This window comes from Amblyomma maculatum, chromosome 7 (assembly GCF_055883805.1).
Source record: "Amblyomma maculatum isolate TAMU_Amacu chromosome 7, ASM5588380v1, whole genome shotgun sequence".
Taxonomy (NCBI): domain Eukaryota; kingdom Metazoa; phylum Arthropoda; class Arachnida; order Ixodida; family Ixodidae; genus Amblyomma; species Amblyomma maculatum.
Window position 1 is genome coordinate 105,219,130 of NC_139350.1, and position 72,089 is coordinate 105,291,218.

The window sequence follows — 72,089 nt, forward strand, 5'->3', positions numbered from 1 at the left end:
TGTTAGCACGCGTCAAAGCTAGCGCGCACACACACTTAGCTTCGCTGATTATAGCGCTCCCTCTTCCTCCCGTCGAGCCGCGCGTCGTCATTGGCTAGGTCCCATAGAAGATTCTGGAATTTTCTTGCGGATTCCAGTCCGATGAACCACCGTTCTCCCCGGGCAATGGGAAAGAGGGTGACGGCAACGCGTACAAAGCTACGCGCTCTCCCGCGCGGGGAAAGGGGCTTTTCTCTACATGCTTTCCACGCGACGCCGCGCGGGCCTCGCGCCGTGCCGGCTTGATGAAAATGTGCGCCGATTTCGTGACATCCGACTCGAGGCACCCTAGGCCCGACAGAATTTCATGTAAACCCGAACGGGGGATGACTGAGCCCGATGGGAGACTTGCGCTGCCCTAGGGGCGCCACAAAAATGGTGCTAAAAGCGCCCTCTAGGCATCTGCTAGGTAGTACAAATCCCTGGCATCTGCATCCAAATGCATCCAGTGGATATGGATCCACTGCTTTAATTTGCGTTATATACGAATTACAAAGAAGTTAAGCCACTGAAAATGTTTTCACGGTTGTTACGATGTGAAAAAGACGATAAATAAACCAATGTCAGACATTACACCACGTGCAGAAATCCGAGACGAAGACTTGGCGCTCTGCCAGTCGGTATAGCCAGGCGGGTGTCGCGTGAATTCGTGAATCTCTTCGAAAGCTTTACATGTAACTAAGCTTAAGCACGTGAATACACGAAACCGCAACAGGGACAGGCAGCGTAAATAGCCCTTCCGAGGCACAGTCTTTCCAATAGGCACCTTGCGCGGGCCATGCATGGACCGCTGGGGATTGCGTTCAATGCATGCTTATCCCTGAACTTGTAAGTAGATCCTGCGCTGGCTTTTGTTTTTTACGCCCCGCTTAGCTGATAAGTCGCGCTTGTAATGGTTGGAAATGTTTGGTAATGCTTGGAGTCCACGTACTGGAAAGTCATACTGAAAGCTGGAGCTGGGGCTGCAGAAACGTTCGAATTTTGCCGCTTCTGGAGTTCCGGTGTTTGTCATTTGGTACAGATATCAGTGAAGGCACGCTGACCTCGTTCTGCTGCTCAACTGCCAATCGCCTTTTAACTTTTGTGCTTGCAGCTCTCGACCCAGAGCTTTTTCCTGTTGGCGCAGTGGGAACATCGCACATTAGAAGCGCACTGCCAGCTCAGGAACGTGCGCTGCATATGATTTAAATGCTATTGTCAACTTCTCAGTATTTATAAATCTGCGCTGAATGCCGTCTATTGCTTAAAGTTTCCTCTTGAAAATGAATGGCTGTTTTCATTGAGATAGCAAATGTTTTAAGTGAGATCTATAGTTTGCCATTCTTACCTTTACCCGACGTACGTGCAGCTTTTATACTTGTGCAGCTGCCAAAAATAGTAGCATGACGGACGGTTTCTCTAGCGATCACACATAAACACGCGTACATAGTTGGCTGCACTCTCTATATAATTCAGCTTTGAGCGGGCGGAGCGGACAGTGTAAGGCGAAAGGTCGTTTCTCTTGAACCAGAGCATGCATGCTCCAGATCGCCCGTACTAATCACACCGTGGCCCCGTTTCGTGCGGCTATGAAAGAGAACAGTAGAGTCGAATTAACTTGTACGTGGCAGCCTACGACGCAAGCGGCAATGCAGCGGTAGTTACGATGTTTCGAGGCGGAAGGGTACACTTCAAGATCGATGCCGCATGCTTTGAACATTTCGCCAGAAGGCAGCGGCAGCGTTGATTTTTTTTTTTAATATCAGGCTACAGCCGGCTCACAATGATGTCCATGATACATGACGAGCCTTTTCACGCTCACCTAGGGCAGAAAGAAGTGCGAGTAGACGTAGAAAGCCTGCGAGATACGGGCTCAAACATAGGCAGAGCCGCCGTTGTACTACCCAGTCGTTCTTCTTGACCGCCAAGAGGCGGCGCCACCCTATCCAAAACTCCAGTGCAAGGCTCCCCCCGACTCGACCCGCTTGCATCGGGCTCATGTATACAAAGCTTATGAGAGACTCGTGCTATAAGAGACGCCGCAGTAGAGGACTCCGCAAATTTCGACCACCTGGAGTTTATTAACCAGCCCTGGCATCGTACAGCATAGGGGAGCCTTGCTTTTCGCCTCAATAGAAAAGCGGCCTCCGGGGTTAGGATTTGATCCCGCGTCCTTGGACACAGCAGTCGAGCGTCCTAACCACTGAGCCACCGTGGCGGGGCATTTGAATAAATTTCTTCACAAAAACAGTATCTTACAATATTCCACAGTTTCTTCACAGTTATTTTATATGCAGTTCGTTTGTTTCTTATACCGGTTCGAACTACTTGCTTTTCCATTAGAAGGACATTTGACCTACGCACTCGAAGCTTATGCATTCCCATCAGCGTGTGCATAGCATTATTTTGTCCTACAGATGCATGCCTCGTATTTTTAAGGTGTCCCAGAATCCTGCATGGACTTGTGCCCAGGGGCTTTTATGGCTACTCTTTTCTACCCATTCTCCATCTGAATCCACCACGGCACCTTGACTTTTTCCACGTTTTACAACAATAAGTTCACAGTATTCCGCAGGTTTACGACTCATAAAAAATGGTAATAACCCCTTTAGGATTTTTCGCAGGTAAAAGAATAGGACAGGACAAAACAGTAGTTTTATTATAACTATACAAAATTCATCATTGGCACAAGAGCCACAGAATAATAACTATCTCCCTAATCGCCTATTTAGTGAGGAGCAAATGAAGTAAAGTAAGTAAATAAAAAAGAAAGAAGTAAAGAAGAAGCCCTTCCACAAACGAAGTAACTGTGAAAGGGAAAGTAGAATATTTCAAGACCTTGAGACAGAACAGACATTCGGTTTTAACCAATGAAGATGAATCTTACTATAAAAGCAATGAATGATAATTTCAGTGATATGATTACTGAGTGTGCAGGGGAAATAGGCGGTAGGAAAGTTAGACGGGATACAGCAAAACTATCTAAGGCGACGAAAGCTCTGATTAAGAAAATCGAAAACATGCAAGCCTCCAAGTAAACAGACGTGATAGAAATAGCTCAGCTGTCAAAGCTAATCAATATGCTTAAAGTGTCCGTCATAAAGAGGCATAACACTGAGAGAATGGGCCATGCTCTAATTAAAGGTGGCAGCCTAAAAGCGAACGAAGTCTTAAAGCAATGAAAGGACGGAATACAGGTGGGAATAATCAGATAACCGCAAATTTGTTGAAGGACGATGGAGAGATCGTTCTAGTATAATTGACAACCCTTTATACGCAATGCCTGAGGCCTCGAGAGTGCCGCAATCTTGACCATTACAATTATCTTAATCCACAAAAAGGGGCATTTAATAAGGTAATCGATAAAGAAATCAGTAAAACCTTAGAATTCAATCAACCAAAGGACCAGGATGTTTTCGACTATGCCCACACCACAAACCAGGTGCTAGAACATGCTCGAAATATAACCACACACACACACACATATGGGTATATATATACACACAAGGAAAAATAGGAAGACGTTTCGGCCGCGGGACCGGTCTTCGTCAGAAAAAGCGCGAATGCTTAGCAGCGTCATATCTATCTATATATATATATATATATATATATATATATATATATATATATATATATATATATATATATATATATATATATATATATATATATATATATATAATATTTGAAAGGGAAATGAAGGGCTCGTTATTACAGAGTTTAAAGATGCTGCCAGTCTACGAGCCTAAAGCAAACGTTGGGGATATTTTTTTAATGTTTGGTTGTTGGTATTCAACAAGAATTAGTCTTATGGTGATTATCGGGATAAAGAATATTAAATGAAAAGCGGAACGGAAAGCCAACGCGCCGATAGTGGGAGTGAACCCACGACCTCCGGATCTCGCGTCCAGTGCTCCTCCAACTGATCTACGTCGTCGGCTGTCCAGCCTTCCGCTTGCTTGGGTATTTATGTTGACTTATCGAAACAAACATGTGAGCATTCACCAGCGCCACCCTTGTCCCTAGCCGCGGATGTAGCGCATCTTATACCGCGAGCGTCACGTAGCACGTGATCATTGGGGTCTACTAATTAACTTTTCAATTAACACAGTTGGGTGGTTAGTACCAATTGAAAATTCCAAGCCAGGGACAAGACGATGTTATATTCGTTAAAAAATAAAATTTCATTCTCTAAAGCCCTGCAGCGCGAGGAAATCTGTCGTTTTTTCCCGCACGAAACCGAAAATCAGCGCACGAGCAGCGCCGGAAGTCTAGTGGAAACGCAATGTCCGCTGGTGACGTGTTGTAATGATTGTGGCGCCCACTTCGAAAATACTATGCTAATTTCCCCTGCTAGGGAGCCTCAGCGCTCAGCGTAGACCGTGGCCGTCATTATATTTTGCTTCGTCACTCAGCGCAAGAAAGAGGATAGTCATCGCCATCTACGCGACCATCGATGTTGAGAATCTTGATAGGCGCTGCCTGCAGTTTTCTTTCTTTCTTCTTCTGTTTCCGCCACTTCTGATCTGGGGCCGAATTACGTACCGCTCACAGTCACAAACCAGTCTCAAACCACTCACAATGCCCTGTTCCTATTGGTCAGCCCTGAGCGGCAGACATGTTGCATTTTTGCGTCCCCAACGAGTCACCGGTGAGTGCGTTTTGCGTCATGAACACGACTAAAGTGATGACGTGGCACACTCGCTGAAATGTGACTGAAATTGTGAGCGCAGCGAAGTAGTAGGCACAAACCGCTCACAAAGTTTGTGAGCGAAAATGGCGGCTGTTTGTTTGCCTCAAGAAACGCTGACTGAGACAGCGGCGTCGACGCGATCTTCGTCGAAGGACGGCGCATGAAGACTGGGGCCAAATTACGCTCAGCTCTCAAAATCGCTCTCAAGTTTGAGAGCGTGACGTCAAAATGACGAGGCCCAGACATGTGTTGTGTGGACGACATCGCGGCTTTAGCCAATTACAAGCAGGCTAGGGTGCTTAATAGCAGAGCCCCGCCCCAGAAACTTTTATTTGCACTACAATGGGGCCATGTGGAAACATTTTTCTTGAAAACGCAGCGAATAAAAGTATAAAGGTCCTATTTACCTATGAAACATTGTTCGAAGCTACAATGCGGCAACTAAAGATAGAAGCATTTTCAGTATTACAATGAAATGTGCTCCTAGGTAATAATTTTCGCCGCGAAGGTCAGCTGACGACAGCGAGGCGTGAACATGGCGGCCTGCAAAGAAACAGCTGATTTTCCCGTGTAGTTGCTGCTTTTTACGCGTAGTTTAAAATCGAGGTCCTCTGCGGATGTCGTTAGTAGCCGGAAAAATCTGACTGAAAGCAGTAAAGGCTACGAACCTGCAGTCAATAGCTTGGTGAAAGTGTTTGTCACGAAAATCGCTTGCTGAAGAGTGTTTTCCATCAGTGCTTACCAGAGATGACAAGAGCGACGAGCGGGAGCCAGGTGATCTAGTGTTCTGTTTCTTTGGAAAATACAAGAGGAAAATGAAGGCTACACTATTACTTCTGCCGACAGATGGAAGCTGACAGTATCAGTAAAGTAGGTGGCAGCCGCTATGCAAGAGCTCGCGACTGCAGTGCGGGAAACGAGATCCGACGCACGACCCTCCAATACTGACTTGTCGTACAAGCCGTGACTCGCTGCTGTGCTTCGCAACCAGTTAACTTCGGGTACATTGGGCTCAGTTCTTCATATTGCGATTGATGCTGCTGCTACATTCCATTCATGTTCAGATGCTGATGTTGTTCTGACTGTGTAAGGTACAGAAACTGACGTTTACGCTCCGTTTTGGTTTGTTCAAGGGAAAGAATACACCTTTTTTTTTACCGTCACCCAGGCGAGAACGAGTTTGTTCTACCAGACCTAAGTTTAGAGGCGATAAAGGTAGGCCTGAACAGGGATGTCTAGTATGTTGCACTTCGCGCAGCGGGAAAAGTGATGGTGTTGGTCGCACATTGCTGCAAGGCCTCTCTGACGGTGTCATAGTGCCTGTTCTTGCTAGACGGTATCCACTCTGTCGGCAGGAAAAGCAAGCGTATCATGCATGTGATGCCGCAGGCGAGCTGGAAATCGGCTCAATTTCCGCGATCGCACTATGACAACTACCTTTCATGTGCATTTATATCCATTAAGGAGTCTTTAGTGTTCCAAAATATGTTCATTTTATACACATTACGCATTCTCTTTCAATATTGTGTGAATTATGTACAAGCCTTTTCTATTAAAATATCAGCTTGAACAGAAGATGAATTTTTTTGGTGATTTGTTTAAAAGACTTAGTAAATAAATGCCAATGACAAAAGTAGCTGTGGAAAATGTGTATCTATCACACATTTATGGCGTAGTCATTTATTGCATGCCTATAGTTTAGCTTCCTCTACTGTCTTCAAGCTGTTTAGCATTCTTCTTGACAGTTTTGCACGTTTTATTAGTGTAAAATATTCTTTATTCGCACATAGCCTCAGCAATGCATTTGTTATGATTGCAGTTATTTTATTGTCACTAAGATTTTTGTAATTCAGCAGTAATTCTGGGCACTGAAGCCAAGTAAAGTGCACTATTCTTCTAGCAGCTGCTACAGTAGAGAGCAAGACATCTAATAGTCTACCATCCAGCTGGCTTTGTTATATCTGACATATAAGCAGTTTGTATACCGCACCATGCATACAGTACCTATTTGTATAGGTAGCTTCAATATGCAAGGGAATGCCTTCTTTGGACTTATAATAATTTATTTTCGAATGTACATGTCAATGTTGTATGGTCAATGTATATCAAGGTACATAGGCTTCTCTATATGCTGCCTCTTTTGCAGTAAAAACAATCAAGTGAAATATTGCTGCTAAGAAATAAGTGTTTCTACTGAATATAAGTGGCAGTAAAAAGATCTTTGTTGGTGGTATTTTCTGATTACAATCAGCATCATGAACATTTACTGCCTTGCCGTAATACTGCACGTTTCAGTTTAAGCATGTTTACACCACAGTGACCACCGCCAACTGTCCCAGGCTGCAAGACGGTAGCAGAGAAGGAACAGCGAGCTGGAACTGGGATGGCTTGGCGTTGGCGTAATCAGCCATGACTTGAGTGGGTAGTTACCGTCTCCTGCACAAACAAAATATGACTTCCACTTAGGCCCACCTTTTGCTAATCTCAACAGCTTTTGAGCACGCTTTAGCACACAATTGAGGATCCATACCAAGTAGCCCACAGCCAGAAACGTAAACATTCGCAGGATTGCTGAGACGGTGTGCCAATGCTGTTTAGGCAAGCATCATTGTAAGGACAGCCTTGTAACTTGGTAGTGATATAAATAACGTGCTATGATTACCTGCATAACAGAAGCACACCAGTTAGGCATCAAATAAATTTACATACTATAAATATTTGTCTCCTATTGCTTTTGCCATGATAACAACAAAATTTCACTGCAATGTGCATTCTTTTGGCATATAGCCCGTCTGAGCAAATTCAGGAAATGGATCTCTTGCCGAAGCCGAAATCTTTCAGTCTCTCATGCAAGGCTTGTTTCCCCCCCAAAAAAGGAGGGGGGGGGGGGGTATTGTCATCAGAAAACACTCTCGGTCTTTGCTGAAACGAAAAGAAGCAGGCGTTTTTACGGCGCATTCACTTTCAAGTCGCGAATGTGTCGCAAGCAGGGAGCGTGACAAATGGCCCGAAACCAGTCATCGAGGAGCAAGGCGCTGGACAATCAATAGTCCCTTCATTCTGTACTTTGCATATAAAGGTCAGGTATACAGAACCCTTTCGACAGCTCTCGCTAAGTCATCTTGAAGACAACTGTTGAAAAACAATGCACGAGTGGGAACGAGACCTTTTGGTTGGAAAAAAAGTCTTGCAGAGAAGCCGACTTACAACTAGTGGTACTGTGCACATCAATGCATATAATCAAGATCGCTCGATGACAAACATGGGTTTTTAGAGCTTAACCAGGAAAAAGACGCAGGTGTTCAGCAGACCTTCAATCACCTTTCGGTGCACAGGAGTTCTGCTAGACGAACGCGTCGTGGAGGAGGCGTTGGTCCGGCGGGGCAGCCAGGGTCACGAAATGCGCGTGGTCGCGTCGCAGATCTGAGATAAAGCAGGCACAATACAAGTTTACTATCATCTTCCGAACTCTTAGCCAAACACACGCAGTCAAGAACAAAATCTACTCACTATTGTGATGTTCACAACGTGCGTAGAACCCCTTGCCTAGCGACTTGTTTCCGTATCTCCCCGCGGCGCCTTGACGGCGATCAACGTTCCGCCCGATGGCTTCCGCTACCGACGCAATGTGTGATGCAAACGATCTTACATTCCCTACGTATACGTTGGAAGCACAGTATAATCGTGGTTTGAAGCCTCCGGTAGCAAAAAAATGCGGTGCACTTGAGTTGAACAGAGTCAGAACAACTCGTCCGGCAAGTCAAACGCGTCTTCGTGCTTCATTCTTCGCCGTGGATCGCCGATACAATGCCTCACAGCGGCGTATCGCAATGTACTTACGCGGCCGCCATTTTCACTCTCAAACGTTTGAGACTGCTTCTGGCATGCGCGGTGGCACGCGCGCCGCGTTTTTTTCGCTACCGGTGGCTTCCAACTTCCGTTGAGATCATAACATCGTTGCCATCCCACCGCCGTCAGCCAGCAAGTGCGTGCATCGGTAGCGGAAGCCATCGGGCAGCACACTGATTGTCGTCAAGGCGCCGAGAGGCGATACTCAATCAAGTCACAAGGCAAGGGGATCTACGTTGTAACACCGGAAAAGTGAGTCTTCTGTTTTGTTTTTGTTTTTTGACTGCGTGTGTCCGGCTACGAGTACTGAAGGTCACATTAGACTTGTTACTGTGCCTGTTCTCCCTCAGATCTAAGGCGCAAACATGCACATTCTGCTGGCCATGGACCCTCGCTGCCTCGAATCTTACTACGTACGATGCGCATTCGTCTGACGGTACCCCTGCGCAAGGTGGTCGTAGGCCTGCAGAACGCCCACTTTATCCTGAGTAAGTTTTAAAGAAGTCTTGTCGGTCATCGAACGGCCTCGATCATATGTACTGAGCTGAGTTTTGCCCAATTGTGCCCAAGCTACATGATTGAACAAGTTAGTTGAGCAAGTCGTGGTCGTCGATTTTCGTGCCAAGCGCTTGTACCGGATTGATCACTGTAGGTGTGAGGCTTCAGTATCTCTAGACAAATTTTTCCGCCTATTGACCACTCTCGCACATGGCCTCGATTTTACACAACGCTCAAAACACCTGCCACTCGCGGAATCAGCTGTTCTCTTGCAGACCGCCGTGTTCAGGCTGTGCCGCCTTCAGTCAACGTTCTGTCGTGGCAACGAAAATTATTGAGGAGGACGCAAAATTAAAACAAATGACGTCGATTTTTTGTTCGGTTAATGGTTTTAAATTGACACCAAGAGTTTAGTAGAAAAAATGCAGTCTGAATATGCTGAATGTGCATGCCGTTCACTGCCGTCGCAGAGTGAAAATGGCGGCAATTTACTTTGCGATACGGCGGATACGTCGGCGCGAACAACGACGCAAGAGGATGAACGAAGACGCCTTTCAGTTGCCTGACGAGCTGTTCCGTAGACAATTCCGCCTCGAGACTGTGGAGAGGCTGTGCAACGAACTCTGTGACGAACTGGGAGGCTTGCGAGTGAGCGCTCTGCCAGTGCGGCGGCAGGTACTCTGCGCACTACGTTTTTTCGCCACTGGCAGCTTCCAAGCTAGCGTCGGCAATGAGGCGTTCATTGGGGTTTCTCAGCCCACCGTTAGCAGGTGTGTGAGGCGAGTGGCAGAAGCCATTGTAAACCTTGGAGAGCAGCGGAGATTGGTGCCATTTCCCGTGCGACCAGCGGACAAGGCGGCAGCGAAGGAGGGGTTCCTTCGCCGCGGCGGCATCCCCGGCGTCGTAGGGTGTTGCTGGCATCCTGATTGCCATCAAGGCGCCGCGGGTCAATGCTGCGCACAAAGCCGCCTTTTGGAGTCGTAAAAGCTACTATGCATTGAATACCATGATAGTGAGTGGACCTAGGTATCTTTTTTTTTTTCGAAAATGGGCCGCTTACACTGTAGTTTCGGGTGTTGATTTTATCTCGTACTCTGTGTATCTCCAGATCTGCGACTCCAACGTGTGGAGTTTGACCATCGATTCCCGCTTTCCCGGTTCCTGCCACGACGACTTCGCAGGGCGCTACTCGTGGCCTCGAGAGGAGATGGAGAAAGGCTTGCTGAAGGATGGCGAGTTTTTTTGGGTAAGCAGCTAGAAACCATATGCGCATCAAGAAATCACTGGCAACAAGAGAGGCCTCCATGCAGTGAAGCACAAAAAAGGGGGTTGTGCTAGTAGGATGCACGTGGTTCCTGTGAATTCACAGGGTTATGTTGTTTCTGAATTATTACAATCAAAGCACTCATGAAGAGTCATAAAACTACTGCTGACTAAACTATATTAGATGGAGGTTGGACAATGCTTGCGAAACGGATGGTAGTGTATAGTTTATATCCGCTTACAAGTATGATCATTTCATGAAGCTTGGTAAAACGTGGAAGTGATGCATTATCTACACGTCTACGAGTGTCATGTTTGGCACAACCTGTCGCTGCGGAACTTGCCATGATTGTATCATTTCCTTATGTAACAGACTGCAGGCCTGTTTATGATACAAATGACATGCTTATGTGCCATTTTGGTTACGCAGGAGACAGTGGGTATCCGTTGGAGCCCATGGCTTCTTACACCTATGCCAGGCCATCCAAGTGCGCCCTCCGCGAAAGGATTGTACAACACGGCGCACGCATCAATGCAATCGGTGGTAGATCGAGCGCTGTATCGGCGTTCTCAAGAGCCACTTCCGGTGCCTGAAAAGGTACCGGACGCTTTAGTACCAACCAGAGCGAGCGCCTCTCATCGTCGCAGCGTGCGCCATGTTGCACAATCTTTGCTTGGAGGCGCCTCTGCCACCAGACGAAGATGTCCCTGCCCCACAAACGACCGCCCTCCTCGTTAAGGCTATTTAAGAGGCACTGGATCCCGGCCAACTTATCTCCTCGAAAAGGTTGTTCGTGACCGTATAATAGGCCAGCTGCGGACTGCCCAGCTGCGACGAAGATTGGCACGCCTGCACAGGCAGCAGCATCATTGAACGTTGCCGGCAGTGTGACCACCAACCGTTGGCAGTGTGATCAGATGAATCAACTGCAGTGACGTGTTGTGCTGTTTGCACTTGTAGAGGCATCAAAGTGCATTCTTTTTTGTCTTCATTGTGATGTGTATGTGCCTGGAAGTGTGCAGTGGGGAAAAATCGCATTGTGCAATGTCCTTGTCGACGTTCTCACAGCACACTCGCCTGCAAATCTTGCAGTTCATCTAAGAGTTCGTCGCACAGCCACTCTGTAGTCTGCTTCTTGAGACGAAATTATCAACAGAACAGCTCGTCAGGCAACTGAAAGGCGTCTTCATGCGTCCTCCTGCGCTATTGCTCACGTCGACTTCCTTGCCCTTGTCCTCCACAGTATTGATTTGCAGCCCAAAAGAGGCATTTGGCTGTCTAGGACAGCTGCCTAGCACAGGCTAAAGTTTATTAATACAATGTGCAGTGTTTGAAACAAACAAGATAAGTATTTTGATGTTTGTTGTAATTGCAAACCATCACATACGCATAGTGAACGACACATCAATGCACTGTGAACATGGAATCGTTTTTCGTTATCACTGCCTTTCGCACAGGTAGTACAAGTCTCATGAAAACATACAGCTGGCCAAGTAAACGTAACATATAAATCAAGCCTTTCTACACACACTTATTACTACACAAGCTTATAAACGCCTTGTCAAGTAGATATATAGTAATCCTACAGCAAGCGATACAAACGTGCCTGCACGGCTTAGCAGGAGCCTGCGCAGCTCAGAATGAGTCTCCTAGAGAGTGAATACTCGCAAACTCCCATCAGAAACGGGGAGCCCGTGTAGACAGCGCCCCTCATCTCAGTCATGTCAGTGTTATCACGTCATACAAAAGAGCGCGATTTTTGCTCACAAATGCAACATCGGAACTGCTACGAAGTGCTGCTGCAATAAAAAATTCTAACGATCGTTACAGCAGTGTCTGCACAAATTGTGCAAACATGAGCCGTAACTTTAAAGTACAATCATTCAACCTGTGCAAATGCCCTGTGCAGTTGTCGATAATAAATACTACATGCGACTGTGTTCATAATACACCTTAGATGACTGAGAAGCACTCAGCGTGTACAAAAATAGTTATCGTATACGGTAATACCGTTGCCATCCCGTGTTACAAACTGTTTTTTAGTGGTTAACACTTCAGCAGCTCCAAATAAAATGCTGCTTATTGCAATGTACAATATATGGTACAGGTAACAATGATCACTATTGGCACACAATCACAAGCTCATCTTGCCTATACAGACAGGTGTAAATATTACAGCTACATTGGCAGACAGCAAAATGTCGCCATTATAAAGAGCACTGTTAAAGAAAACGGTACGGGTGCACTGTGCCATAGTACTACTTTGTGACACAATTTATCTTGGCAGCTGTATGTGACGTCTTGAATGCACCTAGCAGAGGCAAGTTCATGAGGACCGTGATGTATGTTGGCCAAGTTGCCAGCAACAACATTTTATCTATCCATGTAAACTGCACCATGTGGGCGTGCCTGCATTGACTAGGCTCAGCGTGTTTGTCTCAGGATCAAAGTGTCCTGGAAGGGTGCACTGTTATCTAAGTATCCCATACTGACGGCGAAGGCAGAGTTGCACCGCCTGCGAAATAGACACCGCAGTAAATAATGAGATCAGCTAGACCTCGTAGAATTGTGGTTTTGGACTCCCAGTGTGGGGTAAATGCTAGTAATACCCTGTAATGGCATAGCACAACATGGATCGCATCTACGGCTGCCATTGTGGATGTTCGTTTGCGTGCACTAAATTTTAGCCTCGGGCACTTCTCTTGCATATGTTGTAGTGCGCACGTGCAAACAGGCACATTTTTTTTTAACATGCTCCCCCCCCCAAAAAAAAAAAACTAATGGCCCCATTAACCGAGTCGTTTAAATGTGTGAGTTTTGCCAACAGAGTGCATTTCAGAACTTGAGTGAAAAATTAACGGGAGGGTTGTAACCTGCTTATCATGCCATCCAGGAGATCAAGCAATGCCAGGGCTGGCAACTGCAACCTGCCAGAGGGGCGTGCACTTTTCTTTAGTACAATGTCGACACAATAGCGTGTGCATAGCAGGGCTTTTGAAGGCTTCGCATTAATATCTCGTTCTTGCAATGCACACTTAAGAAACTGCATCGGAAGCCGCATAGTGACTGCTCGGTGGTTACGACGTTTGGTAACTGAGCTAGAATCCGTGGCGCCTGTGCTTTAGTGGAGACAAAATGCATGTGGTCGTTGTGTTGTGCAATATTGATACTCGTTTAAACACTTTTGTATTGCAAGGTACGTGGTGTGGCTCCACTGATCGTAGCAGCTTCAGCCTTACGTCAAACGATACCCTCAAAACACACGTCATTTGGGACATAAAAAATGCTAGCAGAAAACGTTGACCGCCAAAGGAGGAAGCGGTCGCATATATGAGCATGTAAAAAATTAGGGCACCAAATTAAACAGGGTCACCGCATAAATTCTGCATCCTGTTGAAAAGCGGGAAAGCATTTTGGGTATGGCAAAACATAAATGACTAGACCACACACCTTTATTTATTTATTTATTCAGGTTCCCCCTAAAGGCCCTCCAAAGGAGAGTATTACATGGGGGGGGGGGATACAATTGTAAAAAACACGATGCAATTCGCAACAATTACAATAAGAACCATTAAATATAAGATCAAAAGACGAAAGAAAAACTACGCTAAAATATTCTACACATTTCCGTCACAGCGAAGTAACTCTTGGAATTTTTTTACGTTAGTTTCTGTAGCGATGTGCAATGGCAAGTTATTTCATTCAGTGATAGTGCGAGGTATCAATGAATTGGCATAAGATGATAAATGACACTTTGCGCGTTTAACTTTGAAGGCATGATCAAGTCATGGAAAAATGACATCAGTGACTGAAACAAATCACTGAGCAGTAGTGGATGGTGATAAAGCTTATGGAAAAGTGTTAACCGAGCGTGTTTACGGCACATAAGTCTTCCAGTTCAGCACGTTGTTTTATGCTGTGACGCTAGTGAAAAGTGAGTAGTCTGAAGAAATAAAACGCACAGCACGGTTCTGCAAGGATTCAATGTTGGTGATAACATAGGCTTGATCAGGGTCTCAAATAGCCGCAGCATATTCAATTTTAGGGCGTATTAGAGTGATATAAGCATGTTTTTTACCATGGATAGGAGCGTGTTTGAGAGCACGTTTAAAAAGACCAAGTGAACGGTTAGCAGCAGCTAGGGTGAGGTCGATATGGTGATGCCATGTTAGATCAAACTGAAGGCGCACGCCGAGGTATTTGTAAGTGTTTGTTAAATCAACAGCATTGTCATTGAACATGTGAGTGGTTGAAATGCGAGCTGTACGACGGGTGAAAGATATCTGTTTAGTTTTAGAAACGTTTGAAGTCATTAACCAGGATGAGCACCATGAGCTTACTGCGTTCAGGTCAGATTGTAGGAATTGGCGGTCACTGTCATTAATAATGTTACGGTAAATTACGCAGTCATCTGCGAAAAGATGAACTCTAGATGTTACACAGGCAGGTAAATCATTAATATAGATTAGAAAAAGCAAAGGACCAAGCACGCTTCCTTGGGGTACACCAGATGTCACATAAGTCGAAGAAGAGTTAGAATTATTAACTGAGGTATACTGAGATCTAGAAGAAAGAAAGTCCTTAATCCAGGCGAGCACATTAGGGTGGATGTTAAGCTGTGCTAGTTTTAGTAAAAGTCTGTGATGAGGGACCCGATCGAATGCTTTTGAAAAATCCAGAAAAACTGCGTCGACCGGAAAGCCTGCGTTAAGTGATGATTGTAAGTGATTAGCAAAGCCAGCTAGTTGAGTGTCACATGAAAAACCCTTGCGAAAACCGTGCTGATATTTGAAAATAATGTTATAATCTTCGAGGTATTTAATGACTTGGCTATGAATGATATGCTCTAGAAGCTTGCAAAAGTTGCTGGTTAACGAGATGGGTCGATAGTTAAGAGGGGAGGAACGTTAACCTGATTTGAATATAGGTATTACCTTTGCTACACGCCAGTCATTAGGAATTAGTCCGTTCGATAACGACTGCGAGAATAAACAGGGCAAGATAGCGAAGATGCTTGTGGATGTATTTTTACTATCTTATTGTTGAAGCCAAGGTGATCCGAGCTACTTGTAATTTTGAGATTGTTTAATAAAGCTGAAATACCTGCTTCGTTAATAACTATGTCAGGCCTGCAGATGCCGTGAAATGTATTTAAGATAGAAGATGAGCTAATGTCTTCGTTGGTAAAAACTGATGAGAAGGTAACGTTAAGAACCTGAGCACAATCGGACTCATTGATTATGACGCCGTTACTGTCGGAAAGCAAAATGTCAGGATGAAAGCTAGGATTTATGATGCGCCAAAATTTACGATGGTTGTTGGTTAACAGAGCGGACAAGTCCTGATTGAAAAACTGACGTCGAGTGGATTTTTATAATAACTGGTATTCTCTGTCGCATTTCTTATACTTTTCCCATGTGCCTAAACTACCATTTTTTTTTTGCCTGCCGATAAAGTCGCTTTTTTTCGTTATTCATACGCCGCAGCTTGTGATTAAACCATGGTGTATTGCTGCTACATCTAATGGACGTAAGAGGTGCAAAGTTGTCGATAAGGTTAGTAAGGGTAGTTTGGAATAAATCCCAATTTAGCTCAACCGTGCGCAATAAATATTGATTTTTGAACTGGACAGCGAAATAATCTAATTCAGTGTTAATTCTTTCATAATTAGCTCTGTTGTAACATCTCATTTGTTTACCAGTAGTTTTCTTTTCGTTAAAGGAACCGGTAATGCGTCCTGTTATTACGTCATGATCTGAAATGCCGTCTAAATGAATTATGTCTGAACAAATATCAGCATTATTTGTTAGTAATAAATCAAGAATGTTGGCGGTGCTCGATGTGCGACGTGTGGGATTGGTGATAAGTTGAGACAGCGAAAAATCAAGACATGATTGAAGAAACATATGAGCTTCTGTTTCACTCGCTGTGACGGATTGTGTAAACCAGTTTAGGCTAGGGAAGTTGAAGTCTCCAAATATTAGCAGTGTAGAGTTAGGGAAACGCGTACAAATTTCACACAGGATTTGATTAAATTCGGCAGAAAAGCAAGCATTCATATTAGGAGGATGGTAGATAGTACCAATAATTACATCAATTGAAAAGCACTTTAAAGAAACCCATACACATTCAAGAAAAGAACTAACCATCACAGGTACAGCCAACAAATAGTCTTTTACCGCCAAGAGTACACCACCTCCTCTACGATTTTGTCTGTCATTTCGAAAGATATTAAAACGTGTTTCGGTGACAAAAATGGTGTTAAGAGGAACTAAGTCAGTGAGCCATGTTTCAGTTAGTGCTATTACTGATGCGGAGCATGAGTCGATCAGCGAAGATATTTCAAAAACCCTTGATACAACACTTCTGATGTTAGTGTAAAGAAAAGCAATGGTTTTATTGGTATTACATGATGATATTTTTGAAGAATAGGAAGCTGGTGCTTTATCTGTGATAAAAGAAAAACGTCACTCTTTTCCGTGGATTGGCGAAAAACGCACGCAGACTACGCGGGCAGCCTGAGTGTCCCACACATAGACGTCATTATTGATTTGCAGCTTATTAAACTCGAGACGAATGCGGTCACCTTCCTTTTTTACAGATTTCGCGTAGTTACTGCAAGAGATTACGGTGCTTTTATCGGACGGCCTCAGAGTATTCACGAGAGATGCTGTAATATGTGTCTTTCAGCTTGGAACCGTTGCTCAGCACCAATTCTACGTCTTGATCATTATAGAAGTTAGCAATGCTGGGTCGCGTCTTTTGTGTCGAAAAACGACCCAAACGATGGGCTCTCACGATCGAAGTTTGCACCACACCAAGCTTAATCGAATAAAATTCACCTATAATTTGCTCCGAAGTAGCCCACGTTTCATCGTCTGTATCTTTGATGCCATAGAAAAGAACATTTAACCGCCTAGATCGGTTTTCCAGATCATCAATTTTGTCTTGCATTCTAGATATTTCTAGGTTAGGAACTAACGAGGACTGTGCAGACGGCGCCAATTCGATTTTGGATTCCAATTCAACCACACGCTTTGTTAGTGCATCCAAGTCATTCTTCAGGCTGATGTGAATATTAAGGACCTTATTCAAAGATTCCAAGATGGTAGTATGGCTAGTTTCCATACGTTGGACCGCAACAGCAACGCTGTCAAACTTTTCCTCTTGTGCTTTATTCATGCGCCCAGGGTTGGGTTCAACGACCAATAAGTAGGAGGCGCCAAAGGTACATCAATGCAGCACGAGCACTTTTGAAACAGTTTGGTGGCCACGACACCGCGAAAAGACAAACATCATCGCTACGGTAACAGTATGTTTTGTACTGACTAACCTGGAAGAACATCAGCGGTGAGCATGACATCGTAACTGCGGTGCCGTGGCCCGGTGCATCCGAGAAATGTGCGCGTTTTTCAGCTGTTTGGTCAGCTGACGCCGTTCCACGTTGCCGGACTTCAAACGCCGTAGCGCCCAGAACTGGCGGCGGCAGTAAAGGAGGCGATGATGCGGTGCACTTGACAGACGATTCGGTCGCACAATTCCTTGAGGCATCAGGACACCGAAAGGGCTGTGGCGTGACCAGTCGTAGTGGTTCCGGTGTGACAGATGACAACTGGCCCAAGAATGAAAGCAGCAGCACCTGGAAGAACATCAGCGGTGAGCGTGACATCGTAACTGCGGTACCGTGGCCCGGTGCATCCGAGAGGATGCGCCGGGCCTGTCATCCTTGTATAAGGATTCTCGTTATCCTTGTTCCTGTTATCCTTGTATAAGGATAACAGGATTCAGTGTAAAAATTGCAATAAAAGGCAACGCAACAGCTTACGCCCGTCCACTCTGCATACGTCTACAAGAAAAGCCTTCCGAAAAATGCCAAAAGTGTGATTACAACTTGCACCAACTCCTTGCGCAATGTGGAAATAACGAACACAGTCAACAAATGAAAGCAAATGAACTACACCAAGCACATTTTCCCTCTTGCAGAAGGTGATGATAATGCATCACAAAAAAATACATTACGCCCACCCTGCTGCGGTGCCTAAGTGGTTAAGGCATTCGATACTGAACCTGAGGACGTGGGATGATGCGCAGGCTGCAGTGAGCACTTTTCGGTGGTGGCAAAAAAAGGTACCATTTGCTGTGCGATGGCAGCACATGTAAAAGAACTATAGGTGGTTGAAATTGCCACAGTATTACACTACGACGTCCTTCACAGTGTATGTCACTTTGTAACATTAAACCGTACAAAGCAATGCATTGCACATCTTCAGGCCAAAGCAAAAAAGAAACTGCAAAAGTACACAGCCAAAACGACGAGTTACAGTTCAACTTCTTGAATAAGGCAGAAAAAAAATAATTCTAAACAAATACACACTGCATACCTTCTGCGCTTAGTCATTAAAGAGCAGGCAGTTCAAGAAATGAAAAACTGGAACTATCGTTTAAATGTCATGTGCATCTCGCAGAAAGAAACAAAATGCATTTCAAAAATGAAACAAATCAATACAGAATGAAATGTCAGGAAAAAATTTAAGCAATACGCATCAAATCTCCCAACCATTGTACAACACAAAAATTATGCAAAGTACAAAATATGATCCCCAGGGTATAAAAAAATCCATTATTAAACATGGCTGTAAAAACAAATATTGCAAACTAGGTGAGAGGATTAATATGGTTGCGCAAAATAAGTATTGCCACTGCCAGGAGTTACACAATCTGTGACTGCAGTAGAGAGGTGGACTCCCAAGCTGCGCGGAGCTCGGCTAGAAGAGCACCCTCGTGGTGCTCTTCACGGAGATGCTGCATATAAAAGGAGCTGCAGTTGCAATCCTCTTCTCCAAATGGTATCACATGAGTTGTTTCGTGTTCATGTTTAACATTCGGCACTGCAATACACTAGCGCACATCCACAAAGGGGCAGTCAGAGGTTAAAGCGAAGCTTATTTGTTTTTTGTTTTTTATAATCTCCCGAGATGCGCGCATGGGAATATATGAAGCTTGTACCTCAAGCTCACAAAGTGTTTTCGCGTTGCCATTTAAAGTTATAAAGTAATCTACTATTACCTCTGCAACAATTCTCAGGCTTCTTCTCAAAACATTGCAGCAGTGCGGTGAAACTAGAAGATGAGGTCATGATGGGTGACGTTTCGAATTTCAACACCTCTCGCCCAATCCTTTCTTTCATCCAATGCTGCCGAACTATGCCTCACGACCTTTTCATTCATTGGCGTTGGTCTACTTCCTCAGAGCAAACGTTGCTGGAAATGCACATCCCCTCTACAGTTGACATCATCATTGGTGTCCCTACTTGTCACCGTGTGCTGCGGAGAAGCATGAATGCCAAAATAATTTAATTCAGTGATTGTGTCGTCAATTGAAATACTAGCACAAACTGGCTTCGCATGATTTAACCTTGGACCTCACACATTCGACTACTTTAATTTAGTTGAATTCTAAAACCTGTTCAGTTGCCCTTTAAGCACACAATTCGAACAGTTAATGTAGCTGAATTTTAAAATAAAGAGCACTTGTGTCGTGCTGTCTTTTCTACTGTATTCCCCTATTTACCAAGAATAGCCCAATTTGGTTGCTTGCAACAACTGCAATATAAATTTGAAAGAATATAGCTGCAAAACCGGTACCTTTAACAACTCCTTTTTTCTCAAAATGGCTAATGAGGGGAACTCACTTCCTGTCAAAACTGTGGAATGGCCGACTGCAGAGTCCTTAGTACGAAACTTTAAACAAGATCCTTTGTCACTTGGCTTGAACTACTACTGTCTGCCCATGTATAGCGATTTGCGTACGCGTGTTTCACATATCTGCTTTCCTTGATCATTTTCTTTGTCGTCATCTCTAATTTTATGCCTGGTCATCGCATTTGCTGTTGGATGATGCACGCATGTTCAGAGCATTCAGCACAGTATACTGTTGTCGGCTGTGTGTACAAACGGGCTGATTATGTCAAATTGCCTGCTTTATTCGTATCTTGTAACTTGTTTTTTTCTGCTGTGTATCTTTTTCTTTTATGCTGCATGTCCCACTCCTGCCTAATGCCTTCTTGGAGCTGACTGTAAGTCTAAAATAAATATTTTTAGTGCATGTTGTGTACACGTACCTCGAGGAGGTGCTCATGGAAACTAGCATCCTGCTGGTTCCTTGCCTCTTCTTGCTCAGCCCCGCGACGCGTCAGGTCCAGCAGCTCCCTCACTTCAGCATCTTGCTGCTGCCTTCACCGCGTCGCCTGTGGGCCCACAGATGGTGGGATATGTGGGCGTGTTGCTGGTTGCCTGTGAACAACAAACAGACATCACCTACACTTGTCATACAAACAGCAAGATATGCAATGAGCAAACTATTTGGTGTAAGATCCCAGAGGGCTTTAGACATGCATTCAGAAGAGTACAAAAAGCAGTGGCAATCAATCATACGACACTCACACCTTCAGTTAGTTAATCATCCCAACCACTTGGAAATGTTTCAGTTCCCACCATGGAAAGTAACAGCTTGTACAAAGTGCCGACAGTACGTACAGTACAAAGGAAGAAGAGTTTTGTGACTTGCGTCTCTCTGTGTGGCTGCTCCCGAGATTTTTGTCATTCTCTAGCAGCTCGGAAATGGGGAATATAGGTTATGTATATCGACAACCCAACTCACGGGCTGTGTCACTCTGTCGCTGAACCCCTGCCTCTTCCGTCTCCTCCTCCGTCGGTTCTGTTTCCTCCAGCGCTTCAGTATCCTCATCCATGGTCTCGCTTGGCTCCCCGCTGTCCTCTACCCCTGCTGCGACACTGGGCCACTCGAAGGAGAGAGCAGCATTGCCGCTGGTGAGATCTGTGTCACATCATTCCAGAAGATAAGAACTCAGTGCACAGTTTTAGCAAAGCATGTAATCAATAGCATTGAAATTGTCACTTGGTCACGGCTATAAAACTCAATAATGATGGAGAAGGCTACCGATAGCACAATATAACAAATTCTGCAACATTTACCATCTCCTGTTTACACATTTCCATACTTTAGAACCTAAACGAAACCATATATATGGTCAACATTTTGCACAAGTTGCAAGGCATGCACAGCAAACTGTAAAACATTTAACGTACCTCCTGCCATGCTCGTCTCCACCTGTAGCCCGCTGGTATCCGGCTCTGCATTGGCTGCTGCTGGGAGGCACGTGTGGGCGAGGCTGAATATGCAAGAAGGCACGCCGCAGAACATGCAGGCTCGGGATTCATCCTCTACGTGCACTGCTTAAAGCACATGACGAGAAGTTTAGTCAACATGTCGTTACTGTCAACACGGTTTGCTGACAAAACTACATACTTGTGGCGAAGAGACTCTAAAGTAGCGCCGGCCGATGCCTGTAGCGCTATATTCGCTGACCAGTTGTATCACCCGGCCTCCAATTCCTGGCAGCGCGCCGCCACCGGTGCCTCTGCGATAAGAAGTGGACAAGCATGTTCAAGCGGTGCTCCACAGACTCAAGTGAACAGGCTCACCCCTGGCTGCCCCGCAGACGGGCCAACTCGGCCCTTTTGCGGCTGACCAGCACGTGCCACGAGTCGCGCCAGCGCTCTGCTGATTTAACCGCTGAGCCCTCGCGATTTATGGCCATAGCAATCTCCTCCCAAAACTCGCGCCGTCGAGCTGCCGTGTAGGTGCTCGACAACTCTGCAGAGGCCCGTGCCAAGGGCTGATGCTGTTCTAAAAACTCTACGAGCATCCGCTCTTGAGCAGCGGACATGCGTGGCGTCTTGCAGCAGCTTCCATTTCGAATAATAACGGCTTATCAAGTTATTTCCCCGATCAATATTTTGGCAGGGAAATTGAGGGAAAAGCGGGCAATGCACAACTTTGCTTCATTATTTACATTCATTCTATCACATCTACATATGCTGCATTACAGCGCCTAAGAACGAACAAGGACGAGTTGGACTGCTAATAGTGTGTACTCAACTGTTTATCCTGGTCCGTTCCCTTGGGTGTGTTCGCCGCATTCTCCTTTCTTGCGCTACACATGCATACACATTAAATCATAACAGGCCGTACAACTTATTTTTTCCTCACTGACTGCGCTTCATGTTCGTCTAATGTTTGTTACAGGAACACATAACCACATATTCATATACTGCTTACCTGCCGCGCATTACAATTGCAGTACACTTGTCATCTAGCGTAGGCGCCGATCGACAGCACAAACATGATTACGTACCACGCCCAGAGATACCTTCCGTCGATTGTCATCTGAACGTTTCTTGCAAGCTGATCACTGCAGGCCCGTAGTCATAACTGCCTTCAGTCAAACTTTTTTCGTCTGCTAACGACATCCGCACAGTTACCCGATTTTATACTACGCGTGAAAAGCGGCAAATAGCTGTGGAATAAGCTGTTTCTTTGCAAGCCACCATGTTAGCCATGTGCACGCTTTGACGCCGCCAGCGTACCCTCGCGGCAACGTAGGTTACTGAAAGTAAGACTTAATTGCAAGAGTAAGAACGCTTATAGTTCTGCTTGGTGTTATTGAATTTTAAGAAGAGTTTCTTGTAAAGATAAAAGTTTTGTAATTTTATTTACTGAGTATTTATTGCGTCGTTTCACAAAACGTTAGGAGACGGTCCCTTCCCCAGCTCGGCCGGGGCTGCGGCACCGATGTATAGCAACAGCGTTCGGCACGGAGATGGCGCTTCAAGGGCGGAGCCATGCTACAAGTCTCTCACAATTAGACGGTTTCGTAATCCCTCACAATTGACGTCTCAAGGTCACGTCATAGCAACGTCAATTTTACGTCACGCTCACAAACTTGGGAGCGAAATTCGCCTTTTTCACAAAATGTGACGCCATCTGGGAGTAGTTGAAAATTCGTCTGCTACTGGGTGAAAACATCCTTGTGAGACGCAGCCGCAGGCGAAAAGTTGATGTGTGTTCTTGACAGTTACTGCCATCTGTCACGTACGCATGTCATGAATATAAACTTCGCGTGGCCCCCGAGATCAGCTCCGGCTGCACCGATTGCGGAGGCCAAGAACTGCGCATGCGCAGCAGGTACTGGCGGTTTGTTTTCAACCAGGCAGCAGGCGCGCATGCGCAGAGCGGCCTTGTGAAAAAGGCGGATTGTGAGCGGTACGTCTTTCGGCCCCTGGCTACTGGACGGGCGAGATGTGAGGCGTCACCTTCACTTCATTTATTCACTATGCTGAGCGGCTGTTCTATAATCGCTGCGTGTTAGGAACTGCATCGGACATAAGTTTTGTCCGCGTAGCAAGGAGGGCTAGCGCGACAGTGAGTGCGTGCCATTAGGCAGTTGTCCTTCCAATTTCCCAAAACGCGTTGACAATTTTATTTGAGGCGCTTGTTTTGGAGGTCCGCATGCGACGCAGCCATTGCAGTGCCAGTATTGCAAATTACTTGAATGTACGGAGGTGTCGCCTCGGATTAAAACTTCAACGCCGCAGCGTGTGGATTGTGGGAACGTCCGCGCCAGCTAAACTCCAGTACTCCGCTGCCGAGAAAGTGGGCATTGTGCTCACTTACGTCACCGCTCAAACGGACTCGGAACTGGCATCCAGACTCTATGCTGCCCAACATCCCGGTCGTTTTGTGCCGACTCATACCACATTCACATCGATATTTAATTGATTTAGAACCACTGAAGCAGTCTATGTTCAGAAAATAAAAAAACAAGCCGACGATTTTGACATTGATGTCCTCGCCAAGGTCACTGTCAGGCTGGAAGCAAGTGTCAGGGAAATCGCAAGCGCATCTGGAGCAAGTCCGGCTTCAGTTTGAAGGTCATTTTCAAGACGCAGCTATCATCCATATAATATAAGTCTTCACCAGGAACTGACACCAAATGACTTTCAAAAACGGCTTGAGTCTTGCAACTGGTGCCTGATTCATTGCGACGAAGACCCGGGATTTCTCCACTGAGTGCTTTGGACTGACGAGGCCCAATTTTGCAGAGATTTGAATGTCAATTTGCACAACGCCCATTATTGGTGCGATCAGAACCCACATCGGCTATGTCAGCGCAAGCACCAGGCAATATGGTCAGCAAATGTTTGATGTGGCATACATAGCCGTATAGTCGGTCCTTACTTCATCGACGGAAATCTTACTGGAAAGAATTACACAGACTGCGCTCTAAAGGGCGTTGTCTCTGAATCTGCTTCAGAGCTACCACTGGCCAGGTTAAAAAAAAAATGTGGTTCCAGCATGACGGAGCCCCGCCGAATTAGTCTTCATTCTCTCGGCAATACGTGGACGGTTTCTTTCCCATCCAATGAATTGGGTGTTGTGGAACCACAGCTTGGCCTCCTAGGTGGCCCGATTTATTACGTTTGGAACTCTTCGTGTGGGGATATGTAACAAATCAAGTTTTCAAGATGGAACAAGCCAACATCGAAGACCTGAAGCAACGTGTAAGGATATCACTTGAAAATATTCCCAGAGAGATGCTTTTATCTGCTGTGAACGCCATGGAAGACCCCATTCTGTGCATCGCAATGAACGGCAAGTAATTTGAGCCCATCATGTGAAAAGTAGTTTTTGTCCGAAGTGATAGTGCTTTCGTGGAGTTCCCACATGTGGCTGCAACCAACTAAAACAAAACCATATTCAAATTTGGTTCATTCATGTTTGTTGTATGATTTGAAACTGCTTAGCATCTGAGGTAAACGTTTAATAATCATTGACTACTTTTTTACAAATCATGAGACGTGTCTGCTCGTGCACACGGCAACTGTATCGCGGCGGCAGGTACGAAACAACGTCGTGCTGCAATGCCAAAAAGATTTCATCTGTGAAGGCATTCTCGAAGACGTTAGGTGTCAAGGCTACAAAGGATAAAAGAAATGAACGTTTGATAGAAATTACACTATGCATGTCAAGATACCGGCACCGCTAAAGAGAACTCGGTGCGCTGTCACGGAAGCATGGCTTTTTTCCTTTCACGAAGCTAGAGTGATGAGGGGAAAAAAATCTGCTTCCCGAGGTGACTGCACAAACAGGGCACAAGGCCAGCGCCATCTGGGTTCTGGGTTCTGGGATCTGGGTTCTCAAAATCGACGTCTGCGTAACTGACAATCACTATTCTTTTTCATGCGCCGAGCGACGAAGCAGAAGGTAGCGCCCAATAGCGCCGGCCGCGGTCTAATCGTAGCGTCGAGGCCCCACCGGGGAAAACAGCGCAGACGTTTTAAATTGGGTGCCGCATTCAATTCGACATGTCCCCAGCTGACATTGAGGTAGCACCAAGTTTCCTGCGCACCTTTTGCGCTGAGTTTCTGTTTTGTGTGGAAAAAAAGCGCCGGTTTTTCTCGCGCTGCAGAACTTTAGAGAACTACATTTAGAGCGCCGCTCTTTGGCGCCCGTTCCCGGGTTTCGCGGCGTCGGCGTTGTCTCTCGTAACCTGCTCCACTTTCACTTCAGCTTTCCTTCCTTCCCTTGCCTTTATTGGGGGAAAGTCATGGGGAACGTCCGTGCGGTCGATGCTCCAACTATACCGTGCAATATTTATGGGATTTCTTCGGTACAGCTTACTTGAACTTGAAAATATCAGGAAACCCAACTTAGGAATTCTACAGACGTTCAAGCTCAAGCTCTGTGAACCTGCCTGGGATTGCTGAAATGTGCCTCTACGGCTGCTACCATTTTAATTGCTCAGGAGCATCCCATATCTACCTACCTAAAAAGTTGACTCCCTGAGGGCACATTTATGACACATCTCCCTGGTTCCCTGTCATCATTTGGCCAGGCTTCCTATTACCAGGCCGCGTACATCGTTTACAGAGACCGTTGATGCGCATCGCGCTATTTTGCCGTCCCAGTTTACACCCGCATTTAGACCGTTCTCTCCACTATGGAGCCTGCATAAACCACACGTGCTCCTTTCAATACCCGGCATCAGGAAGAAGGTCGAGCTATCACCGACAGAAATACAACAAATCACTCTTGAATACTTCCATGGGCACCATGCAAATCGTTTGCACGTCTACACCGATTGTTCAGTGAATGCCGTGAGCTCTTCAGGCTCCATGATCATACCCTCAGTTAATACAGAAATAAAAGTTCGGACAATTCACCAGACTTCTTCAACATCTGCAGAGCTAACCGCTCTTCGTGTCGCAGTTAGGCATATCAGTCAGCAGAGCCCCCAGCGGTGGTCTATTTTCACAGATTCAAAAGCAGCCCTGTAAGCCTTAAAAGCGGCTCTTCGCCGTGGAGCCCATGAACAACTCTTTGCGGAAATACGACAAATTCATCACTGTGCAATTAATGGAGGACATGACATCATCTTCCAATGGCTTCCAGGACACAGCGGCATAGCGGGCAATCTTCGGGCGGACGAGGTCGCACGAACAGCCCACCAAGACGGCGATTGTGTGTTGATTCCCTTTTCCAGGGCAGACGCAGCGGGCAGGCTTCGCGCACTTGCGCGTAAACACACACTCTCCTTGCGGAATTCTGGCCAGTTTGCGAATTGCCGCTTAAAGTCTCTGGACCCTGATCTGAAGCTCCGGCTTCCACCTGTCCTAACCCGACGCGAAGAAACTTTGCTGTGCCGCCTTTGGGTTGGTGTAGCATTCACAAACTCGTATTATTTTATGATAGGCATGGCAAACAGCCCTGTATGTACAAACTGTGGATGCGACGAGTATATAGGCCACATTCTTTGTGAGTGCCCTATATATAGTGAGGAAAGACAGTGTCTGTGCCATACGCTGGAGCATCTAGATGGACGCCCATTGACTGAAATTAAGATTTTAGGTCCCTGGCCACGGCGATCGTCTGCGGTGAAGGCCTCCCATATAAAAACCACAGGCCTAGTCGAAAGACTATATGTTTGCTGTTATGTTATGTGATATGACTGGGACGTGATGTGATGTGGCATGTCTGTGATGTGACTGTACTAACTTCACCCATCCCTCTCTCACAACTTTTATATCCACTCACCCCCTTCCCCCAGTGCAGGGCAGCAAACCGGTTTCTTTTACGGGTTAACCTCCCTGCCTTTCCTACTCATCTCCCTCCTCCTCCTCAGGTATCCACAGAAACGTGTGACAGATACTGTGCCTTTTCATTCATGTGAACCAATTATGAAACGCACGCTTCGGAGCTCAAGCGTACTTTCACTCCAACCTTCCTTCCTTCCCTTACGGCGCGATTCAGGTGTCCACAGAAATAAGTGTGACAAATAATGCGCCTTTGTATTCCTGTGAACCAATTATGAAAGGCGCACTTCACAGCTCAAGTGGAAGGCGTGACCGCACATGGTACACGCTGCAAAGATGATTCAGGTGTCCACAAAAACAAGTGTGACAGATTGTGCGCTTTTCCATTTCTGTGAACAGATTATGGAAGACACGCTTCAGAGCTCAAGTGGAAGACACGACCACACATGGTACACACTGCAAAGATAGTTCATGAATATAATACGAGCGCCCAAACCGAACTGCAGGGTAACATGTGCAGCAACCGAGAATTCACACACTCACAGAGAAAAACATCATATTTTGTTGTAGCTTGCGTATATACACCTAGTTCACAGCGGTAAAAAAAAAAAAAAACTTCGCTTTTCAAAACAATGTTTCGAAAGGCATCCTTTCAGCATTAAGCTCTTTTCCGCCCGTTCCTGGGTTTCGCGTCGTCGTCGCCGTCGCTGTTGTCCCTCGTAACCAGTTGTCAGTAATTGTACATACATTTCTTGCTCGAATTCTTAGCCTCAATCTACAAAAAGCTGAAACAGCTGACGAGCTGCGCTCAAATTTCGCATTAGGAAGTACCGTAATCGTCATTAAATTTTTTTCTTCATTTCAAAAACTCATATAACATCGTATTGTCCATGACTTCGAACTCCCCATTGGTACTAACCACCCAATTGTGTTAATCAAATAGTTCATTAGTGAATTTTTGTTAATTAGATACATTATTATAGTATTTCTTATGGTAAACTTTGTTCGCCGCAGCAGAGAGTATGTTCCTAGAAGTATATTTGTTTATTTTCCAATTTCCGATATTTAAGATTTTTTAAAAGTGTCCGCTGAAGCACCTGGTATATATGTATATATTATATATATATATATATATATATATATATATATATATATATATATATATATATATATATATATATATATATATATATATATATATATATATATATATATATATATATATATATGGCGATGTCATCATATGAAAATGACAAAAACAGAAATATGTATCCTCTAAACAGCGCGTGGCGAAGTAGTAACATGAAATTGCAATGGGACAAACTAGATCTGATTACATATCGTGATTCCAGGTCAGGGGCGTTCAAAAAGAATTAGTGAAGGTGAAATGCATGTGGAGGAATGCAAACGTAGTGCTACTACGTGATACAGAGCACGCGGTGGTACAAAACCAAATAAAAAAAACATGTATGAGAATGATGCACAGTAGAGAAAAAAAATATGAGATTACTGGGAAATTGACCAATACAGATGAAAACGCGCGTAGTAAAATCACATGTTTTAACGTTTACGTGGTTTAAAAATAGGACAGGAGTCACGATGACCCCACTGATATTTGCAAGGTCGTCCAATGCGAAGGATTTCGAGAGGCGAGTTAATTTTCCAACGCTTTCATTATTGCCTGACGAGACAGCTTAAAATTTATGAATTAGGAGCGATTCCCTAACTTTTCGGTCGTGGTGTGATCTGAATCCTGATTCCAAAACTATAGCCTTTAATTTATCAAATGAGTGACCCTGAATGCTTACATGCTTAGATAAGGGCCAATTAGGAAGGCTGGTGCTATGAGCTTTGTGAACGCAACGAAAATGATGTCGCAGTTTGCCCAATATACTGAAGCCGGTAAGCAGAATATTCAAGCAGATAGACTACATTTTTTGGAGTCGTATGTGTAACCGCCTTTTTTTTTTTTTTTTTGTACCTTGGGATTAGAAGCGGTGCTGACGGCTACTTGAGACGGGGTCATTTGGGAACAAACCTTACACCGGGGTTTTTTGCGAGGCAAACAGCAGCTAAAAACTGGAGTAGTTATTTTTGAGGAAATAAAGAGGTCACACAAGTTTTCAGCACGCTGATAGACTGCTCTCAGTGGTTCTTGAAAGATATCCTTCAACTGCTCGCTCTGCGTTAAGATATTGTGATGCCTTTCCAGAATGCCTGTTACTTTTGGCACTGATGCTGAATAAGTTAGCATAAAGTTAGTTCGCTATTGTGGCGTAGGTTCTTTAAGTCTGCCAATAAGCGCCTTACGATGAAGTGTGTTAGCTCCTTTAATGGCGTCATTAATAATCTTTGGCAGATATCTTTGTTTAGTAAGCTCTTCTAGAAGTTTTTCACAGCTGTGGGAAAAGACTTAAGTTTCGGAGGATATTCTTTTAAAGCGGACTGCCTGACTGTTAGGAATGCTCGTCTTGCAATGTTTTTGTTTTTTATGGCTACGAATAAAATAGAGGTACTGATGGCAATCCGTAGGCTTCCTATAAAGGCTGGTAATTAGTTGACCGTTATGCACTGGCCTTAACACATCAAGAAAATTAATTTTGAAGAGCGCAAAATTGAGCTTGATGGATGGAAACGGTTAAATTCTGCAATGAATGCGCCTAGTTCTGCTTCCCCGTGATTCCAGACAAGAAAGATGTCATCAATAAATCTTCTATTGAAGAACGGTTTTAAATTCTGGCTCTCTAGGAACGCGGTTTCAAGGCAACCCATAAAGATATTCGCATAATTAGGGCCTAATATAAGTTCCACTAATCTGAACATAATCTATATCGCTAAACTCAAAGTTGTCAAATTTAAGTATCAATCGTAGGAGACTGCCTAAAGCGGAACAGCGTGTCCCTATAAGTGCAGCATATATTGATGTATTCGTGATTCACTTTTCAGCCCTTTCGGATCTGATTCGAGAACTTAATGCTCAGACAGCGCCAGAAGAATGCATAGTCACTGCCTCCGTGAGCAGCACGGGCTCTTTTTTCGTCACCGGCATTGAACTTGGAGGCACGTTTCTTGGCGTCAGCGCTTTCGAAAAAGCAGCACCGTGATAACGTGCAAAATTGCCTTTTCCGCTCTTGCTCGGCCAAGAAAGGAACGACGTGCAAATTGTTTGCTTGTGCTTTATTATTCTTCATCTAAAGTAACTTCAAAAGCCGTAAACTGATGACTGCTACGCCGTAATATCTTGGTGGCTAGGCTTTATGAGTCAGCAATGCTCAAGTGCTTGCCTTCAACCGCCACGCATGGCATCAACCGCACCTTTACCGATATGGCTCCCGCATGTAGTATAAGTATGAAAAGGGAGAACAAATCTTTCGTTTTCGTCTATATCAGAAGTCCCTTGACGCGGCAGAGCACCTCAATGGTTCTCTCAGACCAGTGTTCGTCGTTATCGGTGCGGTTCAAGTAAGTCCCAGCATAGGCTAGGTAGCTTGATCTCTGGCAAGTAGGCCCATGAGAAAAGATCCCACAAGAGGGCAATAGAATTGTGCCATCTCCATGTAAAAATCTGTCAGGCGACCTCGCTTTTTGATTTGGGACATTGTGGCAAAATATATATGGTGCTAAATGAGTGACTCCCATTTTGTGGAGTGCAGTTGTATATAAACGGACGTGCTGACTTGTGAAGTAGATGGATCACTGGACTGTTAATTCGAGCTGAGTGTTCACAGGCGAAAGCTGCCAACCTCCAAGCTTCACCTCCAAATAGCCACTGTTAGAAGGCATTCGGCGCAGTCTCTAAAATAAAAAAAGATATACAAGCTGAGAAAACAAGCGCAGTTACGCTAGACGAGCAAAAAATAATACATCCTGTTTCACGGCTTGGTGTGATCGAGACTGTCAAACTTAGCCCGTCCAAGTACTCAAAACAGGAAGCGTTTAACGAACGACAACTCGGTTGGAAGAAACTGCGTAAAACAGGCAGACCCTGTGTTCTCTCTCTCTCTCTTTTTTTTTTGCAGACATAATGCTTGGTTGACCCATTGCTTCTAATTTAAAAATGTCTGTACTTGGCACAATTTACGCATCATTCGTGACGGTGGCTCCACGATGCCATGCCGTTGCCTGATTGGTAGCGTCGGTTTCTGTCGACTTGTCAGCGCTTTACAACTACACTACTGCCGACTCAGCCCTCAAAAACATCGGATGCTCTATGAGGCTGTGGACGCTGAAGCGCAGGCCAGCGTTTTTAGCGGGAAGTTTTTTTAAGACCGGAAAAGAGATCCATAGCATGTCTGCTGCACACGGAACGACGAAGCTTTCAACGTCCGGCCGGTAGCAGCTTTCATTTCGGCTGTTGCTGGACTGCACCTCTCGTGCCCAGCAATCGCGAAGTTTACGTTTACGTCATAATTTAAGTCATATTTCTATGATTTCAAGATTAGCGAAACTTAAGCTTGATTTAAACTGGCGAAAAGAACCTTTTGTGTCTATCGCCGGACAAGCAATAACAAGGCCACGAAGCGCCGGACTATCAGATTTTACTCATAATAAAAATGTCATAGCCACCAGGGCCCCTTAAATCATCTGTGTATTGGCAATACTAAACTGGCTCAAATAATTTATGTGGCTTCGACTTGGATTAATGATATTTATTTTTATTTTGCAAACTTGCCATAATTAGCACACTATATGAAATCATGTAAAGTGTTTTCTTCCAGAAACCGGAGAAGGCTCTTGCTCTTAGTGTTGTCCGTTTGCCACTTAGAGAAATCCTCCTCCTTCGTTGCCAACTGCACACTTCGTGGAGAATCCGTGTCCTTGACGCCCTCGTCCCTTCACACGTCCACAGCAGGTGACGAACATCCACCTCTGCAGCCGATGTAGAACACTTCGGACAGGTGGTCGGCCCTATGTCTTGAGAGCCCCATTCTAAGGGATACCTCCTTTAGTCTATAGTTAAGTTATTAGGGAGCGGGTAAGTGCACAGCACGATGAGGGCACGTGTACTTTTCCGCAGAGAGGATGCTAGGATGGGGACAACGGAGCGGGAATAAAAAGGTAGCTCGGCGGGGAGTACATTAGTGTTTACAATTTGGTGTGTGAGATTGTCAACTTTTCTCTGCTCAGCATTCGCAGCGTTATCTTGTGTCTTATCTGAATGCGTATCTTTGTTTCCTTATTAAGTGCATAGATCTCCTGGGTAACACATAGTGTCTTCGTCACTCTTTCCAGTTGTTTTATGGCGGCTAAGCAGTCTGTATAGATGTGAGCTTCTGTTATGGACTCGACTTTACTTATGGCCTTCATAGCATCGCGGATTGCATAAAGTTCCATCACAAGCGGGTCCGGATGTTCTGTTTTGTATTCATTATGCACGTTTAGCTGTTCGTGTGTCGGGCTGGTAGCTGCTGTTCTGCCGCCATTTTTTGTAATCGACGCATCTGTGTATGCAATACAGGCTCCTGGGAGTACATCAACTAGAGGGCGAGACGCCGGCTTATCTTTACGACGTAGCTTAGTCGTTTTATTCGTCGTAATAGTCGTGAACTCCCATGGAGGGGATCAGCCATTGTCGGTGTTTTTACTCTCACCGCATTGGTCAAGGATGCTAGGGGTATAACATATTTTCGCTTCATATTTGTTTTACCTCTCGCTGTTCAATGAGTTCTGTCAGTGTGCTGAGCTGCGCAAATTCCCGAAGAATAGGGATGGGGGTAAGTTTTGGTAAGGCCGTGATTGCGCGCTTAGTGTTCCTCTTTATTGTTTCCAACTCTGTCCCCTGTTGCCTCGTCAGTCTTTGAAACTGAGACTGGTATAGAATCCTGGGCTGAAGCATCGATGGGCCAGTACGGCGCTCAGGCCCGTCACTGACGTTCATATGAATTTCCTTTTTCTTTGAATCTCCTTTTTACCACGTCCTCCCGAAAGTTCTAGAGGACCAGGAAGGATAGCAAGCGCTGACTGAGCTTCATGAAGGCTTGTATTCGCGGTGGTAGACGTATGGAAAGGCATTTGCTGCAAAGTGGGCTGATTATTATTATTATTTTAATGTTCCACGGCTGCGTGAAGCAGTCACTAGTGAGCATAAATGTGTGTACAAACATTTTATAATCCATGCACAACCTCAGACCAATGGGGATAGATTTCGCATGGTGAGCAACTAAAGTTGCACAACAAAAGCCGAGTGCCATTCGTCTGGAATACTCCGTCTTCACTAGAGATGCGGCCGAGGAACAACAGTTTTTCACTGCGAAGTTGTGTTTGTTTGGTTGTAGAAAAGTTCTGAACCCTCGAATGAGTCGACCGTTGCCCCACTGTCTTTTAAGGTTTTGTCGAATTTTCACCAACAGTGTCATCTGGGTAAATGAGACTTGCCACAGCCAGGCTGAAAAGTTTCTCAGGCAGAATAATGTACAAATGGTGTCGAATTGAGCGCAAAAAATCGTAGCCAAATAAAACCTGTCTGGCGGGGATACTAAGGGCGTGTAGTCTATGCGCACATAACACCCTCGGTGACTAGTATCTACGCAACTGCCACGAGATTACTTTTATATTTTCCTTGTAAAATCATTATCCTTTGGAGACTTCAGTAAGCTAATAAAGCACTGTAATAAAATTAAGAAAATGACTTACGCCTGCGATCAGCGTACGCTTTTCATAATGTTTCTTAGCATAGAGAATAATTTGCCTGCAACACACACGAGCAGGTAACGCAGAGGATGGATATAGCATTCGTGCTGCGCCCATAGTGCATCTCGTGTCTTAATAGTAATTAGTATTCGCTACAAACGAAGACATTTTCGTTTGAGCGAAAAGGTCTTGAAGCGCGCTTTCTCAGGCCCAAGTTAATCTCTTTATGCTCTGGATTTTCATCGTGTGCCGCTTGCCTCATTTTGCTGTTCTTCTTCCTTGGCTCATGGCATACACTCACGAGGGGGGATTGATCAAGGCGCATTCAAAACAGAAAAAGAAGAACGCACGCTCTTCGTGCTGCTGCGGGGGCGCCGAGAGCCACTGCGGATTTGGCATGGACCAGGAAGCCTCGTCGCCAGTCGCTGGCGGCGGTTCGACCCAGGAGGCTTCGGGCCAGCCGCGACGCATCAAGGACCGAGGCCGAGCGTCCAGCACTAGGGCGCAGCTGATGGCAGTGCGTCCAGAGGACGTCGCCGGGCAGCAGCAAAGCACAAGTGCCGTTCCAGAAACCCGGCCCCTCAGCGACATCCCTCGTCACTCGAGACCAGCCGGGGCCTGCATCCGGGCATCTCCAGAAGCAGAATCATGCCGAGACCCGTCACCAGAGGTAGCGGCGGCTGTGCGTCAGGACCCGTCCCAGTCGTCCGAGAACCAGTTAAGTCGCCTCTCCCAGAACACAATGAAAAGGCGAGATCGAACACCTCCCCTAGATTTTGATTTCCCATCAGAACTGCCGCTCCCAAACATATCGAATCTGTGGCTACGCGATGAGTCCCCACGTGCCACTCAGCTCAACAGCGACGGCTGCCCCAACCGAGGCACGACTATTGCGTCCTCCGGTTCTTCGTCGTCGCCCGGAGCACCTTGCATACTCCGCGCCAAACTGCACGAGCACGCTCCGGAAATCATTCCAGACGACGATGATAATAAGAAGCACAGACAAGTACATGACGGCCTGGCCCCGAACCAAGAAGTTGATGACGCAGATGTGCCTGCTCAGGCTCCATCTGGCACCAGCCCTGCGCCGAAACAAGAAGACAAGTTTAGAAATTACAAAGGAGCGCTAGCTGCGTCGTGCCAGCGCCGTGTCATAAACATGAGGAATCGCGAGTCACCCGAGCGTCGGGTGCACACGCTTCACACGGCTTTCAACTCTACGCGATCCTTCCACTATTCGCCTTCCCATCGGATGCGGCATGCAATGGGACACAGGACACCAGTGGCCCCGCCGCTTCCTGCGGCAACAACGAGCTCGGAGTCCCAGGAGGAGCTGGCCCCCTCCCGGGAGCGCAGAGGAGCGTTAACACCCACGCGTGACCAGCTTCAGAACCTCTACAATACGTTAATGATCCTCGATCACCCACCCAAGAGGGAGCGACTCAGCCGGGCAGCTTTCAGGAGAAAATTCTTCTTGCCGAAAGGGATCAAGGCTACGCCGCCGCAGCAAGCTGCACTTCCTCGGCACCGGCTTGACTCAGTGACGAGCATAGGAACCATTAAGCCGGCGGTAAGTGGGACGTTATTTTGTACTGCAACCCCACCCAGAGCGGTCAATCCTCGCATTGACAAATCGTGCATTTACCAACCTACAGCCTAGCGCACTGTCTCGCACGACACCTTATCACTGGATAAGTCCCTCTACCTATCCACTGGAAATCCTTAATAAGAATGCGTTACCTGCGTGTACGATCTGAGGGGACAACCAGGTCGCGAAAAACGGGTACTTGAGCGCTCTTGAGTGCGCCATATCAGACATGGCTAGCGTACGTAACGCCGCAGGGAAAGAGTTAGTTTTGAGGGGGTTTAACGTCCCAAAGCAACTCAGGCTACGAGAGATGCCGTAGTGGAGGACTCCGGAAATTTCGACCACTTGGGGTTCCTTAACGTGCACTGACATCGCACAGCCCGCGGGCGCCTTGCTTTTTGCCTCGACCGAAAAGCAACCGCCGAGGCCAGCATTCCATTCCGCATCCTTGGGCGATGTAGTCAAGCGCCCTAACCACTGAGCCACCCGTCGGGTCAGAGAAATAGACCCGGGATAGCGGTGCCGTAATCGTGTGATTAGGCGCTGCCGAGCTGTGGTTGCCGGGATGTTGCGGTATTATATTATCTCCGGAAATGTGACAAGTTCGACAACTAGCCGTTCCCCAGACATTTCTGCACCGGCGTTGTGAGCGAAAAATCGCAGGCATGACTCCGGCTGGCGGTAGGTGGCAGGTGACACGGCCATACACAGAGTGGTACTCAGGCTTGCATGACGTCACGAGACCACGTTACATGACCGAGTGGGCAAGCGCTGCCAACTCGGGCTTCGTCTTTGAGTTGCGAGGGTGAAATCAGAATCCAGCCATTCAGGACTTTTGGATTTCGATTTAGGCACGTTCCTACGGCTTGGTTGAGCGAGGTTTTATATCTACGGGGTGCTCTTTTAGAATGATGTGGTACTTTAAAGCTGTGTACTTACTAGGATGTGTGTGATAAATTAAAGAATTACTCATAAACGGCACCAAAGTGTACGTGAACGATGATCCTCAAAGGGAGCAGTTAACATTATCGTTCCATAACCTTAAAGACGGCGCTTCAGTGTCCCCCAATTTTCCCCCCGCCTGCATTTACTTTCGTTGCGCTAAAAGCATATATTTTTTCGGGGGTACGTCGTGCCGAAGACACGAACATTTTGCAAGTTGGGGCTACCCTGGGAGTACAATGAAAAATAAGCAATGGTCCGTACCGCTCTTGTACGGTGTGATTTAAACCGACAGCAAATATAAATTAAAGCGTTGAAGAGAGTACAACTGGACTCCCCCAATACACCCGTAGTGGAAAATAAATGTGATGAACGGCAGGTGTAACAGCGGATACCTGCTTCTTCCGGCTGTGCGCACTTGTTTGCATGCATTTATAGAGCGGTCATATGGGTGCCAGCGTCGAATGCAAACTGAATGCGAGTTAAGCTTAGGCATTCGTACAAAGTTGGAAACCTGGTAAGAGACCCTACTATTCGAAACCACTGCGAATTGCTTCAAAAGCGGACAGAATTTGCAGCACGTGGGGCCTGCGTCAACGTGCCTTTCAGCTCGCGATACCACACAGGGCATCACGTGACTCCTCTTACTGCGAGACCGAGCGGGACTAAAAAAATTTAATATGAAATGCGCAGTTGGTGTTATTCGGCTTATTAGTGCTGGTTGGTGCATTTTATGTTTTGGTCGTGTGTTGTCTGGCGGGTAACACGTACAAGTAGAGTGTTTATTCTTCCGTCACGCTGGTTTAGAATTACCCATTGCTAGATGCACACAGCAGCGCTTAATGCACGCCTGGTTTTGTTGTGAAAGATACAAAGCAGCGAGAATCGCATTTATCTGCGTTAAACACGAGCAAAAAGCGAATTAATATTGGCGTGCGTGCTTGCTGCAAGCGTTTCCGGTAGCAGCTCATGGATTTGTTTCTACGCTGTTTAATAAGTATAGCAGATGAAAGGTTTAAGCATCTTAAAGGCGCTCTGTGCCATCTAAGGCCTGGTCCTAATGCGCTAATCGCCTACATTGAAATAGTTCAAGCTGGCAGTCGAATGGTACCGCATCCATCGTCGCAAACCGAAATCGGCCACGCGCATCTGATTTGTAATGCATCGACATGATTTGATGTACTGCACTGTTCTGTACCCTGCCATGTCGAAATTCTTTTCATCGAGATATAGTGACCAGATGAGCGCCTATTTCTCACTATAGGCGCATCAACTTCAGTGTTGTTCATAGCGGCGGAACGCAGCCACTGAATGAGGTTTATAGCTCGGCGGAGACTGTTGGTCGCGTCATTCATTTAATTGCGGGCAAACAGTGTAATTCTACTACAGCCCATTCATTAGAGTTTACTTTGTTTGAAAAATCGATTTAAATACTGTGGATTAGCTTTAACAGGACCGCGAACTCTTAGATGCGGCAGTTGAACTGTCGAGGTATACACTGTAATTAGGAGAGGGTCGCACGTAATTCCACATGTAGTGCGGGCGCTGCCCAGAAATGGCACCCCAATACCGCTAGCCCACCCACCATACTTAATTATGAACTGAATTTTATTCGTTGCAACAGTCAGCACGCCTTCGTGGTGCCAAAAAGGGTTTGAGGGGAATGAATATGCGCATTCGCACAAATTCTTTGCGATCGACCGCCTAGGTTATTCGGGAAGCCGATCATGGGAGCCCATCAGGCTGAGCCAGCCTTCGTCGTCACACGGTTTCCTAAAGGCGCGCGCCGATATTAGTATTGCCAACCCAATGACAGTACCCCAAAATATGGATGGGAACAGTATAAGTACTTGTTCCCCAGCCAACGCAAGCAGCGTGCATATAGAAAGTTGATTGAGATGTTGCATGTTTTCTAGCTCGAGAATGTCAACTGCCCGAAGAAACTCGTGCTCGATGCTGCGATGTCCCGCACAACAGCCAGCATCGATACCAAATTCATAATGTTGCATTCGGCATTTGCACAATATAACAACGGACGCCAGTAGGCAGTACAAGAAGAGGCACGTGCTAGGCGCGGTCAGTGTTGCCTTCTTCAGCCTAACTCGCCGCGAAATGCTGGTGCATGAAATGCAACAGAATCGACAAATGTTTTGAACGAAGATGAAAAACTGAACTCATCTTCAATCTGCATTAAGAAGCGATTTGAGGAATACCAGAATGGAAGCTTGGGCGAGTTGGTGACGTTTCACTTGCCACATAGCGCTAAACACACAGCGAGGCATAAGGACGGGCGCTAACTTACAACTGAACTTTTATTGCAAGAAAGCAGGCAATATAAGCACTTCCTTAACAATGAAGAAGAGGAGATACAAAGGCATTGGAATACAGGAAGCAATTAAATAGCGTTATCGTCGAACAACATTCACAGATTAGCAAACATAAATCCGACAAAGAAATGCAATTTCTGTCAACCTGTGATTGTTGTTACACGATAATGCTGTTTGATTGCTTCCCGTATTCCAATGCCTTTATATCTCCTCCTCTTCATTGTTAAGAAAGTCTTTATATTTCCTGGTTTCTTCCAAATGTTCAGTTGTAAGTTAGCGCCCGTCCTTTATGTCTCGCTGCGTCCTTGTCTGCTTAGCGCTATGTGGCGAGGGAGGAATAGCAGAGCTGAAATTAATAAAGGATATTTAGCTTGCCTCAAAGTTAGTTATAATGTTAACTAGTAATAAGCTGTTCAAATAATTACTTATAATTTGACTTTTCAAACTGCTTCAATTGGGCATCTAGTTTTTAAGAGTGCACGTTGTTTGGTGAGTCGGTCGTACATTCTTAAGCAATGGAAATGCGCCCTGTCCTTGTGCTCTTTTTGTTCGTGTCTTTACTTGCGCATTTCCATCGCTTAAGCAGGTATCTAGACCCAATGGGGGATTTGTATCTAGCCCTTATTAATAGCCATATTCGTTTTTAGAATTTATAAACCGCGAGAACCCTCGAAATTGTGGCCCAACAAATGTTGCTTTACCACGCCAGAAGACACGCGCTTCCCAAAAAAATCTGTCAAAGCAAGCTTCTCTTGCCGCCTCTCCTGCCATCAGTAAATTTGGCGCCAATGCCCCGTTACTTCTCCGTCCTGCCTCCTGGTGATTATCCATGTTGTTCCAACCCACACAGGATAAAGAAGTTCAGTTGAAACTTGCGCCATTGACTAACCACGCTGGGCAGCTGCTTGGGTCTTTAGGAAGTGTTCGCCCTTTCGCGCGAGATAGCCAATGCTTGTTGACCCGCAGTGGCAAGGGTAATAGCGTTTTCAGAATTACAAAATCTGCTTTGGTTCTAAATAATGGCCAGCTACAAACATCTGGTTGCAACTAGACGCCTAACTAATCCATTGAAGGGTAATTATCAGAAACTATAGGCAACCATCGCACTAGTTAACATTTTTCCCGCCGGAGTGGTGCAATTGTTAGGGCGCTCCACTACTGTGCCCAAGGATGCGGGATCGAATTCTATGCCTCGATGGCCGCTTTTCGGTAGAGGCAAAAAGCAAGGCGCCCGTGTGCAGCTGTGCGATGTCAGCGCACGTTAAAGAACTCCAGGTGGTCGAACATTTCTGGAGTCCTCCTCTACGGCGTCTCTCATAACCTGAATCGCTTTGTGACGTTAAACCCCCAAACCAAAAAAAAAAAGTTCACATTTTTCTCCTCTAGCACTGATACAATAGCGCTGCAGGAGCCTTCTTCGTATCTCAAAAAGCTTATTTTTAAAAATTAACGACCGACTATTTTGAAACGACTGGTGTGCAGGGTACACACCACCTACGACGAGTCTTAAAGTAGAGGTCTCGTGGTCACAAACCCGAAGAACCGGGGCGTTCAAAGCCAAAAATTTGTTTTTTCTTATGCGTCACGCAGGACAAGGGAGCATTGCAAGGGGGCACGGACCAAGACGACGCCGCATTGTCCACGGTGCAGTGCGCTTGCCTTGCTGCATGCGCAGTCTTGGCCGCGGTAGTGACGTTGACGGCCCTCTACTTCTTCATTGCTGCGCCCCGTAATCGGCCGAGGCAGTTGGTATGCTCCACGGACGATTGCCGGCTACACGCGCTCTTCCTCGACTACAACATCAATAATACCTTCAGTCCTTGCGCGGACTTGAACAGCCACATCTGCGCCGCCTGGAAACCATCGCAGACGTACGCTGAACTGGGCGCTACAGCGCTCCGACACGTGGCTGTCAACTGGGTGGATAACTTTCTGCCCCTCCTACGTCGTGGAGCAGACCCGATCAAAATAGCCGAAAAACCTTTAGAGATGTACGAAGCCTGTGCGAAAGACCGAGAAGCAGCCACGTTTCTCGATGCAACCCACTTCACGACCTTCATGACAGAGTTGAACCTCACGTGGCCCGGGAAATCAGGCGTAAATGCGCTGGGACTGCTTGTGAACTTAGCCTTCAACTGGCAGATGACCTTTTGGTTGAGATTCCGGGTTAAAATATCACACAAAAAACACAGGAAGATTTATATCGTGGCCGGTGACGCCGACGCTTTGTCGCTGTTCGCCATGAACCACCGATATGTGATGGAACGGGGCAGCTACGTGGATTATTGGATGACTCATTACGTAGCTCTCTACAATAATACGTCAGTTCCTCCTGTGTCACAGATAACAGCTAGCGCCAGTGAACAGACGGACATAATCACTGTTCTCACTGACTTTAGGAAGAAAAAACGCCGGTTGGTCACTGTCGTTTCTCCGGACAGCACACTGAACCTGACAGGACGGATCACGGCGTCGGACTGGCTAGAGAAACTAACGACGCACCTTCCCACAGGGGAACTGTTTTCCTTCGGCGACCGTGTTGTAGGCGACGGCACGTTGCTCGACGCTATTGGCCTGCTTTTCGACAAGTACAGCGACGAGCAGCTTGTTTACCACCTATCCTGGCAGTTTATCCAGTTTTACTTCTTGGTGCTGGAGAGAAGACCCCTGCAGATCGTCCACTGGGGCAAGGCTTACTCTTCGGCCTACGTGCCCGTATACTGCACTTTATACGTGGAGGAAGTGTACAGGCCCCTGGTCGCTGCTGTGCATATCAAGCTGACTATCACGCCTGCCGATACCACCCGGCTCAACTTCGCCCTTGGCGGGCTCATGGAGAGGCTCGTGTCGGCCATCAACGCCTCACAGCTGGAGTACGAGGTCAAGCGTTCTGCCCTGACCAGGTTCCAGTCTATGCAGATACAGTCTTGGCCACCGGGAAGGTACTTCAATGAAGAAGAATCCGAGAAGATGTACAGCTGTTACCCGACAAATAAGGATTCATTCGTGCAGTACTGGATCGAGTCTCATCGTTGCCTGCAGCGCACCACGGACTTTGTTTTCCGCCGCGAAACCACCGGCTTGCACCGGCTGCTGTCGTCGTCGCCCGTCGCCTACGACGCAATTTTGAACGAGATCGCAGTCGGCGCCAGCGCGCTGGCGCATCCCTTGTACTATCCTCACGGAACGCCGGCGATGTTCTACGGAGGTCTGGGCTTCCTGTTCGTGGCGGAGGCACTGAAGGCCCTGGACTCGGAGGCGCTCGCCATCGTGTCCAACGCAAGCGCTACGCTCACTAACTCAACGACCGAGGGCAAGAAGGCGTCTCGCTGTTTTACCGTACAGAAGAACGACACGCGCGCCACCTATTTTGCAGCACTAAACATCGCCTACGCGGCTTTCGTTGAGGACGAGGCCACCGAATCGCTGGAGCGACGTCGTCCGATTAGCGATAAGCACACCGAGAAAACGGTGTTCTTCCTGACCGTGTGCCGCATGATGTGCCGAGCGCGCACCTTGCAGCGACCAGGCTCGATCGACTGCAACGAGCTGTTCAAGAACTTTCCCGAATTTGCGAACGCCTTCTCTTGCCCTCGCGAATCAGCCATGAATCCCACCGAACGGTGTTTTTCTTTTTAATCAATTGGCTCCTGGCTGGTGAGAATAAAAGACTACGTTCTTTTTTTTTTCCTCTGTATGCGTGCAGTATTGTCCGAGAAAATTACAGATGAACAAGAGACTGAAAGATGCAACGGCAGCGCCTCTCGTAAAATGTTTGGGCATATGACTGCAGGACAAGCCAAACTCATCCCTAGCGTTTATCGAGCACCACAGATTTGTGATTGAATCTGTCTATGCTTATTCAAGAGAAGACAAGCTGAAATTATGTATTGTAAAGGCGCGCCTGTGCTCTCATCGGCATAGCGCGTCAGGGGCTGTCAGGTGCTTTGTCTCTGTTCAATTTAATGTCATGTAACTCAGGGCTTCAACACTAAACGATTTCCTGGTAGAGCTTACCGATCCGCAAGAACGAATACATGTGTTCTTCCGCCTCTGGTATTGCATTCTGTGGAAACTGTTCAGTTATCTATGACTCCGCATCTACAATAGCTACTTCGCAGACCTTGCACATAGCGTCATCTATATAGCGTGACGGAAGCAGCGGATATGTCCTGGCTAGATTTTTTCTAAGGTTCCAATTTATATGACACACCCTGTTTCTGGCTCCATGATGTATCAACTCTTGGTAAGCTGCTTTCGCTTTACAAAATAGGTGAGAAGTCCAGCTTAATGTACTGGTGTCTGGAGCAAATTACACCTATCAGCCTGCGCAGTCGCTACAAGTTTCGAGCATTAGTGGAGGAACATTATGCTACATTGCGAAACCAGGAGGTAGACGAGCCGTACGTGAAAGTGCTGGAAGATATATATAGTGGCTGCACAGCAACCATAGTTCTGCATAAAGAAAGCAACCAAACTCCCATAAAGAAAGGTGTTAGGCAAGGAGACACAATCTCCCCAGTAGTATTCACAGCTTGCTTAGAGGAAGTATTCAGAGACTTGGAATGGGAGCAGTTAGGGATAAGGGTAGATGGAGAATACCTCAGTAATTTGCGATTTGCTGATGACATTGCCTTGCTAAGCAACTCGGGGGATGAACTGCAAATAATGATTGATGACCTAGACAGGAAAAGTAGAAAGGTGGGCTTGAAAATCAATTTGCAGAAGACTAAGCTAATGTTCAACAGCCTCGGTAAGGAACAGCAGTTTACATTAGGTAGGGAAGTACTGGAAGTAATAGGCGAATATGTCTACTTAGGACAGGTAGTAGCCGCAGATCCGGACCATGAAAAGGAAATAACAAGAATAATAAGATTGGGATGGAGCGCATTTGGTAAGCAGTTGCAGATTATGACTAGCAGCTTACCGATATCGCTCAAGAGGAAAATATAGAATTGTTGCATCTTACCTGTACTCACCTATGGGGCTGAAACGTGGAGGCTAACCAAGAGGGTTCTACTTAAGTTGAGGACAACGCAGAGGGCTATGGAACGAAAAATGGTAGGGGTAACATTAAGAGATAGGAAGCGTGCAGAGTGGGTCAGAGAAATTACTTATGTTACCGACATTCTAGCGGAAATTAAGAAGAAGAAGAAATGGACATGGGGCAGGACATGTAGTGCGAAGAGAGGATGACCGATGGTCGCTTAGGGCAACAAACTAGATTCCAAGGGAAGGAAAGCGTAGCATAGGGCGGCAGCAAGTTAGGTGGGCGGATTAGGTTAAGAAGTTCGCAGGGGTCAAGTGGATGCAGGTAGTACAGAACCGGGTAATTTGAGAAATATGGGCGAGACCTTCGCCCTGCAGTGGGCATAGTCAGGCTGACGCTGATGATGATGATGATTATTATTATTATTATTATTATTATTATTATTATTATTATTATTATTATTATTATTATTATTATTATTATTATTATTATTATTATTATTATTATTATTATTATTATTATTATTATCATTATTATGCCACGTTAGCTGCTGTTCTCGGACAACGTAGGTCTTTTATATTACTTGTATGAGTTGTAGACCAGTTTTAGAAAACTTGGTACTCAGTTTCCATTTTTAGGTTTTATTCCGTAGCAGCACTCAACACAAAGTCTAGTTCAGTTTAGTTATAAGGCTCAGGGGGATTCCGCCATTCTATGTGGACAAAGAAGCCGTACTTCAAAACACGATGAACGGAAGCAGCGTGACAATTTTCTTTTCAGCGACGCTGCTGCAAACGATATCACCAGTCTTCTGCGGAAATGTCAGGCACACAAAAAAGCTTAATTGTATAGCTTCGACGCCAGTACGCGTTGCTTTACTAAGTAAAATGATAAGCGCAAAGAACTGCGGACCAAATGAATAATGTACACAAAACGAAGGGCGCAGTACATTTTTCTGTGGACGCCTGAACGGTGCCGAAGGAGAAGGGATGAAGGTGGGAGTGCGAGGGGATAGAGAGAAACAGAAGCCGTAATTTCGACCGGGATCCTAACGTACACTGACATCGCACAGCCCACGGGTGCCTCTTTCTTTCGCCTTCATCGAAAAGCAGCCGTCGGCAGTCTGGATCGAGCCCTGGTACTCCGACGCAGTATTTTTACTCTAGTCTTCAGGACTTAGAAGCCTGGCGATGGTGCTTCTAACTTCTGAGCAGCTCGCAGTTTAGTAAACTGAGTCTGCAGTGCTTTAGAATTGAGGTCAGTATTCGCGCTATTGAAATTTCTCATGAAATCGGTGGAACACTAATTAAGGATCGATGAGCGCTGAACCACACCGTCGGTTATGTCCCCTGAGTGGCTCGCCAGCGCATGAGGCCTTATCACCAGAGTCTTGCTACAAAAATATATTCTCTAGGAGTGCTGTAACGCAGATGTTTGCCAGCTAACTGGATAAAAAAAAAAGCCTTCAAGTGCTCTTGTAGGAACATTTTCTGGCTCCCGAAAATCAGAGGCGCACAGAAACGGCAAGTCTCTTTGTTGTAGTGGAACGGAGCAGTTTCTATCAGGTAAGAGGTATATTTTTCTAAAGATTCCTAAGCTAGAAATTGCGATTTTAATATTAGTTGCTTTTCGGAAACATCATTGAGCACACATGGTCAACAGACATATCAATGGGCACATCCACTGGACATCGTCAGCTAGCTATGCATATATTATCTCCTTACTAACGCAAAAGCGGCTACGTGGTGGCGCTTCACGATAGCCGATGGTAAAATTTTCCAGTGACTCTAGCCGATAGTGGGGAGTGCCTGGCGGATGCGGAATGCCTGTACAGTGCAGTTGTGCTAAACATATAATAGATTTCAACCTCTTTCTTTCAGATTGTTAGAGACAAAATATTTAAAAGGCACATTATCTAAGGAAGTGGGGAGCAACATTGTTAATACGAAACAAGATAATGCACATTACAAATACTTGCGGACATGATCAAAGAACTAATGGAAGAATCATATGATGAAATTAGCCTTCACCCCTCGAAAGATTGGTGGTACAAAGACCTCTAGAGGCTCAAACTAGTAAGAAATATATTATTCACCTTAATAGCACAAATCTCACAAATCATATTGACATCAGATTCAACCAAATGATCTCCGTTCTCAGTCTATCATTCAATGGCACTACTAACTTGCTCTCATCTCTCACGTATCCTATACATGCGTCCCCCAGGTGGCGCAGATTCCATTATTGGGAGAGTGGACGAGAGGATGAATGCACAAAAAGGCGTTCAAAACAACAACAAATGGTCTCGGCAGCTGGGCTGTCCTTTGGCTATGGTCAATAACGTTGGTAGTCTAGAATTCTTCCCCTTTTGTTTCCCCCTCCTCCCTAACCTTTAATTTCTATATTTATTTTGAACTCCAAATTATGTTTTGCTCTCAACTCAAGAAGTCATCACTTTGCGCCTCGCTCTAAGTTCTGTTCATGTAGGGTACAACAAACGCAGGACGGGGTGCCTGCTCGATGAGCAAACAGAGGACAGGCTCAAATATTGCCGCTAAGGCTGCTTGCAAGACTTCATTGGTGACATAAATTGCTCCGTAAGGCTAGGCAAATCTTAAACAAAAGCAGACATAACATTACGCCGAAGGAAAATTTCATCTAATGCTCTATCGACTGTTCCTTTACAATCGTGCAGAAATTCGATGCAAATAATATGACATCAGGCGTCGCACGTGCCGTTATGTGGCGAGCTGCGTCGCCTGTTCTGCTCAAGTGCACGCTTTTGTTGAGGATGCGTAGAATAAGTGTGCGAGATTCCAGCGGTCTTTCGAATAATGTAGAAGGGTTGTGTTCGCGTGGATGCTGTGTTCTGTGATCAATCCGAGTACACTGTAGAATGTTAGCTTCGACATCGTCGTTGTTTGTTAGGCTGAGTAGGCTATAAAGATTGGTAATTCGTTTCGTGCTTTTCTTGCTCCCTTAAGGTTGAATGTTTCCGCCAAAAGCTGAAATCCGGATCCACTGTGGTGTGTACGATTACTCGGAGGGCTTCTTCGATCTCAGTTTCAAACGACAGGATAATTTCGTCTACGTAGAAGCTGTAATGAAAGCCAGTGGTTAGGGGAATCCCCCGAAGTGTAGCAGATTTATAATCAGAGAGTAATTACTCATTAGCGCTCAGCAAAACGCATTCGTGCAGTCGCAGGGGAACGTTATAAAGCTTACACAGAGATTCTGTAGCTGAAGAAAAATTAGTGCTTGTCGGAGTTCAAAACTTTATAGGGCTATGCAGCATCTGTGGACGCTGTATATCTTTCCTTTGTAGGCGTATGCCTGCACTTGGGTGTACGCCAATTAGTGATTATTCTCTTATTATAGGTTTAGGGACATTGAATGACTGCCTAGGTATACCGTTGTCATTTGCAAGAACAGGAGAGCATGATCGCGCGCTGAGGTGTTCTTGTGATAATATCGACTGGCATAGAAGCTGCACCTGCCTCTGAAGAAAGTGCGAGAACGCCTGATTATGCTGGTGCTGCTTCTGGTGTCGTGGATGAATCTGACCGCGAAAACAGCCCACCTGAGGCTCGTGGCGCCACCGTCGCGTGCGGACGGTCTCGACCACTGCCGGTCCCTACCCTTGTTTTGACGAAGCGAAAGAGATGTGGCTTTCGCGTAATGAATCTCTTTAAGCTCATCGTTCATGCGGGCTTGATGCCCGGAGACTATACAGAATGCCTGGCAGAGGTCGCAGTAGAGATTGCATACCGACGTCATTTCGGATGGGCATGAACGGACGAGTACGCCGAGCATCGAGATCGAGGAAGCGCGGCCACCGAGAAAGCGTAGAAAACATGTTCCGCCCTGGGCTTCACGCTTCAGGCGACCCCATTCGCGAGACACGCGCTGCCTGCCGCTTCAGGGCACACGATTATGTAACGCGGGGAAGAGAAGAGCGCGCGCGCGCGTGCGCACAATGGCTGCGTGAAGGCACGAGTTCCGCTCTTCGAGGTGTCCCGAAGGCACACGCTATGAACAGCACAGTTCAAGCAGTAAGCAGATGTTTCCACCGAGGCGCGCCATAGAACTCTTATTGGAGTAGCCTTATGTTAGGCAAGTTAGGCTCATTGCGCTAGAGTAAGGGACAGAAGCGTTCGCTTGGTTATATAGGTGGGTACGTTGTGCGATTGTCGAGGGCGAGCAGTTATGGTGTGTCATTTCGATTAACATATTTGCCGAACAGTGGATAGAAATTCAAGAAGCTGTTTCTACAAATGCGGACGCCGCGAAAGCTATGGTCGTGCCAAAAGCAGGAGGCAATGAAAAGAACTTTGAAGGAAAGGAAGAAACCTTAGCATACAGCTGCGCAATAACCACGGATCTGCGGCAGACTGTGCAAACAAAAGTTGCGGCGTCATGAACTCAAGAATAGAATCATCCTAATATACCATGACTAATGTCCCTAAATATTCAATAAGCAGCAGGCGAAACAACAAAGTGTGACAACACTCTCATGCAAGCGCATTGACTACACTTTAAAATATGCATCTACCGGACTAGCTCACCAAACGGCAAAACATGTGGCGCTTGAAGCGTAATGTTGCAAAAGCACTCATGGAGGCTATGAGGGATGGTACATAAAGTGGAAGGCGGGATCCTTCGGAGTCTGCCATGTTGGGGTTCTTTAACGTGCACTGATATCGCAAAGCACTCGGGCATGCTTTCTTTTTCACCTACATCGCAATGCAGCCGCTGCTGCTGGGACACCATCCCACTTCCAGAAAGACAGGCATTAACAAACTAATTTTGGAGCCCAGGTTGTACTAGACCATTTTAACGAACCGAGTACAGCGTCAAAACTTGCAAAACATAGAAAAGAGCTGCTTTTGTGAGAAGATGTTTGTGAACAAACAAATGTTGTAAACGCAACAGCTTATCGAGGTGACATAGTTTGTCGATCGCTGTCAAGCCCCTCCTCTCTCCTTTTTGCCCTCAGCGCCTATCGGTCAAGCTATATCACCCTGCTGATCAGTACGAATAAACAATTCCTATCACAGGCGTCCTTCTGAATCCCGTGGAAACAGCAGCGCGGTGCCCGCATCAGCTATGAGACAAAAACAAAAACGCCAGTAATATCCTCAAGAACGTATAAAAAAACGTATAATAAAATGTAACCTAACTACTGCAGTCTTACATGGCATGGCCTTTATTTCATAGGGCCCTGCATCGTCATCATCATCACAATCAGCCGGATTATACCCATCACAGAGCGAGGACCTCTCCCATATTACTCCAATTAACCCGGTCTGGAGCTAGCTGCATCCTCTTGACCCCTTTAAACCTCTTAACATCATCCGCCCACCTAACTTTCTGCCGCCCCCTGCTACGCTTTCCTTCCCTTGGAATCCAGTTTGTTACCCTAAGCGACCATCGGTTATCCTCTCTTCGCACTACATGTCCTGCCCCATGTCCATTTCTTCTTCTTCTTAATTTCCGCTAGAATGTCGGTAACATGAGTAATTTCTCTGACCCACTCTGCACGCTTCCTATCTCTTAATGTACCCCTACCATTCTTCGTTCCATACATAGCTCTCTGCGTTGTCCTCACCTTAAGTAGAACCCTCTTGGTTAGCCTCCACGTTTCAGCCCCATAGGTGAGTACAGGTAAGATGCAACAATTCTATATTTTCCTCTTGAGCGATATCGGTAAGCTGCTAGTCATAATCTGCAACTGCTTACCAAATGCGCTCCATACCAATCTTATTATTCTTGTTATTTCTTTTTCATGGTCCGGATCTGCGGCTACTACCTGTCCTAAGTAGACATATTCGCCTATTACTTCCAGTACTTCGCTACCTAATGTAAACTGCTGTTCCTTACCGAGGCTGTTGAACATTACCTTAGTCTTCTGCAAATTGATTTTCAAGCCTACCTTTCTACTTTTCCTGTCTAGGTCATCAATCATTATTTGCTGTTAATCCCCCTAGTTGCTTAGCAAGGCAATGTCATCAGCAAATCGCAGATTACTGAGGTATTCTCCATCTACCCTTATCCGTAACTGCTCCCATTCCAAGTCTCTGAATACTTCCTCTAAGCAAGCTGTGAATAGTACTGGGGAGATTGTGTCTCCTTGCCTAACACCTTTCTTTATGGGAATTTGGTTGCTTTCTTTATGCAGAACTATGGTTGCTGTGCAGCCACTATATATATCTTCCAGCACTTTCACGTACGGCTCGTCTACCCCCTGGTTTCGCAATGTAGAATAATATTCCTCCACTAATGCTCGAAACTTGTAGCGACTGCGCAGGCTGATAGGAGTAATTTGCGCCAGACATCAGTCCATTAAGCTGGATTTCTCACCTATTTTGTAAAGCGAAAGCAGCTTACCAAGTGTTGATACATCATGGAGCCACAAACAGGGTGTGCCATATAAATTGGCACTTTAGAAAAAATCTAGCCCGGACATATCCGTTGCTTCCGTCACGCTATATAGATGACGCTATGTGCAAGGTCTGCGAAGTAGCTATTGTAGATGCGGAGTCATAGATAAATGAACTGAACAGTTTCCACAGAATGCAATACCAGAGGCGGAAGAACACATGTATTCGTTCATGCGGACCGGTAAGCTCTACCAGGAAACCGTTTTGTGTACATTAATCGATTTGGACCGAAGTTATTTGTGCTTATCATTTTACTTAGTAAAGCAACGCGTACTGGCGTCGACGCTATACAATTAAGTTTTTTTTTTTTTTTGTGCCTGACATTTCCGCAGAAGACTGGTGATATCCTGTGCAGCAGCGTCGCTGAAAAGAAAATTGTCACGCTGCTTCCGTTCATCGTGTTTTGAAGTACGGCTTCTTTGTCCACATAGAATGGCGGAATCCCCCTGAGCCTTATAACTAAACTGAACTAGACTTTGTGTTGAGTGCTGCTACGGAATAAAACCTAAAAATGGAAACTGAGTACCAAGTTTTCTAAAACTGGTCTACAACTCATACCAGTAATATAAAAGACCTACGTTGTCCGAGAACAGCAGCTAACGTGGCATAATAATAATAATAATAATAATAATAATAATAATAATAATAATAATAATAATAATAATAATAATAATATTAATAATCATCATCAGCGTCAGCCTGATTATACCCACTGCAGGGCGAAGGTCTCTCCCATATTTCTCAAATTACCCGGTTCTGTACTACCTGCATCCACTTGACTCCTGCGAACTTCTTAACCTAATCCGCCCACCTAACTTGCTGCCGCCCTCTGCTACGCTTTCCTTCCCTTGGAATCTAGTTTGTTGCCCTAAGCGACCATCGGTTATCCTCTCTTCGCACTACATGTCCTGCCCCATGTCCATTTCTTCTTAATTTCCGCTAGAATGTCGGTAGCAAGAGTTATTTCTATGACCCACTCAGCACGCTTCCTATCTCTGAACTTATTGTTACCCCTACCATTTTTTATTCCATAGCCCTCTGCGTTGTCCTCATCTTAAGCACATCCATTTTATTGCTAAAGCAATACGGCTCGTAGTTTGAGCTGTCAGCGTGATCCGGCGGTGACCACCATTGACCTTTCACATATTAAACTTAAGGCGATAGACTTTTATGGCTTATGCTCGCGGATCATGTCCGTCCGTCCGTAACGCGATCGTTACGTGGGAGGCGGTAGCTGGCATCTGACATGGCCGGGCACTAACTGGACGTAGGGCTTCTTGACATTGAGTTTGCCAGGCGCTGCCAACTTGGGCCTCTCCTTTCATATGGGAGGGTGATACCACAATCAACCTGCCAAAACCCTTGCGTTCACGTTATCCCTAGGCCACGCAGGCACGTTCATACAGTCCGGTTAAAGCTGGGTTTTATATGTTGGCTGGTAGCTTAAGCTATCGCGTCATCGCGAAGGTGGAAGTGAAAACAGAGAGCTTCGGACAACCGCGCGATAGAGGCGTCATTGCAGTTTGGCGATTCAAAAGGACACCCTAGATTTTTTTAGGCCTTCCTTTCTGTTTTCTGAGTCGTCAATCATTCTTTCCAATTCATCCTCTGAGTTACTTAGCAAGGCAATGTCATCAGCGAATCGCAGATTACTTAGGTATTCTCCATCTACTCTTATCCATAACTGCTCCCATTCTAAATCACTGAATACTTCCTCTAAGCAAGCTGGGAATAGTGCTGAGGAGATCGTGGTTTCTTGCCTAACGCCTTTCTTTATGGGGATGTTATTGCTTTCTCTATAGAGGACTATGGTTGCTGTGCAGCCGCTATAGATATCATCAACATATGGCTCGTCTACCCCCTGATTTCACAATGCCTGTATGACTGCCGAGGTTTCTATTGAATCAAATGCTTTTTCGTAATCAATTAATGCTATGTATAAGGGCTGATTATATTCCGACCATTTTTCTATCACGTGGTTGATGGTTGGATATGATCGATAGTAGAGTACCCTTTCCGAAAACCTGCTTGATCTTTTGCTTGATTGAAGTCTAGGGTTGCCCTAATCTTTTAGCGATTACGTTAGTAAATACCTTATACGTAACCAATAGTAAGCTGATTGGGCTAATTTTTTAAGTCCCTAGCATCTCCTTTTTATGGATTAAGATCATGTTAGCGTTCTTCCGTGATTCCGGTGCCATCCATGACACGCGAGCAGTGGGCTCTTCTTAATCATCTGCTAGTTTGAAAAACTCATCAGCGCGTGCTGCTGATGAGTTGTCCATGTTTAGCACAGAAGCCGTTGCACAAAGCTTTTGAGCAAACAAAAAAAAAATGCCGACGATTACGTTACTGCCTAATGCGAAATTTGAGCGCAGCTCATCAGCTGTTTCACCTTTTCGATAGATTGAGGCAAAGATTTCGAGCAGGACACGTATGTACAATTACAGACAATTTTATTTTTTTTCACAGGTATTCCTTCAAGAAACACTCCACTAACAGTTCTTGGCTGTCATAAAAGAAGCTTTGTGGTCGGAGAAATAAAGAGAGCAATTAAGTTATCGGGAGGTCGCGGGAGGCAGCGCGTGAGCCCATAGGAACGTTGCGCGACGATCAGATAGCAGCGTCTGACTGATGCCGCTGACGCTGTTAGCGAGTGAAGAGAACGTGACTCTGCGTTTCGGCTTGGGATGCACGCACCGTGATCCGCTGACCGCTGATAGGGAGCCGTCGTTCCGGCAATCGGAGAGCACCCTCGCCGCCACGTAGGAAGAGGGGGGGGGGGGGGGAGGGGGTATAAGCAGCGGCGAACGGGGGAACGCGCGCAGCAATCAGATAACACGCGCGGCTGGCGCCAGGCAGGACGAGGGGGGCTGAAAGGGGGGCGGAGCTGGTTATGAGGCCGACGCCGACGCGAAACCCAGGAACGGGCGCCAAAGAGCTGCGCTCTAAAAAGAAAAAAACGAGACATGCGAAGACAACCATGCGTAGATGCTGTCTGCTTATCCCATCGCGAGTTTCCACTCCATGAACGGATCGCAATCAACGCTAAACGCAACGGTTCACATACAAATGAGACCTGAATAGTCAGAAAGTAATGGAACTAGGAAGTACAAGCCTTATCTCCCTTTTCTTCCTTCAATAACCGCTGTTCTAGGACATTATGACTGTCCCGACTCTTTTGTGCAAGGAAATAGAAGGAACGACGTCATGGTTTAGCCATGCCTTTTCGTCAAAGTCCTATAGAAATCGCATTAGGAACAAACTGCATGTAGTCACAGTCACGAAAATGCTTCGAGTAGAATGTTTCTTTTGGTCGGCTTGAATTTATCTCTCTTCTCAGTAACGCCGCAATACGCCACGAGCTTTTAATACAATGGAAGATTATATCATCGCGTCCACAGCTGTTCATGCATCCGAACACATGCAGAGTTGTGTATCAGGTGCACAACAGTAAGTTGACTTCTTTTGCTCGTACGCCCGAAACGCACGCAAGACGAGGAACAGCGCACGCCGAAAGCCCCCTCCGTTGGCTCTGAATACCTCCGGCTCCTCACGGTGACGTCACAACGGACGGAGAAACGAGGTTTCTCTCTCCACTTTCCTCCTCTGTAGCAGTCGCGCGGACGCGGGAAATTTGAATTGAGCGCTTTCAGTCGGCGATTGCACAGGTGTTTTGTGCATAATCGGAAAAATAGCTTCACAGACATGATCAACAAATAATCTACTTCAAAAATCTATAGTATTCGCACATTTGAAAACCACTGCAGTGTCCCTTTAACCAAATCTTTCGTCTGCTTGGATAGTTTACCGGTATCCTCTCTAACTCTCCTACCGCGTATACTTGTACCGCTCACTCAGTATCTCTGAAATTATTGTTCATTGCTTCCAAGCTATCCAGGCTTCCAGGTCATCCTCGGTTAAAGTTTAATATTAGTTCTGTAGCGAGATTCTGAATTATTCTATCTTCCCTCTCACCTCTAATTTGTTGATGGACTTCTCCCTTACTGAACTCTTTCGTTCGCTGTCGTGACGCTGGGGCTACGTCGACCCGGCCTTCACTTGGTAGCGTGCAGAGACTCGGGGTTGAAGTAGGATTGAATCTTCGAAGTTGGTGAAATATGTACAAGCAGGTTTAATGGCACTTTGAGAAACTTATTTACAAGATTATTTACACGAAAAAGAAGGGTACATCAGCAAAATGGCAAGCGTTAAGAGTTCATAGCGAGAAGCGACTGGATGAGCCGTTTACCCAGGGCCCAGAGCGACATTTCGTGCTCTGCAGCGTCCTTAAAACCCCCTATGTCCAGCCCCTCTCTGAAGTTGCTGACCAACCAAATCCAGGACACGCCCCTCAGGTATCGGCATCCAATCGAACACATCACTGCACTGATGGTCTGAAGCACTGACTGGTCCGGCATTCATTCGTTGGGCGTGATCACTTGTTGGCGGGAAAAGCTTGGGAACGGCGAGGAGAGGAGGTACATTTCTATTCTTCAGCAAAGAAACCACAGGCTGGTTCTGACAAGTGGTTTTACTTCTCAGAAACCCGAGTGCACGTGGCGCCGCATCCGCTCCCAGCATTGTCCGTTTTCGACAATTGCAAATCTTTCCTGCATTCCTGGGAAATCACTTAATGGCTGTATGCGTCATGCTCCTTTCTTGTCCTGCACGTCAGCGGACATGTCACTCTGTCGTCTCCTTTGAAAAGTAGACATTCCTCACTGGACGATAGGGCTTATCGACTGGAAGGGTGAACAAAAGAAAGAAAGCACTTCCTGCATTTCCCGCAGGGGGACGTTTCTTTGTGTTTTTCCAGACGTTCTCTTGGCAGGGTCAATTTGGCATTTGCAGAGTGTCCACAAAGCAAAACAGGCTTACAAAACAGGATTCCTGGAAACAGGCTCACTTAGAGCCATTGGACCATCACCACATATTCACAGCACTTTTCCATGCCCACAGGCGAACAATAGAGCGCGCAAATGCGGATGCTTGGTCGTAACAGCCTCCTCCCCCGCCAGAAGAGTCTCGGAGGGCAGCAGTCCCAGCTGCTGCATGAAGAGACGACTTAATGGCCTGCACGTGAACGCTTGAAGCTCGCTGTTGCTTGTCGCGTTGTCTTCATTGTTGTAGGCCAAATTGCTCGAGCTGTCTGAAACTCAACCACATGTCGAAGCAAGCACTCGGCTCCCGTCTGAAGAGACCAGGTTAAAAGAAAACTGCCATTGTTGTTCGAGAAAAGCCCACTCTCAAGACGTTCAGGACCCACGTATTCCTAGAAAACCAAACGTGCTGCTTTACATAGCCACACATATACAAGCGCACGAAAAAAAAAAAAACCTGATTATCAATTTGGATACATGGTGAGGAACATCTCGGACCGCTTAGAAAGAGCGGCTAAGCGCGTCCGCATTCCCATTTAACTTCCCCTTTTTGTATCTTATTTCAAAATTGTACTGCTGTAAAATCAAGCTCCACCTAAGAAGGCGACTGTTCTTCGATGTCGCAGTTTGCAGCCAAGCCAGGGGACAATGGTCCGTCTCTACGGTGAATTTGGCCCCTCCAAGATAGCACTGCAATTTTTGAATGGCCCATACAATGCAAGCGCACTCTTTCTCTGACGCGCAATAAGCCCTCTCTCTAGAACTCAGCTTTCTGCTCAAGTAGAGCACGGGGTGCTCATTACCGTCGTCATCTCTCTGGCAGAGAACAGCACCTAACCCTCGATCACTGGCATCACACTGGACCGTGAATTCTCGGCCATAGTCTGGAGCTCGCAATACCGGACGGCTAATCAGCACAGCCTTCAGGTTTACGAAGGAGGCTTCCTTTTGTTCGTCCCAGACTACATTTGTCGGTTCTGTCTTGCGGAGAGCGTCGGTCAGAGGGCTAGCCAAAGCTGAATAGTTAGGGATGTAGTGATTGTAGTATCCCGTCAGACCTAAGAATGCCCGAATTTCCGTCTTCGTGCTCGGCCGCGGGTAGTCTGCTACCGCAGAAATCTTAATCTCGCTGGGTTTCCTGAAACCTTGACCTACATTGTGACCCAAGTAGTCCACGGTCGCCCTTGCCAGGCAACATTTCTCGGCCTTTACGGTTAGTCCAGCTTGACGCAAAAGGCTCAGTACAGCTCTTAGATGTACCATATGGTCCGCCCATGAGTCGGAAAAAACCGCAATGTCATCTAAATAAGGCACCGCGAATGTTTCACACCCATTTAAAACCCTATCCATGAGTCGGGAAAAACAAAATGGAGCATTTTTGAGCCCGAAACTCATCATTGTTGGCTGGTAGCTGCCCGTCGGAGTGACGAAAGCCGCGTATCTGCTGGCGCGTTCAGTGAGCGGTACTTGCCAGTATCCTCGAGTAAGGTCCAGCGTAGTCACATATGCCGCTCTACTGACCTGTTCTACTCTCTCCTCAATATTCGGAATAGGATACACTTGATCCCTGGTGAGAGAATTTAGCTTTCGGTAGTCTACCACAGGCCTAGGGTCTTTACCTGGAGAGAATCGGTAGCACCTTGATCGCACTGGCACGTCTGAAGTCAGCTCAATATCGTGCTCAGTCAAATCAGTTCTGCCTGGCCTGTCCACGAAGCAGGCCTCAAACTCTGTTATTATCTCGCCCAGATCGGACAGCTGGGATTTCTTTAGTTCTCCTCTCTGCTCCGTCTTTTTGAGAAGCTCCTGAGCGTTGCTTCCTTTTCCGCTGAGGCAAATCAAGTTGTCCCCCATCTCCTCGGGAAGGTTTAACGTTAGATTTACCACGGCTTGCTCCATAGCTAAGTCCTCTCGGGTTCCACTTAGTAGTCTCGTGAGATTACTAGAGACTGGCGGCAAGAGGTTACTCTCAATAACATCCTCATTCCGCGTCTCATCAAGCTCACTTTCAAGTTGACTTATTTGAGATGCCTCGCTCTCAAAGTTTTCTGACCCGCTATCTTCCACATAGACCACTGTTTTAACTGCCGTTTCCTCCGCTGTGGAATTTTCTGGTATGAGCAGTGTAGCTAGTTCTCGCGCCTTTGAACGTGTTAATGCTTGCACAACACTGTCTCCGAAAAGGATGCCCCTCTTTCGCAGTAGCATGTCCGATTTGTTGGAAAACAAATACGGATAGCACTTAGGCAGCTTTTCTGAAACGGCAGCCTCGGTTGTTAACTCGCCGAAAGGGCCCTCGATGACCACGTTCGCGATTGGCAAGCACACACTCTGTTCCTCCACTACCTGGCGGATCCACGCACACTGTCCTGTATAGTCGGAAGGCGACACATACGCCGGATGGACAACATCCATCGTTGCGGCCGAATCGCGCAGTACCTTGCAAGGCTTCCCGTTGACTACTAGGTCATGCAGGTAGGGTTCTAAAAGCTGCATATTTTCATCGCAGTCACTGACATACGAGAAAGCAATCTTTTCTTTCCGGCAGTTGACGGCAATGTGACCCTGCTCATTACACCTAAAGCATGTGAGCGGCTTCCTAGCCTCAAGCTTATTCTTTGTGTTCTGCGCGTTGGTCACTTCCCCACCTTTCTCACTACCGTCCTTTCTAGGGCGTTTGCCTGAAGAAGCCTTCCTTTCTTCGTTTGCAAATCTAGCAAAGTGCCTTTTCTGACGGTTATTCACTCTCGACTTGGAATTGCGGGGCCTAACCACTACTGGGTTGCTGAATTGTCGGCGCGAAGCATAGTCCTCAATGAGTTCGGCAGCTTCAGTTGCCGACTTAATGTCGCCTCGGTCCTGTAACCAATTTCTTTCTTTTTCTGGGAGGCAGTTATAAAACTGCTCCAAAAGAATTCGCTCGACTACAGCATCCCTCTCACTGTAGGAATCAGTGCTCTTTAGCCACTCGCCCAAATTAACTCTTAAATTGTACAGGAATTCAGGGTAACTCTCGTCCCTGGACTTAGTAGCGTTCCGAAAACGTTGTCTGAACGCCTCGGCGCTAAGCCTATACTTTCTCAGAAGGCAAGCTTTGACCTTCTCGTAGTTGTCCGCGTCCTCCTTGCTTAGCCGCGCGACAACCTCCGCTGCCTCGCAGGGCAGAACCGTCAATAATCTCTGAGACCAAGTGTCTCGCTGGAAGGACAGTTTTTCGCAGGTTCGCTCAAAGTTAGCCAGATACAGACCGATATCCCCTGATATCACATATGGCTGCATGTACTTTGACATCTTGAAATCTGCCTCCTTGTTGAGACGAGGTACCGCTAGCTGGGGACAATCGCCCGACCTCTTGCTCAACTCTAGTTCTAATTTCCGGAGCTCAATGTCTAGCTTCTTTTCCTCTCTTTCCCTCTCACGTTCGCGCTCCCTTTCCTCTTTTTCCCTCTCACGTTCGCGCTCCCTTTCCTCTTTTTCCCTCTCAAGTTCGCGCTCACGCCTCTTTTCTTCTTTTTCCCGCTCTTTCTGCTGTCTGAGCTGCTCCTCCTTTTTTTGGGCGATGAGGTTCCATGCTTCACTGAGCTCCTCATCATCGGCTCCCAAATCTGTGATTGCCTTTATAATCAAAGGTTTTCGTGCCAAACCACTTGTATCAATTCCCAATTCCTCACACAATAGCAACAGGTCCGGTTTCTGCAGCTTTTGTAGGTCCATGATCGCTCCGAGTGTCGGCTACTTCCAAAACAACAGTGCAAACTACCAAACCTAAAGGCGTTTCAACACTTTTTACCAGTTCTAAAATCTAACCCTGTTCTAGAACCTGGTCCACATCAGAAGAAAAGCCAAGCACTCACCCACACATGCGATCGATGTTCCGAGCTGCTTTCTTGTTGGCCGATTGTTGCGCCTGCTTGTTACTTGAGATGCCACCTCCGATCACAAGATGTGGCTTGTAGATTCTGATCCACCTCGAATCACCAGATGTTGTAGCTTGTAGATCCAGATCCCACCTCCAGTCATCAGATGTTGTGGCTTGTAGATTCAGATCCCAACGCTGGTCACCAGTTGTCGTGACGCTGGGGCTACGTCGACCCGGCCTTCACTTGGTAGCGTGCAGAGACTCGGGGTTGAAGTAGGATTGAATCTTCGAAGTTGGTGAAATATGTACAAGCAGGTTTAATGGCACTTTGAGAAACTTATTTACAAGATTATTTACACGAAAAAGAAGGGTACATCAGCAAAATGGCAAGCGTTAAGAGTTCATAGCGAGAAGCGACTGGATGAGCCGTTTACCCAGGGCCCAGAGCGACATTTCGTGCTCTGCAGCGTCCTTAAAACCCCCTATGTCCAGCCCCTCTCTGAAGTTGCTGACCAACCAAATCCAGGACACGCCCCTCAGGTATCGGCATCCAATCGAACACATCACTGCACTGATGGTCTGAAGCACTGACTGGTCCGGCATTCATTCGTTGGGCGTGATCACTTGTTGGCGGGAAAAGCTTGGGAACGGCGAGGAGAGGAGGTACATTTCTATTCTTCAGCAAAGAAACCACAGGCTGGTTCTGACAAGTGGTTTTACTTCTCAGAAACCCGAGTGCACGTGGCGCCGCATCCGCTCCCAGCATTGTCCGTTTTCGACAATTGCAAATCTTTCCTGCATTCCTGGGAAATCACTTAATGGCTGTATGCGTCATGCTCCTTTCTTGTCCTGCACGTCAGCGGACATGTCACTCTGTCGTCTCCTTTGAAAAGTAGACATTCCTCACTGGACGATAGGGCTTATCGACTGGAAGGGTGAACAAAAGAAAGAAAGCACTTCCTGCATTTCCCGCAGGGGGACGTTTCTTTGTGTTTTTCCAGACGTTCTCTTGGCAGGGTCAATTTGGCATTTGCAGAGTGTCCACAAAGCAAAACAGGCTTACAAAACAGGATTCCTGGAAACAGGCTCACTTAGAGCCATTGGACCATCACCACATATTCACAGCACTTTTCCATGCCCACAGGCGAACAATAGAGCGCGCAAATGCGGATGCTTGGTCGTAACATCGCTCTTCAAATCTAGACTAATTCGGGACCTTACCATTTCCGATTACCTCTACATCCTGTGTGATGTCAGGGTTAGAACAAAGATCGAAGTCAATTTCATTTTTAGTCTGCCCGTTGGAGCTTTTCCATGTCCACTTTCGGTCCTTCCGTTTCCTAAAGAAAGTATTCATGATTCTTTGAGTTATTGCGCCCCGAAACTCAACCAATAGCTCCCCTCACTACTACCTCACTAAGCCCTATGATATCCCACTTCATACCTTCTAATTAAACTAGCCTCACTAGCTAGGGTTCTAGCGTTAAACGTGGTTAGGGTCAGTTTCCAACGGCGGCACGTCCTGAGCAAGACATTCTTAGCACCCTCCGCTACGTCCCAGACTTGACCACCGCCATGATCAGTTGCTCCGCAGCCGGTGGTGACTGAGGGACGGGAGTTTGTTAAAGTATTCATGTGAGTTTGAGGCTAGTTGCCACCTCACGGTGGCCAAATACTGCTCTGGTGAGGGAGTGTGTTTCCGGAGGTGTCCACTGGCATCAGGTCGCACCCCAAACCTGTTTATGCAATCCCATGCAATCAAGGCATGGCACGCAGCAAGGCACCTTCGACTGATTGCCCGAAACGTGACTAGACAATCATGGTCTACGCCTGGAGGGTGGACGTTCCGGTCGCACCACTTTCACCAGTTATTTCAACTGTGGGCGCCATTCGGCTTCCCCCGCTGTGATGCTACAATGTTGTGTCGCCTGTGGCTAAGAGTGGCGTTTACAAATGCATATTCCCACCTCACCGGCATGGCAAACTCTCCAACGTGTGTGGGTGTGTTGAAACTATTGCGCACATACTTTGTGAGTGCCCTCTGTTTGAACGTGAGCCTGCTTTCCTGGCTGCTACACTCCGTCGCTTGGACTCACGCGCTATTACTGAAGAAAAAATTCTGGGCCCTTGGATGACACCTTCATCACAAAGTAAATTAGTGAAGGCGCTACTTTAAAGAACTCGGGACTGAATTTAAGGCATTAACGGCACGCTCCTTACCACCTTTCATTATAGATCTCTAGGCATGTTATTGACTCCTTCCCTTCGCTCTTTCTTTCCTTTTTCTCCCTTTATTCCCCTCCCCACGTGTAGGGTAGCCTACTGGGCATCGGCTGGTTAACCTCCCTGCCTTTCTATTTTATTCTCTCTCTCTCTCTCTCTCTCTCCCTCTCTCTCTCTCTCTCCATGCAACGAACACATAGATTTATTTATTATTCCGGTGGAGAATTGTGCGCCACCTGGAAACGAACCACGGTCCTCTTGCACGCGAGGCAAATGTTATACCTTTACCCCACCGCTGCCCGTGTTGATAAGTATTGCCTATTAACCCGAGAAAAAATAGACTGCTATTTGCTACCTTGTATAAGAAAATGCATGATTTTATTGCTGTCTTTGTGGGTAATTACTAGAAATTAACTACATATCGCACAAAAGTTTTGTATTGTGAAGTTATAAAGATTAGAAGATAAAGCGGTGACTATTTCACCGTTGATAATTACTGCTTTCTGTACCAGAGCCATATATTGTATTCGAATACAGAGTCGCAGTGAACACTCATGGATGCCAGCCGAATTTTGTCTCTCGAGACTAATTTTCCGAAAGCCCTACTATAGCTTCGTGTAAAATTTCCCGAGTTCAATTTTCACAAAGAATGATCACGAGTTGTTAACCATAAGGGTCGCTTTTTAAGATGGTCTGAATTGAATTTTCAGTCTACCCACATACGCCTCGACAGCGTTTCTGTAGTGTAAAGCAGTCCTGTCATGCCATTATAATGCATATATTCTAAAATCCTGATTCCAAAGAAAACTCTTTTCTTTCTCACTTCGTTTGTGTCATTTGATTAATAGATGGAAAACGAGAAGAAACAAACAGGCGAGGTTGTAAATCAGCAGCAACCAAATGAGCTCACAGGGACGGCTAGCGGATCAGATGTTCAAGCGAGAGCAAACTAATCAACAACACGATGTAGTAATGGCGTTGGGAAAACAACGAGCCGCCAAATAATCCAGACGCGTAGCGCAAATTTAGCCGTATGTAAATATTGACTCTAGCCCAGAAATGGTTAAATATAGATCGAGTAAACTTGAAAGAGTAAACGAAAAGAGGACATGGGCTTTTCCTCTGCTTTGTCGCTTTACCGTCTTTGAGTAATATGCTGAATACACGATCAAATCACTAACCCGACATGCACACTAACCGTATACCAGAGCCGGCTAGCAATAAGAAGTGGACATGTTGAGAGATAGATTATTTCATTTATGCGAAATTCCAAAATACTATGTTCAGTATCATTAGAGAAACAAAAGCGCTCATCGAGTAGCGATGAGTATAGTATTGTGGGTTTAGTGGGCGAAATTATTTCACGTTATTTCCTTGAACGAAGTGACTTTTTTCCGACAGAAATTTCATGCGCTTTAGTGGCCTCTTTAAAGCACTATTCAACTAATCAAGAAGAAAATACAGCCGAGTTGTCACACTGACGAGAACCAAGCGTACTAACCGTTCCCTGTCATCTGAGTATCCACCCCCCTTTTTTGGGAATCTCACATTTCCGTGCACTATTAAGTAAGCATCCTGCCTTTTCCCACTGCGGCTACACAAAAAGGCAAGTTTTTGCATTTTTGAGAGTATGTACGCCTCCAAGCCAACATGTTTGTGTTCTTGACCACTCCGCTCGTGTGTCATCCTACCGCTCGACTGCGACGATGAGAGTTGTGATTTTTCGAGCAGTATTCATTCGTGCATAGTGAGAAATTATATAGAAGTCGTCCAGTGGCACAGGTGAATTGCAAAACGTGAAAACGTGTATCGAACATCTCGTGAGTTCGAGATAGACCTAAAAAAGTCCGTGCATGAGACAAAGAACAAAGCCATAGCGGGCTGAGGATGACGAGTTGCACGATCGCCTCACTGAGATTGGCACCATGGTCTCGGACACAGCGACGAGCTGAGGAACGAATGGGTTGACCTCGTTTGTGTGCCGGATTCCGAGGAATACTTCGATAGTTTTGACACTGACTGAAAAAGATAAAGGTCACAACGAAGCAGTGTTTGCAAACCAGGTTTGCTAAAACAGGGCAGTCGGCACTCCATACTTCACGTAGCGGCCGTTTTCTTCAGTCGCATTCTTGGACACTTACGTGGAACCGAGGGAGGGGCCCCCTCATAGTTTGCTTTATTTATCTCTATTGTAGAGGGGGGGGGAGCGCTTTCTCGGTATTTTATGGAAGTTTTTCAAAAGCCTTTAGCTTCTTTGCTAGCCAGTTGTCATAAAAACCTAAATTGGCTATCGCGGTTCTGCCGTCACATTTTATTAGTTTGCAACTGTCCTCATCGTGGGAAAGGTAGTGACCCGCTGAATATGATCCTGAGATGCACACGGTCACACTTCTGCTACTTCTGCTACTTCATTGGCTGAGCCCCTTTGGGGCGTAAAGCCTATAAAACAAAGCAAATCAAGCCCAAATAGGGTGCAGTTTCCCTTATAACGTGCTGTGCCATGGCACCGTACACGGCCGTGTTCGCCTCCCTCGACACGCGACCGCCGCGGCCAGAATCACACCCTAGTCCTCGGGTTCAGCAGGCGGAGATTAGATTATAACCGCTGAGCATTTTTGGTGGCACTGGTATGCATTAATGTACCCTCGTCTAACAACTGCACCTTTCCGTGATGAAGCACGTTAAAGATATATAGGTCACAGAAAAGCGGGGCACATTTTAGGGCAGCACGCAAGAAAGTGTGGCACGACGCAAGTGACCCTACATGGCACACAGAAAGCTGCAGGAAACAAGGAAGAGTTCGCTGCGCAGTAATCAATCTATTTTTTCACACCCCTTAAAGAGGCTTTCAGCTGGGGCGACTGCATCTTTACCCGTTGGGCAAATATCACCTGCCATGTGTATGAATGACAAATGTAACAAGATGGCGACAAGCAACCAGGGATAATAAAAAGGTGCGAATTGCCAATTTTCACATCATCAAATTTAAGGGGAGAGTAAACATACCTGCGAGAATTATTAGCAGCCATAATCGTTGTTGTTCCTTTTTCTTTAATAGTGGAGCGCCTTATTTGGAACGACTTTACAATGGGAATACAACATATTGACACGATGAGCGTGTCCTTAAAGAGAACTCGCTGGCAGATACCAGTATCTTATTGGGTCGCTTAAGGCACATTTCTTGCCTTATAAAGAATTTCGGCCAGGATTTCATTGGGAGCAAGTAATCGAGAGAGGTGTGTTTCACTTGAATATTGCTGCTGTATAATATTGTTCCAGAAGCAGAATTTACCGTTTATGTTCTGGTGTCTCATTCTGTCTCTTTGACCAGCAGGTCGAGTAAGGCAGATTTTGAGCTTGTGACGCGGAGATCTGTGTCTCGAACTCCTTCTAACGTGCACTAAATTTTTCCACCCTTACAGGTGAATTATTCAAAGGATAAATTCGTTTATCGCCATTCTTTTCCGAGTTGGGGTTAATCTAGTTGAACAGACCGACTAAAGTCATGACGACTCTGATCTGGTGCATTTGTTTTAGCTGAATAAATGCGTGACGGTCGCAAACTGCGCATGCAATACTGATTACAAGCAAAACAGTGTTACTAGTTACAGATATTTTACGGCGGAGTTGAAAATTGGGCCGCCAGACAGGACACAGCCAGCGTGTTTGGTGACTACTGGAGCGGAGGCGAAGCATGAAAGACGAAACAATATCGCATGACGTCACACGCTGACGTCGAAGAAGTAAGAGCCCCGCGCAGTTCTTAAGTAGGCATGATGAACATTTTTTGTCACAAAAAGACATTACTGAAATTTTTTGCAAGAATGGGGAAATTAATCTCCGTTCATATACCAAGTGTCAGGTGACATGGCCTGGTGCATCCAATTTGGTATCGATGGTGCATTATTCCAGATAGCCATCTTGTTTGACCTAACCGCGTACTTTAAGTCATCTTCTTTTCACGAGCTTTTTTTCATGGCTGCTCGCAGGCTGAAACTGTTGCCCGCCTGACGAAAAACACACGTGCCGCATCCGCTCTATATCGCCCCTTGACTCTCGTATACGCGCAACGCAAATCCAGCGCAGGCCTTCAAATACCCCTACACTTACAGTGACGGTTGACAGAAACAGAAAAAAAAAATAGACAGATGCGACAGATGCGGGACAACTATTAGCGAAAACAACACAGGAGAAATTTCAGTGCATCTGTATGGTATGTATATATATATATTTTTTTTTTGTTCTGGTAACAAGGATTGCATCAACTTTTCAGAGCAGGAGCCGAGCCAGCAGTTTGTACCACAGCGATATTTAGATAGTTCTACTTAAGTTGAGGACAACCCAGAGGGCTATGGAACGAAAAATGGTAGGGGTAACATTAAGGGATAGGAAGCGTGCAGAGTGGGTCAGAGAAATAACTCAAGTTACCGACATTCTAGTGGAAGTTAAGAAGAATAAATGGACATGGGCAGGACATGTAGTGCGAAGAGAGGATAACTGATGGTCGCTGAGTGTAACAAACTGGATTCCAAGGGAAGGAAAGCTTAGCAGGTGGCGGCAGAAAGTTAGGTGGGCGGATGAGATTAAGAAGTTCGCAGGGGTCAAGTGGATGCAGTAAGAAATATGGGAGAGGCCTTCGCCCTGCAGTGGGTATAATCAGGCTGATGATGGTGATGGATGGTGGATATTTAGGATCGACTGCGATACACGACCGGGCTACCGTCGCTTTTTAGGCGGCTAACAGAATGTGTATCTGTCCTTTCGGTCGGATATAAGGCAATTAAAAACAAATACTTCACCTGTTTTTGCGTCTCTCTATGCTATAGGATTTGTGGTTCATAAGTGCAGAGTCGGCGGCGACCACTCACTTTGCTAATGGCCCAGTGAAAAAAAAAACTAAAAAAATCCGGGCGTTTGTTCTTCTTGCAATGCGTTTATCCTACACCCCGAGTGACCACTTTGAGCGGTCACTCGGGGTGTAGGAGAGTTCGGGTCTTCCTTCCGCTACGCCAGAATTAGCGCCACACGTAACGTGTAGTTAGGGTGCCTCGATGGCCGGGCACCGTACGTGTAGTGGATACATTGTTCTGAGGATGTTGGCGTAGCTTGGGGCAGTCAGCAGCCCCCGGTTGTGAATGTCCAAGTAGAAGCGTGGGGGGTGCCGGTAGGGGGCATGACGCAAGTCTTTTCATTTATGCCTGTAATGTGGCCACCCCGCTTGACATAGCCAGGAGCAAAAAGGGCCGGATCGCTGTTGTCAGTCGGTGTGTTAGTAACTCCTGTTAAGGGCGCAAACCATGCATTTGGCTTATCCTTTCAATAATCCACGTGCATGCTGGCCCACGTGTAACAAATTTCTAACTCGGAAACGACGCGCTCCGTCCGCCGGCGTTCATCGGCGACACAAGCAAGTTGCGGAAGTCGTCGTCGATTTAGCGAAGATGGATATCATCGCTGCCGGTCGGTTTGTTCGCCGGAGGTGATTAGTATGGCGGATTAACCAGACGCGCTGCTCTTTCTGACCACCGCCCGCGCTTCTGACTCGTGAGAATAGCCGTTGTCCAATACAACCTCCTTCCCCCTGCCAACCATGGAGAGAGGGAATAGCACTTCTCCACTTGTATGGAGAGGCTGAATGTGCCTTCAATGGCAATAAATCCCCACTCCCTAAGAAAGGCAGGGACTAATTGTGACTGATTATTATAATAACGACTAAATATGTCTCTGCAAAGTTGCTCATTTGGGAAATGGCAAACTATATCAGAATATATGATTGGTTTTATTTAACGTCCCGAAGCGACACAAGCCATGAAGGACTCCGTAGTGGTAGGCTCCGGATATTGTCGACTACCTGTTAAATTGCGGAATACAAGGGCGACGTGCGTTTGCCTTTATTGAAGCGAGGCCGCCGCGGTTGGAATGGAACCCCCGTTCTCGGGTAATTACTGTGTAGCGGGTAAGATTTGGATTTCGGAATCACTTTTGCCGCCGCGTCATCGCATCGCGCTCGCTGATCATGGCTTCCAGAATCGAGATACAGGAAAAGGGACGCTTCTACCAATGTCTTCTTCTAACATGCTTCGAACATGCTGCTACAGCATGTTAAAAAATAACACCAACGTTGCCGAATCGATCACTTTAGACATCAAGCTCTCCATCCCGTCGAAAAGAATGGACGCGCAAAGTCTAGTTTTCGGTTGCTTTAAAATTCTTTGATGTCTATAATTCACACCTTTACGCCTCTGACAACGGTATTGATCGACGCAGAATTCGTAGTCTAGAACACGCGTTCAATGAAGGCCTCAAACGGCGCGTCAGAACACGTGGCTCCGTTTCTTTCATTGTGTTTTGGAAGCAAAGTACGCGACTAGCGCATTCGGCGAGCAGTGGGAGTCGTTGAAATGAGGCGCAAAGGCGCTTATTTTTGCTTAGCAAAAGAGATGCACACCTCCTTTAAATCAACGGCTACTCAGCGAAATACCGTTCGAGTATTTCTACAGGTATTAATTGCCCAGTTGATTTTAATAATGCTATAATTTCATAACCCTTTTTGGAGCGATATTTTCAGGAAATATTGCCTGCGTCCATTCTGCGCTTCGCCACGCAGATATTCGAGTGCGTACGCCTTGAGCTCTATGCACCGCCTCTGTAAGACACGGAAAATTTTTCGCAGCTTTTGGAAAGACGTACCCTGTTGTAAGAAGAAAAAAAAAGGAAGAGCGCACAGGCACTCAGGCGAATTTCCGTGTGCCGTTTCGCTCCGACTGATGTCATTTCAGTTCGCGATGAGAAGCACGCTAAGGCGCGTACTGTACGCGGGCAACATTGCATAGCAGCGGCATTGAACCACTTTAGAACCTAACTGCACCCTTCACCCTGTCATCGTAGCATTCTGCGCATCCGCGCTCCTCTACTCTCTTACCCCCCCCCCCCCCCCCCCCCCCCCCCCCCCCAAACAATCCGGCCACCGAATTCGAAAATTCGCTATTACTTCTACCATTTACTCCTCCTTAAAATCCTTTTGCAAGAGCCTGCATTCAGCTCCCACTTGAACGCCACCTGGAGCATACTGAGGTGCGGACACGAGTGACTTCGTAATGTTGCAAAGGGATATTACGTCTGCGGATTGATAACTCCTTTTCTTGACGGAAAGTTAACGGCGGCGGCTGAAGGCGCTGCTAACTGGGAATGTAAAAAAGATAGGATAAGGTGGAAACTCAAAATAACAGCTTGGGGGGCAAGTTGGTGCTGCAGTTGGTGCAGGAACATTGATATTCTATGCAAAGAGGAGAAACAACTGCTAACGTAAAGCGAGAGATGACTTCATAAACTGTTCAAGGAATCCATTCCTTTTAGGTCTAGGAATGTTTAGAAAAATATTTGTTAACAGTTCTAAGAAATAAGCCAAAAATCATTAAAAAAGCCTCAAGTGCTCTCGACATCTCAACTGCTAGAGTAATTAGACTAGCCTAGTTCTAAGTTCATAATTACACCTCAAGAGAGATTGTTGGGCTTGGAAGACTGAAACATAGAAATTGTGGTGTGGCCGTTCCCCTGCTGTCGTGCCGAGAGGCCAAGAGAGAGAATTAGGCAACCACGCCGCTCCACAACCAAACACAAACTGATTTATTCCAATCACCCCTGGCTGGGCTTCAGCTTAACGAGCTCCACTTTTAGGTTAATAGGTGGCGACCCCAACATCTTCTTCCTCAGTCACAAGTTCCAGCGGTCCGATGGTACTACATGGCAGCCGCTACGGGCAGACACAACACCATCACCAGGACATGAAGGTACCGCTGTAACAGGCGGCAGATCAGGTGTTGCAGCCTCTTGAGTTCGAGAGTGAGGCTTGAGAAGGGCGGAATCTGCTACCCTAAGCACAAAGCAAAGGTACAAGGTGTCAACAATTCCGCTGCAAAATCGTTCCTCGCTGCGTTTCGATAACGAAGGACATTGGACGCTGTGCCTTGCTCAGAACGGGTAGCACGCACCTAGTCGGTTCGAACCTAGGCCTGTTCACCGTGATGATGTAATGGCGATCGCTGACGTGATGACGTCGGTTGAATTCTTTTACAGTCCTTTTCTTGAACGAGTCATGTCTGGGGACTACCTCCTCACGTTCAGGCCAGTGTGGACGAAGCTTTTCATCCGCCTTTCGGACTCTAGTTCTCAGTCACCTTCCCATTGGGAGCTGAGCTAGGCTGAAGCCACTCACACCAGCGTATCCCTATAGCTGAGAAGGGCCATGTAAGGATCTTTTTCTTTACGGAAGATGTGTTTCACAGTCCGGAATATTAGTTCTGCCTCTCCATTTGACTGTGGGTAATGGGGTCTACTGGCAATGGGGTCGAAATCATAAGATGCATGCGTCTAATTCACGTTAAACAAAGGGCGGATACCTGTTGCGGTATCCCATGACGGGCGAAGAGGCTTTGGAGCACCTCACTGACCACTGGAGCTGTTTTACTTTTCAGTGTCACCACCTCTAGGAACCGGGAGTAGTAGTCCACTACCATCAATAGTTTTTTTGAGAGTTGTGGTGAAAGAGATCCATACCCAAAACTTCCCAGGGACGAAGAGGGAGGTTTGTAGGAAGTTCATACTAATCACGTAATATTATCCGAATGGATAATATTTATGAATATCGCTTGTTACAATTAACATATTTCGGTTCGGCACGTATGGGAAATTGGTAAAACTTGCATCTCTTGAACACCGCACTGCAATAGTACACACAAGATGCACTGAAACGTGGTTTCTAACACATTTTAGTACAGACTACAAGTTACAATCCCTGGCTCATAATGTTCCCGTTTTCTCAGCAAATAGAGATACTGTTGGTTTAGTCTTAAGCAGTTTAGAACCTACTTAGTGCAAATATAAAGTATCCGTATATGGATTTTTACTTTAAATATTATACTCGCCTTTACGAACTTTCAATCTTGTTTAGCGTTTTCCATTGATTTTATTATTGATCAACTTTTTTTGTTTTCATATCGTGCCGCAATGACGTATGCTTGGTATAACACTTTTGTATGTCATGATCGTATTATTAATGAACTGAAATTTGCTGTTTGCTCCTGCTATGTTGTGTATGGGTTTGCTGGACCTTTGTCAAGCTGTTTGTACAGCTTTTAGCCCAGGCGACCATACCACGTGTTGGAAAATAAAATAATTTTTTTTTTATTTGAGTGGTTTCACTGAATTCACTTGAGAACATCCTTAATCAGGTTCCACAAAAAATTTCAGTTAGTAAGCGGATTTTTTTAAACGTTCCGCTTATATATGTGAGGCAGTGTTTCAGATAAAAGTAAACTAAATATGTGGAACAACGTTCCCGTTAAATTGTAAAGGTTTCATGTTGAACATACATGTAACTGAAACATCGTTCCACGTAATCTTCACGGTGCTTCAACCTATTTTATGGCTTTTCTCCTCGACTGCGCGGCTCAACAGGGGTGCCCAATTTTCTTGGTGGTTGAGCTATTTGATGGCTGCACTGCTCGAAGTCGCTGCCCGGCATGAGTGCCCAGATTCTTTCTTGGTGGATGTTCTTGATTGCTGCTCAACATCCCCTAACAGAGAGCCAAACGTGCTTGGCTCAGGTTTGCAATCACACTGCAGTTGTTTGGTGTGCTGGGGACACGAATACTGATTCAGTCTCAGGTATTATTAAACTGCATTGCAAGAGCTCTTGTAGTACATGCTAGACAAACGTTTCCACCGTCGACATTACTTGGATAGCGAGAGGTATAGTGTTTAATGTTTACTCACCCCCACATCTGCTCAGAATTATCTTTTGTTAGCGGCTGCTGAAGCACTTACAATGACAGGTAACAAATGTGCAGGGGTTTTGTGAATAGCAGATTGAAATAATTAGAATTATGTTGATCAAGTAGAACGATCAGAATTTAGTGCACAGTTTTAAAGAAAAGCGAACAATGGTACAAAGTGAGCATCAGTTCGCAAGCTAACGATTAGACATGATACCTCTTTTGCTTGGCATGACAACCTACACTGGCATGGCTCTTGTACGTTTTGCCTCAAAAAGAAGAAATGTGGTCGAGGGCAGACGAGCACGACAAAAATGAAAGAATGTTTTCTTGGGAATGATATTTCATTAATGAGAACCCGTGGTTGAGTGACATGGAAAATAAAAAAGCAACAGCAGAAGAAACGTGCAAGTCTAGATACACTGTGACGTAGAGGCGCCGATAAAAGCTTACAGAATGGCAAAATTAGAACAAACTAAATTAGCCGCCAATCTAAGCTTACAGCAAAGACCTGAAGGGTGTTTTAATTGCTTCCTTGTGTGCGCTTTACAATTCACCTCTCAACGTCGGGCAGAGCTTTTAAATAAAATAAATGTATTTAGCTTTGCTTTGTTATAAAAATTCCAAAAACATTTCACATTTCCATGCTGCTGTTGTCTTTTTATTTTCCTTTTCAAGTAATCAGATTCTTCACCCTGCATAAAGTTTTTGAGACGAAGTTTTTGAGAACGTCAGAGTGCAAACTATTACTATTTCTATAGCTTTGACTTCTATCTTGCAAGACCACAGCGTACAACTATTACGAACCAGAACCATTATGTGTAGTGCGGCACTAGAGCTTGAAATAATGAAAGCTACATATAAGGTGCTATTTAATAAAAGCTATGCGGACAAAAAGATTTGTCATATGACTACAAATGCTTGCATGTGAATTATAACAAATATGAGCAAACGGTTAAACGAATGCAATCTCAAATGCTCGTGTTTTCCGCTAATTGCAAGGAACGAAGAGATTACACCAGGTATAAGCCTTGAATTGTGGTTCGTACTATCATTCACGGAAATAATTTTTTCTTTCAATTACATTACTTATTTTTGCTAAGCGGTAAAGCTATATTTACGGTACGTTTCGTGATTTCAAGGAAGGAGATGCGATA

The 72,089-nt window shown here is 46.0% G+C and overlaps 3 protein-coding genes across 3 annotated transcripts; all 3 read left to right on the forward strand.

The window, feature by feature from the left end:
* Positions 1-8,799: 8,799 nt before the first annotated feature.
* On the forward strand, positions 8,800-11,667 carry LOC146184248 (uncharacterized). The gene is made up of 3 exons (XM_084608794.1): positions 8,800-9,048; positions 10,167-10,304; positions 10,752-11,667. The coding sequence occupies exons 1-3, from the start codon at positions 8,979-8,981 to the stop codon at positions 10,913-10,915; spliced, it is 372 nt and encodes a 123-aa protein (XP_084464920.1). The 5' UTR covers positions 8,800-8,978; the 3' UTR covers positions 10,916-11,667.
* Positions 9,536-10,138, forward strand: LOC146184249 (uncharacterized). The gene is made up of 3 exons (XM_084609551.1): positions 9,536-9,820; positions 9,966-10,084; positions 10,126-10,138. The coding sequence occupies exons 1-3, from the start codon at positions 9,536-9,538 to the stop codon at positions 10,136-10,138; spliced, it is 417 nt and encodes a 138-aa protein (XP_084465677.1).
* Positions 11,668-34,304: 22,637 nt separating the features above from the next.
* On the forward strand, positions 34,305-42,417 carry LOC146184250 (uncharacterized). The gene is made up of 2 exons (XM_084608519.1): positions 34,305-35,477; positions 40,355-42,417. Exons 1-2 carry the CDS (start codon positions 34,305-34,307, stop codon positions 42,401-42,403), a joined length of 3,222 nt encoding a protein of 1,073 aa, XP_084464645.1. The 3' UTR covers positions 42,404-42,417.
* Positions 42,418-72,089: the final 29,672 nt, after the last annotated feature.

Excerpts from the sequence above, each read along its gene's own strand:
- LOC146184250 (XM_084608519.1), top strand. The coding sequence starts at position 34,305 with ATGGACCAGGAAGCCTCGTCGCCAGTCGCTGGCGGCGGTTCGACCCAG. Across the intron at positions 35,478-40,354 it reads TAGGAACCATTAAGCCGGCG|GACAAGGGAGCATTGCAAGG; the intron begins GTAAGTGGGACG and ends TGCGTCACGCAG.
- LOC146184248 (XM_084608794.1), top strand. The coding sequence starts at position 8,979 with ATGCGCATTCGTCTGACGGTACCCCTGCGCAAGGTGGTCGTAGGCCTG. Across the intron at positions 9,049-10,166 it reads GAACGCCCACTTTATCCTGA|ATCTGCGACTCCAACGTGTG; the intron begins GTAAGTTTTAAA and ends GTGTATCTCCAG. Across the intron at positions 10,305-10,751 it reads AGGATGGCGAGTTTTTTTGG|GAGACAGTGGGTATCCGTTG; the intron begins GTAAGCAGCTAG and ends TTGGTTACGCAG.
- LOC146184249 (XM_084609551.1), top strand. The coding sequence starts at position 9,536 with ATGGCGGCAATTTACTTTGCGATACGGCGGATACGTCGGCGCGAACAA. Across the intron at positions 9,821-9,965 it reads TTGGGGTTTCTCAGCCCACC|GGTGTTGCTGGCATCCTGAT; the intron begins GTTAGCAGGTGT and ends CCGGCGTCGTAG.